This window comes from Camellia sinensis, chromosome 5 (assembly GCF_055761805.1).
Source record: "Camellia sinensis isolate YWXY chromosome 5, ASM5576180v1, whole genome shotgun sequence".
In the NCBI taxonomy this organism is placed as follows: Eukaryota; Viridiplantae; Streptophyta; class Magnoliopsida; order Ericales; family Theaceae; genus Camellia; species Camellia sinensis.
Window position 1 is genome coordinate 191047478 of NC_138965.1, and position 72089 is coordinate 191119566.

General features: G+C 35.9%; 3 protein-coding genes and 3 long non-coding RNA genes across 10 annotated transcripts; 1 reads left to right on the top strand and 5 right to left on the bottom strand.

Moving 5' to 3' along the window:
- Positions 1-10716: 10716 nt before the first annotated feature.
- LOC145791085 (uncharacterized) lies at positions 10717-14105 on the bottom strand. 2 transcript variants are annotated; one of them, XM_082870914.1, is made up of 5 exons: positions 14073-14105; positions 12455-13681; positions 12258-12350; positions 12108-12172; positions 10717-10871 (listed from the first exon to the last, which is right to left on the bottom strand). In XM_082870914.1, the coding sequence occupies exons 2-5, from the start codon at positions 12503-12505 to the stop codon at positions 10748-10750; spliced, it is 333 nt and encodes a 110-aa protein (XP_082727040.1). In that variant the 5' UTR covers positions 12506-13681; positions 14073-14105; the 3' UTR covers positions 10717-10747. The 2 variants fall into 2 exon arrangements, with proteins under 2 accessions (XP_082727040.1, XP_082727038.1); XM_082870912.1 differs by lacking the exon at positions 14073-14105 and having other exon boundaries at positions 12455-13717.
- On the bottom strand, positions 14101-16967 carry LOC145791084 (pentatricopeptide repeat-containing protein At1g06270-like). 4 transcript variants are annotated; one of them, XM_082870911.1, is made up of 5 exons: positions 16727-16967; positions 16551-16625; positions 15210-15309; positions 14812-14962; positions 14101-14607 (listed from the first exon to the last, which is right to left on the bottom strand). In XM_082870911.1, exons 4-5 carry the CDS (start codon positions 14824-14826, stop codon positions 14161-14163), a joined length of 462 nt encoding a protein of 153 aa, XP_082727037.1. In that variant the 5' UTR covers positions 14827-14962; positions 15210-15309; positions 16551-16625; positions 16727-16967; the 3' UTR covers positions 14101-14160. The 4 variants fall into 4 exon arrangements, 3 of the variants coding, with proteins under 3 accessions (XP_082727037.1, XP_082727035.1, XP_082727036.1); XM_082870909.1 differs by having other exon boundaries at positions 16551-16629; XM_082870910.1 differs by lacking the exons at positions 16551-16625; positions 16727-16967 and adding an exon at positions 15447-15481.
- Positions 16968-34149: 17182 nt separating this feature from the next.
- LOC114257664 (zinc finger protein JAGGED) lies at positions 34150-37945 on the bottom strand. The gene is made up of 5 exons (XM_028197445.2): positions 37653-37945; positions 37425-37519; positions 36927-37058; positions 35714-35798; positions 34150-35274 (listed from the first exon to the last, which is right to left on the bottom strand). Coding segments are annotated over exons 1-5 (771 nt in total). The 5' UTR covers positions 37655-37945; the 3' UTR covers positions 34150-34817.
- An 11953-nt stretch (positions 37946-49898) lies between these two features.
- Positions 49899-50982, bottom strand: LOC114257663 (uncharacterized). Its single transcript, XR_003627696.2, has 3 exons — positions 50702-50982; positions 50511-50622; positions 49899-50087 (listed from the first exon to the last, which is right to left on the bottom strand). It is a non-coding gene; the product is annotated as an uncharacterized LOC114257663 (long non-coding RNA).
- A 3541-nt stretch (positions 50983-54523) lies between these two features.
- On the bottom strand, positions 54524-57508 carry LOC145791086 (uncharacterized). Its single transcript, XR_014330737.1, has 2 exons — positions 57185-57508; positions 54524-56714 (listed from the first exon to the last, which is right to left on the bottom strand). It is a non-coding gene; the product is annotated as an uncharacterized LOC145791086 (long non-coding RNA).
- A 3035-nt stretch (positions 57509-60543) lies between these two features.
- LOC145791089 (uncharacterized) lies at positions 60544-67059 on the top strand. The gene is made up of 4 exons (XR_014330739.1): positions 60544-60794; positions 61633-61692; positions 63272-63363; positions 66849-67059. It is a non-coding gene; the product is annotated as an uncharacterized LOC145791089 (long non-coding RNA).
- Positions 67060-72089: the final 5030 nt, after the last annotated feature.

Below are 72089 nucleotides of genomic sequence, written 5' to 3' on the forward strand. Positions count from 1 at the left end.
GTTCAGAATGAACCTTGGCCAACTGTTCTCTGCTGCAATCCACCTCATTTTGTAGAACTGGCTTTGGATTATGGTCTGACTTTCGATTCTTCTTTTCTCCAGTCTGGATCAACGAAGAACTCTCTCCACTTTCTTTCAGGTCTTTCTGGTATTGGGTGTACCTACGCTGAATTTTCCTCCTTTGTGATCCGGAAATAACGGGGACCATATCTGGTTCCCTCGTTCTTGGGTGTTTTAGCAATACCCAGTTGTTGGGGGCCACCAAAGGAGGCTTAACCATCCTACTTTGATTTCCAACATTCCTTTGGGTAGGCATTTCCCTAGGTTTGTTTTGCATCACAAACCAATTTGGGACTCCAGGTACCCACGAACTTACTGACCCAGACGTTGAACTGCCTTTTTCTTCCTTCGAGGTTGGCTGTGAAGACAATTGTTTGGCCCTGTCTCCCAGCTTTGAGCCTAATTCAGGCTCTCGATGATGGTGATCATTTTCTGTCCTTCGTGAAACTGTCCCAGGGGACCAATTCCTGGCTTTGATCCTGAAACCTGAACTCTTCTCCAATCTTCTTTCAGAATGACTACTCTCCATTCTGTAATAGTTAGGTGACCCGGTCTCATATAAGGGCCTCTTGCCTTTAACATGCATTCTATCAACTGCAGGCTCAACCACTAATGGCTGCCGTCTAACATTAGCCGGATACGGCCTTTTGTTATAAGCATTGGTTGGTTTGGGACGCCTCTGCACATCCCTGTAATATTGCTTCCCATCAACTAAAAGGCCTTTCAACCACTTATAACTCAGTCTGCACCTGGGATACATCCTTTGCATTACAGCTGCCTCTAAGGAGTCATCATCCAGTGCTTCTTCATCAGAGTCTTCCCTCTGATGTGAGAAATCTCGTCCAATAGTTGGTGGATTTCTAATGTCTTTTTTTATTACTGTCTGGTTGGCCACATGCATCTGTACATTGACTTCTTCCAATTCTTTCAAAGACAGGTTCTGAAAGTCTGACATAATGACATTGGCTGCCACCTCTCCAATTTCTGGAAATGGATTGCTATTGATCCCCATGGCTTTTTCAGCTTTGGCTGGGAACTTCAAACTCCCTTTTCGAATTTGTTCTTGGATCCTGTCTAAAAAAACAACACAGTTTTTAGTCGAGTAAGACCAAGAATTATGCCATTTACAATATACTTTTCCTTTAAGTTCATCAAGAGATAGAATTTTAACCTCTTTTGGTAACTTAAGGAAGTTAACCGTAAGCAAATGATCAAAAATGTCATCTGCCTTAGTTAAATCGAAAGAATATTTCCTGTGGAGATCTTTCTTTTTAAACTGCTGGTCAATTGTCGTATCTTTATGAATTAATGCTTCACAGATCATAGGCTCTTTTCCCACAATCTCTGATGCATCAATCTCATAATTAGGATCTTTGTAGTATGTCCTATATGATGCATTATTTCGATCTTGTTCCTCTTCTAGTAATGCTTCATATCTAGATACTTTGTAAGTCAGTTCCACTAAATCTCTAAACTTTATTGAATCAAACTTCTTTCGAAGCCTGAACTCTAAACCATTTTGGGCCAATCTTACAAATTCCGTTTCTGGCAAGATTACTCTACATTTATTTCGAGCCCTCTTAAATCTGGAAATAAACTGAGTAGCCTTCTTTTCAGGCTTTTGACTCAATCTTGCCAAGTCTGCCATGGAAACCTCTGGCTCTGATTGGAAGAATTGGGCATGAAATGCCTCTTCCATTTGCTGCAAAGTTTGGATGGAGCCAGGTGGAAGGTTAATGTACCATACAAATGCTCTCCCGGTTAGAGAATTTGGGAATAGTCTCAACTTCATATAGTCATGATTGGTAAATTCACCACATTGAGCGGCAAACCTAGCAATATGCTCTACTGTTGACTGGTTTTCCATTCCCATGAAAGAGGACAAAATCTGGTATCCTGAAACCTCTTGGATATTCATGTATCGTATTGACCCATTCTGGGTATGGTTTTCTATACACAGGAGTTTGGACCCCCTGAGCCATTGGTCCACACAACTCCCTAACTATCTCAGTAATTTGGTCCCTAGGGACCACATTTTGTGCCTGCTGAACCACTGCTGGGGGAACAAACACAGGATTTGGTGGACAAACTTGTGCTTGTGGTCCTCTTGGTCCATAAGGTGGTACATTTGGGATTGGCTGTCCCTGTGGTATAGGTTGCTGTTGGGGGTGTGGGTAACCTCTTTGAGCCTGTCCTGCGAAAGGACCCACGAAAGGTGCTGGAACAGGTATTGTATCCCTTCCATTTGTAGGGAAACCTTCCAACCCCCCGTGTATAAATTCGAATAAGGGATTATTGCAGCCCCTAGTGCCAGGTATGGCTTCGAATGTGAGATTTAGAACCATTCTTATGCCATTTTCTTGTACTGGACCAGATCCACCAATTTGCATGGCTTCACTGTTGAACATTGAGGCATTCTGGCCTGCTACAGGCCTCAAAATAGGTTCGTACCAAGACTGAGGTGGTAATCTTTCATGAATCTGATTACTGGTTTGACCATTAGAATGTCCATTAGCTTGCATAGGCTGTTTATCTCTAGCCAATCTTTGCTGAGGGATATTTACTTCCTCCATGTGTCTTATGTTTGTTGGTTGGTGGTTATTTATTCGATCCAAAAAGGATACTGCCCACCTTTCCATTGTGTTTATTAATTGCTGTCCCATAGCATCTACTAAGCCGCCCCACGGATTGACTGGCTGAGTAGATAGGACACTGGATGGTCCAATTCCTTGGTCTCGTCCACTATTACGAGCAAATGGTATTTGCTCTGAAGTATTGGTCTGTTCGACCATGGGTTCCGATAAGATAGGAGTCTCCACAGGATGTGTTATCACACTATCCTCTAGATTGGATATCTCTACCTCTCCTTCCACGTCTTCTTCCAATCGTTCATTTTCTCCTTGTCTCCTACGTCTAGCCATTTTTTTTTATTTTTTTATTTTTTAAAGTGTCCCACCGGGCGTGCCAAAAATATATGTTGGCCTTTTGGTTTTCGAAGGTTATTTTTGTAATTATGAGCGTGCCAGCAAGGATCAATCAGTCCTTACAGAATTGTAATTGCCAACCAATTATTCAAACGATTGTGTTATGGTTCTTTTAGCCTCAATAAAGAGGACTTTTACTGGTGAGTTACTAGTAGCTTGACTTCGGAGAATTTGAGCATAAGAACAGTTAAATAAATTGAAGCATTTCATTAGTATGAAAAACTTACAATGATCTCAGCTTCGTAGAGATTTACAGCGGCAATATACTCGAAAACTACTCCTACAAATGAAGTGCAGTGCAGGAACTTAAAATACAGAAATGCAAAGAACAGGAAATAAAACTGGAATATGTAAAGTAAGACTGGTTTTCTTTAGATTTTTCTCCGTCCCTTTTTCTGAAGTCCTTCCTGCTATTATACTCTCCGAAGATAACCATCGAACTGTATTTCAAACCGTCGAACTGCTCCTCCGTGATCGCTGATCATGCTACCTTATAAGTAGTTCCACTACGCCTTCACTTGCAGTTAGGCTTCCCTCCTATATTCGAATTTGAATGTGAGCAACCGTTGAAGCCACGTCACCGTACATCTCTTTGTTGATCCGCTGCTACTCAGATCTTATAACAATCAATATTAACTGCCACGTGTATGATCAGGATCGAAGACCTGACTGGTCTCCCCATATTACCCTTACTTTGCCACGCGTCGAATTGTCACTGGCTAGCACAAAATATGTAGCCAACAGACGCACAACTATCCTAATCGCAATTCTCTTTTCAAAAATGCTAGAGGTCCTAAAAATTCTACTAAAAATTTGACCAAATGTCTTACATGGGTGTGGGACCCACATGGGACTCACATTATGTGGGTCCCACACTCGTATAAGACATTTAATAAAATTTTTAATAAAATAATTGAAATCTATAGCATTACTCTTCTCTTTTTATACCCAAAACCAACGGAATGCCTTACTCTTAGAAGAAGTGCAAGAGACGGTGAAAAAGCTGCCCGAAGAGGCTCTCACATGTGCCTATGGCCTAATTTCAATTGAGGTCCTTCTTTTGTATTTAAACAATAAATTTTTTTTGATTTTATAAAAAAAAAAAAAAAATTGAGAAGTGGATTTTTAATTCATTTTAAATTACATCATTTTTTATATTTTTTAAAAAAAAATTAAAAAATTAATTTTTAACTATCTTTTCAAAACAATACATAATATATTATAACTTTTTAATGTGAAATTAATTTTTCTTTCGTTCTATTCTTGTACTAAAAATTTGTTTATTTATTTATTTACTTTAATTTTTATAAATCACAGCTTAAATTTTCTTTTGTTCTATTCTTGTGACTAAAAATTGGTTTGTTTATTTATTTAGTTATTATTATTTTTATAAATCACAGCATCTATTTATAGGATTTTGGACGGTGAGTATTTTTTTGTTTTTTGGTTTGAGACCCAGGGCCACAGGATAATTTCTAAATGCAAATCACTCGAAAATCATGTATACTGGGACTCGTTTGGGAACATGTTAATTTAGTAACTTTTTAACTATTTGGCTAAACTATAATCTAAAAAAAATTAGTATGTTTAGAATTACTTTTTAACTTTTTACGAAAAGATATATAAAAAATAAAGAAAAAAGAGAATTTTTGACTTTTTAACGTGAATTGTTGACTTTTTAATTTTTTTAATAACTTTTTAACTAAAAATATCACTTACTAAACGAGACCTACTTAACATCACGCACAACACTAGATGGAGTCTAACCAAAGATGTCTGGATTTGAGGTTCATCGTTAGAGAAGACTCTTTGCCACTGAGCTATTGCTGCCCATTAATTTATGCTTGGGTCTTTGGATAAGAAAATTTGGTTTTTTTGTTGGAACTTACAAAATTTGAGTACATCTTTACAAAATAAATAAATGAAAAATTGCTATTAGATTATGAAAGAAACACACAAAACACAGAAATAAGCAGCAGAAGCAGCTTTAAACATTCCTCTATATTTTGATTGCATGGATGGGCGGTTAAGCTGATGAGTCTATACTGTCTTTATGTATATAGCCGTCAACTTTTGCTGCGGGTTTTGTAATGTATTGCACTGCCTCTCTCAGATTTCAGTACTCACTGTTCTATACTGTACTTCTGTCCCCTCTCTCTCTCTGTCTCTCTCTCCAGGTGGGATCCCGAGACGTGTTTGAGAAAGGTGCTAGACTGCTCTGTAGGTTGACAAAGATCTCTAGGAAACTAATGAAAGATAGGGGGGAGAGAGAGAGAGAAATTCAATAATTGATGAAAATTGATTTGTAGGAAGAAATTTTGCTCAGATTGAATTGAACAGTATATGGTGGCTGAACGCACTACTCATTCTGAATCAAAAAAAAAAAAAAAAAAAAAAAGAACACACTACTCATTAATCTAAACTTGGATTTCGATTTTGGCTTTGATTTGCAATTTCGAAAATCACTGCTAGTGGTCATGGTTACTGCTTTCTTTCTCTTCTAGACTCAAGCAAAGTAAATGAGTCCAATGCATTTTATGGAATAGTGGGGTAATTTTATTTTCACATCACCATGTAATTTATTAATGTTATATGTATTAATTAATATATTAATTAATGATGTAATATAATTTAAGATATTTTTAGTATTTTATAATTTGTATATTGAGTTAGGTCAATAATAATATCATTATTAGTATTAATACACTAATTAATACACTAATTGATACATGTAATATCACTCCATCTAACCTCTCATACACTCCATCTAACCTCTCAGTACACACCATTATTTACTGCCGCCACCACCATTCCACCTCCACCACTTTCCTAGCTTTATCACCCCTTTCCCTAGCTCCTTTCCTTACCTTTTTCTTCTTACCAAATCTTGGGTTTCAAGTTGGGAAGGCAGCAAAAAGGGTGATGAAGGAATCAAAGAAAGGGTGGCGTTAGAAAGGGATGGCGAGAGAGTGGGGGGAGAGGAAGCTAGGTACAAAAATGAATGGAAAGGGAAGGGGTATTGGTGAAGGGATGAGCAAAGGGGTAGGGAAAGATAATCGAAGTAGCGGCGACTGCAGAAGGGGCAATAGGGTTGAACAAAGAGGTGGTGGAGGGGATGGGTGTTTGAGAGCGGGATGGCAGCGGCGATTAATGGTGATGGGGTGACCGTCGGACTAGGTAGGGTCTTTTTTTTTTTGGTTAAAGTTTTGAATTGGAAAAGATGAAATACTTTTGTATTATTTAAAAATTAATTATGTGAATTAATAAAAAAAGAAAATTTTAAATAAAGTGTGATGTGAACTAAGGCCTCGTTTGGAAACAGACCTTTTAAGTAATTTTTTAGCTAAAATATGATATAAAAAAATTGGTATGTTTGTGATATTTTTTGATTTTTTACGAAAAGATATGTAAAAAGTAGAGAAAAGAAAGAATCATTGACTTTTCTGTATGGGTTATTGACTTTTTGATTTTTTTGGGCTCCGTTTGGTAAGAAGGTTTGGGGCTATTTTAGTCACAAAAGGCAAAATAGGCTATTTTAGCCACAACAAACAAAACATCATATCCAACTCATAATCATTACATTATTCTCTCACAAAAAAAGTTAAAAAGTCAAAAAATTATTCCCAAGCTAAGCTTTTTAGTTCAAGAAATAGCTAAAAAAACTAAAAAGCAAAAAAGTCAACCCATTTTTCAAATGGAGGCTTAATGATTTTTTAACTTTTTAACTAAATCAGTCGCTTCCCAAACGAAGCCAAAGTAAATAATGTGTGGGAACATAAAATATGGTCCGCAAATAATATTATATGTGATAGAGCATTTTACACTTTACCCATTTCAAATGTCATTTACCGTCCCTTTGCTCCCGTTTTTTAATAAAGAAAATGACTGGTAACTCGAAAAAAGTGGTCCGATTTTTGCTCGAATCGCAAAACGACGTCGTTTTGTGATTTTTTTTTTTTTTTTTGCTTTTCTTTCTCTTCCTTTTCTTTCTTTCTTTTCTTCTTCTTCTTCTTCGTTGAGCACAGGAGAAGAGGAGGAGAGAGGGAGAAAGAGAGAGGAGAGGAGAGAAGGGCCCCTCCTGTGCCTCCGCCGATCGTCGCAGCATCTCCGATCGTTGCAACAGCTCCGATCGTCGCAGCTCCGCACAATCCCGACTCCTCTAGCCCGATTTTGATGGCCCCCTCCTCTCCAGTTCTCCTTCTTCCTCCTCCTTCCTTTTCCTACTTCTTCTCCGAATTCGAGCCACCGAATTCGAGCTACGAATCGAAGTCGTTTTAATAAATATATGCTAGTCTCACATTTTTCTTTCCTTTTTTTTTTCCTTTTTTTTATAAGTAAGACATATAAATGTAGTTTTTTTTTAAAAAAAAAAAGTTTTTAGAATTTGAATATAAAATTGGACATAATCATCTAATATGAGATAGGATTTACATATTTAATAAAGTTTATTCCATATGAGATGATTATATCTGATTCTATCATCGTATTATGTACCTTAAGAATTTATTTTCAAAGAATTTTTTTATAATAAAAATTATACGTACGCACAAATAAATTTTTTTTTTTTTTTTTGATAGAAAAATAATCCCCTCAATAAAGGAACACCAACCATAGCCAAGTACTAGGCAGTTAAAAGTCCAGCTTTACCTAGTGTTACGAGTAGTGTCTGTGAATGCTAGGGTTAGCTATAGGGTTTGGAATACTTTTGATCATATGTGTTCCTTTTCTGGCTCCTAGTTTTGACATGCCAATCAATCAGAGTGCAATTTGCTGTTCAAAAGAGATAGCACACTTTCGAATCTTAAATTACTGTTTCCATGCTTACAAAATATCGTGTTAGGACAATAATACAGAACTTTAAAAGTAGACTTCCAATTTGAATTTTATTGAGTTGACAAATAAAAAAAAAAAAAAATAGACACATTGTATCACAGGTGAAACTCATTGTATTAAATTTTTTCTAAAACTCTCTTTTTAAAATTCTAAATCATTTTTGATGGTGTTAAATGTGCCCAGGTTTAGCCCTATAGCTGTGTGTGTTGTCTCAATGAGTCAATGGGCAAGTGTTTCTTTAATTTCTCAAGGATATCAAATTGCATTTTAGTTTAATCAGTTGTCTCCAAATTTTCAAATTTGTAACTTGTGTCAGCTTCAAGAATGATATAACGCATTTATTGCAGATCAAATGTGGGGAAATAGTTTTTTTTTATTGACTTTTTAATTTTTTTTTTATTTTTTTACAAGGTGAAAAAGTTGATTTATTTCAAATTGAACTATTTTTTTTAGTTACTATTTTAGTATGAATTATTTTTCTAGTTATCTTTTCACTTTTTAATTTTTTTTTTTTAAAAAAATTTCCAGATGACCCCTAAAGTGGGAATCGGAGAACAAGTGTTTGTTGCAGTGTCAAGTAACCAATAATGCTATGCACTTGGGAAAAAGTTGTCCTAAAAAAATTGCATATTTTAAAATGAAATAAAGCTTAAGACCTCCACCCCCAGTGACTTCCCAGTGTCATGTGGCACCGCGTGATTGGAAGGAAAAAAAAAAGAAAAAAAATTGTTTTGGCCTACTGGGGGTGCTGGGGATCCCTAACACCGTTGTTTAAAATGTATGTATCAAATTTTGACTCATGTCACACTAATTTTAAATTTATATGATATAATCAAATTAAATCAAGTTTTAAGTCTCATCAAATAGGGTTGGCTACATGAATCATTTTGCTCCACGCGACCCTATCAAAGGCCATTTCATTAGTTAAATTAAATAGATCCATATCTCTATTTACAACGCTAGCCAACGTTAATCTAGGCCTACCCCAACCCCTAACACTTTCATCTACCATTACAACATTGCATCTCTTCACTACTGCCTCTGTTAGTCTCCGTTGAATATAACCGAACCATTTCAATCAATTTTCTCTCAACTTATTTTTTATCGGTGCTACTCTTACCCGTTCTCGAATACACTCATTCCTAATTCGGTCTTGTCTAGTCTTACTATACATTAACATTCTCATCTCAGTCATACTCTTCTTATTTACATGTTATTTCCTGGTTGCCCAAAATTTCGTCCCATACAACATTGCTGGTCTAATAGTCATTCTATAAAACTTACTTTTTAGTGTAGTGGGTATTCGTTTATCGCACAAAACCTCAGACACACTTTTTCACTTACACCATCCCGCCTTAATCCTATGGGCCACATCCGTACCAATCTCTCTCACTGTTGTGATAATCGACTCTAAATAACGAAAATGTTCACTCTTAGACAATTCTTGGTTCTCAATATTCACTTCTCCTTTACTTTTATTGTTACTGTTACTAAATTTATACTCCATGCACTCTGTCTTAGTTCTACTTATTCGAAATCCTTTACTAGATTTACATGATATATTAAAGAAAAATAATTTATCCTCCTAATTTAGCTCTCCAATTCCACCTCCAATGATGTGAAATTAGGAGTGCTAAAGATGAGGGAGAGAGGAGAGTGGAGATTGTTTCACGTGAATTTTTAGTCACATTATTGAGAGTAAAATTGGAAAGCCACAATTAGGGGATGTAACACAACTGTATATTAAATTATGTGAATTTTTCTAGCTATATAAAATTAAAAAAAAAAATTACAACATCAAAAAACTTGGTTATTTTCGGATTGGTTCTTAGCGATATGCTCTAATTTTTCATAATGGCTTTAGGTCTTTATTTTTATTTTTTTGGTCAGAGAAGCATAAAATTAAAAACAGTTCTGGAGTAGACCACCGGCATCAGAAAAAATCTGAGAATAGTTAAGATTCTAAGTCCAATATCTTTGTTGAATTCTTCATTGACATTATAATGAATTAAGATTTTAAAAATCAAAATTTATGAATAAAATATTCGAATTGTTAAAAATATAATTATTATATTTTTAGTATCGAAATTAAATATTTAGTGATTAATTACTATCCTTTTGGACCAAAATTTTAGTCTTACAAAAATATAAAAAATTTAACAAAAAATTATTTTGTTCCTAAGAATGCATTTTTTAGCAACATTTTCAAAATTTTCTCTAAAAGTCCCTTCTCCTCTTATTAATAAAATTATTTTCTTTGGTGATCAAAAAATAAAAAAAATATACACTGCAGGAAAAATGACTTTTAGCGGCGTTTTAAAAACGCCGCTATATGTCTCAAAAACGCCACTAATTCCTTTAGTGACGCTTACCACCAAACGCCGAGGACGCCGCCGTCGCTGTAAGTATATGACGCTTTAAAAACGTCGTAAATTTAGTATAGGCGGCGTTTTTATAAACGCCGCTAAATGTGGCAGCCAACGGTCACATGACGTCACACAGGCATTCGCGACGCTTCAAAAACGTTGTAATAGCTTTTTGTTATTTTAAAAATACAACCATGGTGGCGTTTTGAAAAACGCCGCAATAGATTTTTTTTTTCTTTTTTTTTTTTAATCTATTAATTTGTCATATTTAACTTTAAAAATATACCTGTAAAATAGCAACAATAACATAACATTGTTTAAAGATCGAAATTTGATTAAATACTTGAATACTTCAACATGCTCCTGCAACAATAACATAACATTGTTCACCATCCTTCCTAGAAACATACATTTCATGTCAAAAAAAAAAAAATAAGCTCTCCTTACAAGCCTAAGAAAATCAGCATGTTGAGAGTCAATTGCTCAAAAATAAATTAGCTTTCCTTACAAGCCTAAGAAAATCAGCATAAGAAACATATGCTCTTCAAAACCTCTCAAAAATGATCCAATCCCCAGGTGTTCTGAAGCATACGCCAAAACTAGGCCTCCCACAAACATTAAACCTAACCTGCATGCATAGATAACAAAGGAAAAAAAACACAATTATTGACTTGATCACAAACAAAAATAGCAAAACAGGGATTTTGGAATTGCACCTTAATTCAAGGGTCACTATGTAAATATTAACTACATATAGCATAACTGAGCCTCCGGAAAATAGAAACATAAGGCACTGCAGTTCTTGAGAGTAAATACAAACTTGTCTTCAATGAAACAAGATTAGATGCTGAAAGTTAAAAACTTAATTAGGTGCATTTAACAATCCACAATTAGTGTCTTTTTTTTTTTTTTTATAAATACAATTAGTGTACATAGAAGAAATAATTAATATGCAGATCACACACTGTCTATACATATAAACAGCCCAGATGCAGAAAATGACCATTGTTCATTTATTATAGAAATATGTGATATTCGGATGAATCACACATAGCCTTGAACTTCTTGTATCTTACACATATTGAGCTCTTCATGTATGACTATCCTTTATTATTCTGAAAACTATCTATTCTACTAAAGTTCATTTATGTTTCTGCTTACAAGAGGGAACTATGGAAAGATATGAGGAATTATTCGGATTTTCCAAATTTAGTTTAGTTTTTTTTTTTTTTGACAAGACACCTCCCCAAGGAGTAAATATTGGATGCAAGGGTGATAACATGTGGCAGCAGTATCACCATCCAATAAGCATTGTTGAAAATATGAAGTTTCATGATTAATCAACATGGGAACCATCCTGACAAGGCCTAAGCCAAAGACATAAATCTTTCTAAAAATTACTCTAATCAACATGGGAACCATCTTATACTTCAATCATCAACTCCAACCAACCAAATATAGAGTTCTTAATAAATATCAGCTTAGATGCCAACCCAAGAAAGGATTTCTATTAGTAAAACTCTTGAAATAAAACCTATATTAACAAAACAATCTTCAATGCATACTCTTGTAGCATTAGGATCAGATCAGTTGAATTGAGGTTTTAAATTTCTTTAGTCCTTGATATTGATGTATCAAAATTCTAAAATTATAATTCTTTTCTTTTATTAATTCCCTATATTGAGGCATAGTGTTAATAAAATCAATCAATTGAAAAATTCATGCTTTTGAATTTCTTCCCTATGTTCATAACTAAAAGAATTCATCTTTCTTTGCTCTTTTAACTGTTAATTCCACTTAAAAATTGCTCGTATTTATCCTAATGTTAATGATATTAAAAAAGGGAGAAATGGAGATGGCTTACACAATTGGGATAGGCTTGAGAACACCATATAAAGACTCGATCACTCCAGCTGATCCACCACGGACCTAAACAAATATATAAATATGAAGTTTCAGCTTAATCTATGTTTGTTTGGAAGCTGAGAAAATGAAACAACAAGAGAACTAGAACCTGTAAGGTGACTGATCCATTGACAGTGAGGCGAATCCCGTTGTGGGAGATTGAAGATGGAAGCTTTGTGATGATTTTGCCTTCAAGTGGTTCCTGAAATTAGTTACAGAATCAATAAATACACATATATGTATATATAGATATATATATATATATATATATATAGAGAGAGAGAGAGAGAGGAGGGGGGGAGTTACATTAGGGCGAAAGATACGGTTCGATTGGGAGAGTTTAAGCTCTGCAGACATGGCAACGAGAAGGCAGAGAGAGACGAGTAGAAGAAAGACATAAACACAACAGAGCAGACCAGACCGAACCCAACATCGACCAGCTACCCTGTCAAGGCTTGAACCACCTTATTGATGAAATTTAGCTTTCATGCACTTGAATGATGGAATTTGGCTTAAATTCCTTAGGATAATTATTTTTATGTCTTAAGTATGAATAAGTTGGGTCCACCAACAACGAACTAGATGTCTCTCTTGGCATCAACTACGAATGAACTAGATGTTGCTGACTCAAGTTATATGGGTTTGCAGTTGCTGATTACTCAATATTGGCAAGTAGTACTGGTATTCATGTACAATTGTTGCCAAACATTTCCATGAACACAAATGAAAATAGGTCTGCTAGTCAAGAGATATTCAGAATTCATACTAAAAAGACCATTTTTTATGCGAAGGGATATTTCCCAGAATTATAGAAGTGGTTTAAACAACAGATATCAGCCACTGGTGTCAACTGAAGATTGTCATAAAATAGCTTAAGAAGACTATAATCCAAGATGGCCAAACTTCTTCACTTTCTCTGAAAAATTATGCACCCACTCCATGAAGTTTTACCTAAGATTACAGTGCATTTAGTATGGCAATGAATGTGTGACTTCAATGGCTATAGAAATGCGGAGGAGAGATGGAGTGAATCAACTCACACGATATGCAGAATTCAAATGTATTTAATAGCACCAACCTACAATACACTAAATTCATTTTGGAAAATTGACAGACAAACTATTTTCGAGAAGAGGAGGAAAATAAATAAATTTTTGGGAAACAATTTTAAGTTATTTTTTGAATTTTCAAAAATTGTTTTTCATAAATACGAAAACTATGGATGTTTTCAAACTTTTTATTGTGTTGTTTCTGAAAACACGAAAAGTGAAAACAAAAAACAAAAATATCGAAAATGAGAACAGTACAAAACAGACCCTATGTTCCCAATCACCTACTGGTCGTAAATTTGTAATCAGATTGAACCAGATCAAAACTAAATTACAAGTACCAAGATGACAAAGTTTTACCTGTAGAAGAAAGGTGCATGCTGGAGTCCAATCTCTAACAACTACAGGCTAAACAGCTCCTTGTAGTCTCAGTCACCACTTCATAAGAAAATTGACCAACGCAACGTCATTCTACCACAGAAGGCTATTGAAAATTGGTGGAAGTGGGTGCACAAAAAAGATGGGTGAGATGTCATTAATCAATGTTGTCAAACGCAAACATAACCCATAGCTGCGAACATTTTGAAAGCATATAGAGGTCATGCAGTAATAGCTTTACTAGAAGCGAATAAACAATTTAGGGAAAATCAAAAAAGAGCCATCATTAAAGTCCACCAAAGCTTCAGCTTATATGTCCATACACTAATGAAATCTGACATGATAATGTCCCAGAAAATGGATTTACATTACAGAAACTGTTAGAAGATTTCAAAAAGTACAGAACTGTAAATCTCTTACTCAATTAAATAATGGAATATTGATCCCATCTCCTATTTGGTTGTGATGTTGAAAAATGATGAACATTGAACACTCACCAAATGACATACATTGCACAGCTTGGGAAGGACGCTAACATTAAATGCTTCTCACAATAATCACACCACCCAAATGATTTTCAAGAAGCTAAGATTTCAATTCTACAAACTTCTGCCTCACAGCAGAGGAAAGCTCCTGTTCACCAACACTAGCCAGCCCCTCAACTACCTTCTGCCGTGCCTTAATATATGGTATAAACCCTCTTCTTGTCATCGCCATTACAACCTTCCCTGCCAAAACAAACTCGCCACACTCTAAGCACCCTTCAACCACTAACTCGTAGCTTTCAAACCCCACAGGGAACCCTGCCTTCTCCAAAAAGTCAATCATCTCAACTGCTCTCCAAATATCTTTGTTTGCTCGCATTGTAGAGACTACTTTCACAATCGTTTCCTGCCGTGGCATCAATCCAATTTTTGCCACCATTTCTTTCATCTTTTCTGCCGCATCAGTGATCTTTCTGGATTGGGTCGGTACGGTTGTAGGATTGAATTCTTCACAAATGGTTTGGATCAATTGGAACACATACATGACCTGGAAAATAGTTGAGGAAATTAATAACAAGAAAGAAGCATTATGCTAAAAGATTGCTATCAATTCATCACATTATGCACTATAACTTCAAATTAAAAAAAGCAATGTTAAGGGATCTTAAAAATCCAGAATAAAATTACACGTATATAGCAAACCAAGCAATGAAGGAACACTTAATGCTTTGAACAATATTGATACTTGTACCTTATCTGAGAGCATACCGAAGGTGGGAAATCAACCTGCAGATTGCTGCTGCTGGGTTGAAGTATCAGCTGAAGTACTCTGCAAGACAATTTCTTCATCAAGTCTCCACATATTGCCAGGCATGACATTCCCACCTGATTGGGTATTAATGCTGCCAAAACCAATAGTTGACTTGTCATGCTCAGAATTTGCAGTTTGTCTTTTTCTTTTTTTTTTAAAAAAAAAGAACCATTTCTAAAAATAAAACAAGAATAAAACCATATAGTACTTTCAGCATGACTTTCAAATCAAACCAAAATATGTTTATCAGATTCGGAGATGTGTTGGAGTCATCATTCCACTAACATACATTGTGATGTTCAAAAGAAGCAAAAATTGAAAAGAAAATAGGAACAAACCTCAGGCCCCAAGAAATGGTTCATATAGCTGATATCACAAGAGTATGGTGCCCCAACATACTAGATGCAAAGAAAATCAAATGTGGGAAGACAAGTCAATCTGCATCAATTATCAACATATTAACCTTCTATCAAATCCTGGCAGAGGAATAAAATAACCAACACGACTGGAAATAAATTCATAGAAATAAAGACCATGTATTCTTCAAATCATTCAAAGTCATGTTAAAGTAGTACCTTCAAAGTCAAGTAAACCCTAACAATGTGGGAAGGCAAGTCAATCTGCATCAATTATCAACATATTAGTGTGACATTTAGAAACACCCTTCTTCATGGATGCTGCAACCTGAAATGGAGATTTTTACACATGCAATGAGGATACACATGTAGTTCCCATAATTAATACAAAACAACTACACAGAAAGTTTTCATGTATTTCAATCATATAGCCACTATTGTATTGGGTCCATTCAACACTGGAAATGCAACAAATTTTCAATTCATAAACCAATAACAATCTGTAGCAATTTTCCAGTATTGATCACAGGGTTCAGAATTTCACCAATATAAGAAAAATACTTTCACACTCAAAAACCACCTTTAGAATAGGGCATTAGTATAATTTTTATAGATGAGAAAGGGTCAATACATATAAGCAGCTGATAATGCAAAGACAAACAACGAAGTATTTTGCTTGCTTGCCCTGCTGCAATGTTGCTAAAGTGGCACACGCTCTAAAGACTGATGCAAAGGTGTACTGATCTGGTGTCAAACCACTCTGTCTCATCTTATAATAAAGACTCAATCCCATTTCTACAAGACCATTTTTCTACAAGATCATGTTCAACAGTTACTTCATTAAATCAGAAACAGTTAAACCCACACATTCATCTGCCCCTTTTTCTCCTACAACTCCAACTGATCCAAAATGAGTTATTTGTAGTTCATAAACAATAACGAAGTTCTCAAATTTCAACATTCCACCAACTATATATATATACAAGTCACAATAACAATCTACATCAACTTGGAAATCCAATCAATATGTTGTTCAAAGTGAGAAATTTATTTTGTCAGATTTTTCATCTTGTGTTTGATGAAAAGGAGATGACCCTTCGTCTGAGCCAGGGCAAAAAAAAGGATGATTATTCAATCAATACATATATAAATTCATATATATACTTGTATAGAGAGATTTTTAAGAGAAAAAAAAAATTATCCAAAAAAAAATACAGATAATGTGTACGCATATAACGAGATTGTGCGAGAGAGACAGAGATCGAGAGAGATTGAGAGATCGAGAGGGAGAAGAATCGATAAAACTGAGATTGGAAGACCAACCTTCAGACGGCGCTGATCTTGCACAACCTGTTTAGCACGGGCCCTAACCTCATATGGATCAATCTTGGATTGGGGCTAACTAGAGCATATACAACTCATCAATCACTGAAACGGAGAGAGAGACGGGAAGGAAGAGCTTCAGAGAGAGAGAGAGAAAGAGAGACGGTGGAGCTCACCTTAGGAGACGATGGTGTAGATGATGATGTAGACGATGGTGCAGATGGTGGAGACCGATCTGAATCTCTGCGATGAAATCACTGAGATGAAATCGCTCTGAATCTTTGTGATGAAATCACTGAGATGAATCTCTGAATGGCTCTGATAAGGGTTTAGAGAGAGTTGAGAGAGAGATTTAGAGAGAGAAAGAGAGACAGTGGTGGAGCTTCGAAATCGTTCTGAGATTTAGAGAGAGAGAGAGAGAGAGAGAGAGCTCGAAAAGTTGGGTCTTAGTCTGAGATTCAAAATTAGGCTTTGAAAAGAGGAGACCAAGCGCGTGAGGCACAATACATTCGGAGGCGTTTCAAACGCCTCCTATTATTAAACGATGTCGTTTTGTTGAACAAATATGCGACGTTTTAAAAAACGTCGTTAAATGTTAAAAAAAAGTGACGTTTAAAAATGCGCCGTTAAAAAAACGCCGCCTAAACCTCTTTTTCCTGTAGTGATATGACTCCTGTAACAATAAAAATTAATCTCCTAATGTTTTCTAACTCCCCTTTTGCCTTCTTCCCATTCATATTGAAGACCTAGGAAGCACGGATACGGATACGGGATACGGATACGATACGATACGGATACGGCGATACGACAAAATTTGAAAAATTAGGATACGGGTACGGCGGGGATACGTTTGTAAAAAATATTATTTTAACAATTTTTAGTAATGCAGTATGCATAAAAATAAAACCTAAAACAAAAGACAACTTGATAAAGAAGAAAGATTCCTATAAAACTAAGAGTCTTCAAGGTCAATAGGTTCAACTTGTTCCCCTTCATCATTGAATATCGCAAGACCTTAGCTAAAGCCAAAACCAAAAAACCATTCTTAAATAAAAATTTCAGCAAATATACTTTTTTAAGTCATCAATTATAGCCTAGGAAGCACGGATACGAATATGGTGATATGGGGATGTGGATATGGCGATATGTCAAAATTTGAAAAAGTACGATACGGGTACAGCGGGGATACATTCATAATTTTTTTTTATATAATTTTAATAATGTAATATGCATGAAAATAAAACTTAAAGTAAATTAATAAATAAGGAGAGGGATTCCTATTAACCTAAAAGTGCTCAAACATTCATAAAACATCCAAAACTAAAAGCAAAAGCAAAAGCAAATGCAAATGCAAATTAAACATCATCCTTACATGCCAACACCAAAAAAAGAATGAGAGCAGAGAGAAGAAACGTGAGAGAGTGAAAAAGCGAGAGAGAAGTGAGAGAGACAACAAGGATACATCAATTTGACAAATTCTATTACTTTAACTCTCACTATATTCCTCTTATCAAAGAACTAAACAAAATATTATAAGTAATATATAACTTCGAGTATCCGATACTTCAAAATTAAGTATCCGATACTTCAAAATTAATAAAAAATTAATTAAGAAGTATCTGATACTTTTAAGAAGTATCCGATACGTATCCGCGAGTATCCGAGGAGTATCGATATCCGATAAGTATCCGATACGGATACGTCACTCTTTTTGAAGTATCCGTGCTTCATAGTTGAAGACTATTCTTTTATTAATTACTAGCAATGAAATTTGTAGCAATGGGATTATACTCATTCTCACCGAAACATAGTTTAATGTAATAAATTTCCTATGCGACAACAAAAAATCTCCCCTTATTCCATAAAACTTTAGTACTCACTAATTTGATTGTGATTAAGCTAAAAATTATAAAAATAAATAAATTTATTTATTTATAGTCCGCTTGGTATGACTAAACTTTTTTTTTTTTTTTTTTTTTGTAAAAGTAGCTGTTGTATTTTGGTATGAAAAGACATTGTTTTGAAAGTTTTGTAACTTCTTGATAAAATTACCTTTTTTGTCATATTTGATACCACACTGCAGTTTTTTGGGTTGTTTTGAAAAAACTGTCTTGCCATTAACTTGAACTACTGTTGTTCGATTGGTGCTCAATAACCAATATTATAGAAAAACATATCTTTTAAGTTGAGTTCTTTTGGGGAGTAACTCCTTTCAAAATTCCAGCTTCTCCATAGCTCTAAAGATTCTATTTTATGAGTCCTGTGAGGGGTTTTATAATGATAATTTAAATCGTTCAATTCGTAAGTATAGAAAGAAAAAACATTTAAAAATCAATTTGATCAAAAATTGGTAGACATACTAATTAATTATGTTTTATTTTATGAAATTGACAATAAATATGATTTTAAACTAAAATAGTTTATTTTATAAAATAAAATATGATTAGTTGGTACCTTTATCAATGCCCAATTAAGTTAATTTTTTGTATTTATATTCTTATTCCTTTGAAGACTTACCAGATAAATGGTTTGGATCATGGCTCTACGGGCTCACAAAATGAAATTGTTACGTGACTGTTATTTTATTGTTTTTCAAAATAATATTTTAATTTAGGTTGTTATCCTTGCAGTAAGTAATCCTAGTTTTTAGTGATAATTGTTAGTAGTTGGTTTGACCTGGTTTCAAGGAAAGTAGTGGGTCTAACTTTTTTTCCTAATTTCATGGTTGTGAACGTTGAGGCTGCCAATATAAGAGTAGCTAGTCATGAATAAAAAGAGTGTGGTCATTTTTACTGTTAAACACTTGTGTTAATTGGAGGCGAGGGTTCCTCAGTCAACCCAAAATATTGTATTGCTTGTCTTTTTTTTAACTCTGTTACAATAGGTTCCAAGAAACAAAAACAGGGCACTCCTCAGTACGTACCATTGTGGTATCAGAGCAAGGGCATGGATCAAAGAGTGGAGAGTTTGGAGAACGAAGTAGGCTCTCTTACCGCTGGTCAACAACAAATTATGGAGCAGCTTGCTGAAATTATCAGCAAATTGAATTCACAAACCATCACACCACCAGCGAATATGGAGCGCCAGGACGGAGAAAATTCAGTGGCTCCACTTCAGACCCATGGTGGACGACCTGGCAACAATCTAGGGACCCGCCAGACGGGAACACCACATTCATATGCTCCAAAATTTGTCAAACTTGACTTTCCTCGCTTTAATGGCGAAGGAGATACAACAAGTTGGATATGTCGGGTGGAACAATTCTTTCAATTCCATCAAACACCGGAAGAAGATCGAGTGCCACTTGCATCTTTCCACTTGGAGGGTGATGCTCAGTTATGGTATCAATTGTTGAAACAAGAGGAGGATGTAATGGCCTGGAAAGAGTTTACCGATGGCTTGCATGCTCGGTATGGCCCAACCCACTTCCAAGACTTCTTTGGAGAGTTAACGAAGTTGCAACAAGTTGGTTCAGTACGTGACTATCAGACCCAATTTGAGAGGTTATTATCTAAAGTTGGACTACTTCCTCAAGACCGCCAAGTCAGTTGTTTCATTAGCGGATTAAAAGAATCGATCAAAGCCGATGTACTATCTGGCCGTCCTACAAACTTGTCATCTGCCATTGGACTTGCCCGATTGTATGAAGCTCGCAATATCTCACAACGGCGAGCTACTCCCATGACTGATTTGAAGAAGGTGACAAATAAGGAGACAACTAACACCAGCGCTACACTTCCAATTCGACGAATGTCACCGACAGAATTGCAAGAGCGTCGTGCGAAGGGATTGTGTTACAACTGCAACGAGAAGTTTGTTCCTGGACATCGATGCAAGAAGTTGTTCTTAATTGAAGCCTACTATGAAGAAGAAGATGGCGACGTTATTATGGACATGGAAGAATCTATTCAAGAGGACTACAAAGGGGTGCCTGAAATTTCCTTGCATGCGATTTCCGGTGCACACGCACCAGAAACAATGCGGGTAAAAGGAGGCGTTGGACACATATCAACCATTGTTTTGGTGGATTCAGGAAGCACTCATAATTTCATTAGTGAGATTCTTGCTAGGAAGGTGGCATTACAACCTGAGAAAGGAGGGAAGTTTGAGGTTGTGGTTGCTTCTGGTGAAAAGTTATCCAGTCCAGGTAAGTGTACAAATGTTAAATTAATTTTGCAAGGAATACCTGTTCTTGTGGATTTTTATTTGCTTCCATTAGAAGGATATGATATTGTGTTGGGAACCCAATGGTTGAGTACACTTGGTCCAATTTTGTGGGACTTTGCAAAGTTGCAGATGAAATTCAGGATAAAAGATAAAGAAGTGTCTCTCCAAGGTATATCTGTGCCAAGGGACCAGATAATTGGGGATCTACAATTCAGTCGAGAATTCAAAAAATCAAAAAAGGGTGTGTTGCTTCAATTGTTCACACTTGGGACTCCACTTCCAAAAGTTGAGGTTGAGTGTCAACCTCCACCATTGCAACAAATTTTGAAAGAATTCCAAGATGTGTTTGAAGAGCCCAAAGGTCTACCACCTCCACGAGCACATGATCACAAGATTCCCTTAATGGAAGGAAGTGAACCGGTGTGTATTAAGCCCTACCGCTACCCTCATTATCAGAAGGCGGAGATAGAGAAGTTAGTGGCGGAAATGTTATCTACTGGCGTGATCACAACCAGTAATAGCCCTTATTCATCACCAGTCGTCTTAGTTAAAAAGCATGACGGATCATGGCGTATGTGTGTCGACTATCGTGCTCTTAACAAGATCACAATCAAAGACCGGTTTCCGATTCCAGTCATTGATGAGTTATTGGATGAGTTGAATGGAGCAAGAATATTCTCAAAGCTTGATTTACGTAGCGGGTACCATCAAGTTCGTGTCATACCAGAAGACACCTCAAAGACTGCTTTCCGAACTCACCACGGCCACTATGAGTTCTTGGTAATGCCGTTCGGCCTCACTAATGCTCCATCTACCTTCCAATCCTTAATGAATGAGGTATTTAAAGATTATTTGCGAAAGTTCATCTTAGTCTTTTTTGATGATATTCTTGTATATAGCAAATCTTGGGATGAACATTTTCAGCATTTAAAAGTTGCATTGGCTGTACTTAGATCTCACGGGTTATTTGTTAAAAGGGAAAAATGTCAGTTTGGGCAAAATGAGGTGCAATACCTAGGCCATGTCATCTCTGATACAGGTGTCGCTGTGGATCGGGACAAAATTGCTGTGGTGATGAGTTGGCCTAAGCCCAGCACGCTTAAGGCACTAAGGGGATTCCTTGGATTGACTGGCTATTACCGAAAATTTATCCATAATTTCGGAAAAATAGCTGCACCCCTTACCAAAATGTTGAAGAAAGACTCCTTCGCTTGGACATCAGCGGCTGAATTAGCATTTCAGAATTTGAAAGAAGCCATGACTAAAGCCCCAGTGTTAGCTCTACCTGACTTCTCAAAAAAATTCATTGTGGAATGTGATGCTAGTGGATCGGGTGTGGGGGCTGTCTTAATGCAAGAGCGACCAATAGCATTTTACAGTCATGCACTACAGGGAAGAAACTTGTTGTTGTCAACTTACGAGAAGGAGATTCTAGCATTAGTATTGGCTGTCCAGAAATGGAGAGCCTATTTGTTGGGAAAACAGTTCATCGTAAGAACCGATCAAAGAAGCTTAAAGTATTTGTGGGAGCAGAAAATTACCACTACAGCTCAACAGAGATGGTTATATAAATTGATGGGCTTTGATTTTGTTATCGAATACAAAAAAGGAAAGGAGAATATTGTGGCTGATGCTCTTTCAAGAAGAGAAGATACAAAAAATGTTACGGAAAGAAACAGTGGAGAATTTGCAGCTATTACTCAACTTATTCCTGATTGGATGGAGGCCATAAAGGAAGAAGTCAAGTCCAATTCAAATTTGCAAATGCTGGTTCAACATATCATGGATGGTGAAGCGGTGGGACCATGGGAGTTTAAAGACGGAGTCATATTTTTTAAGGAAAGAATTTATCTTCTTGAAAATTCATCCTTAATTAATGAGATTCTAAATCAGTTCCACAACAGTACCCATGAGGGATACCACAAAACAGTGCAGCGGATTAGAGCAAATTTTTATTGGACTGGAATGAGGAGAAAAATTCGGGAGTTCATTTCAGCTTGTGACACATGCCAGCGACACAAGGCCGAACAACTTGCCCCTGCGGGATTACTCCAGCCGCTTCCTATTCCAACACAGGTATGGGAGGATATTTCTATGGATTTCGTTGATGGATTGCCAATGTCTAATGGGAAAACTACTGTTCTGGTAGTTGTTGATAGGTTGTCCAAATATGCTCATTTCCTTTCCTTGTCACATCCCTATACGGCTACTGGAGTTGCACGAATTTTTTTTGATAATATCTTCAAATTGCATGGAATGCCAAGAACCATTGTTTGTGATCGAGATCCGACATTCACAAGTTTATTCTGGTCAGAATTATTCAAGTTGAATGGCACTGACTTCAACTATAGTTCAGCGTATCATCCCAAACGGATGGTCAAAGTGAAGTTGTAAATCGCACAATGGAGATGTACTTGCGATGTTTTTCGAGTTCACGGCCGAAGGAGTGGAGTAAGTGGTTAGCATGGGCTGAGTATTGCTATAATACTAGTTGGCATTCAGCTATTAAAACAACCCCTTTTGAAGTTGTGTATGGTCGGCCACCACCAACTTTATTGTCCTACATTCCCGGCATGGCGAAGGTTGACGCCGTGGAGAAACAGTTAATGGATCGCGATCAGATTATTAAAGATTTGCGGGCAACACTGAAGGAAGCGCAGTCACGCATGAAGAAAGTGTATGACCGTCATCATAGAGAAAGGGAATTTGAAGAGGAAGAGTGGGTTTATCTTAAGCTCCAACCATATCGGCAAGCATCCATAGCAATGAGGAAAAATCTCAAACTCTCTCCTAAGTATTATGGGCCATTCCAGATTGCTAAGAAGATCGGGGCTGTGGCATATAAATTGGACCTGCCCAAGGATTCACGTATCCATCCCGTTTTTCATGTCTCACTGTTGAAGAAAAAGATTGGTGAAAACCTTCCTGTACAAAGCATGCTCCCAATTGTACGCAGTGAAGATGAAATTCTTGTTCCTAAGCCACAAGCAGTTCTGGATCGTCGAGTGCGTAAAAGGAAGGACGAGGTTCTCATTCATTGGCAAGGATTATCACCCACTGAAGCTACTTGGGAAGATCTAGTAACCATGAAGCAGCAATTTCCTGAATATTGCCTTGAGGACAAGGCTGCTTTTTAGGGGGAAGGAATTGTTACGTGACTGTTATTTTATTGTTTTTCAAAATAATATTTTAATTTAGGTTGTTATCCTTGCAGTAAGTAATCCTAGTTTTTAGTGATAATTGTTAGTAGTTGGTTTGACCTGGTTTCAAGGAAAGTAGTGGGTCTAACTTTTTTTCCTAATTTCATGGTTGTGAACGTTGAGGCTGCCAATATAAGAGTAGCTAGTCATGAATAAAAAGAGTGTGGTCATTTTTACTGTTAAACACTTGTGTTAATTGGAGGCGAGGGTTCCTCAGTCAACCCAAAATATTGTATTGCTTGTCTTTTTTTTAACTCTGTTACAATAGGTTCCAAGAAACAAAAACAGGGCACTCCTCAGTACGTACCAGAAATCTTGAGAGTTGCGGAGAAAATAGGGTAATGAGGGGAGCTGGTCTCTTTCTTTTCACCTTTTTTTTTAAAATTTTTTATTTAAGAAATTAAATGAAAATGTTAACCACTAACTTAGTTTGAATTACTTAACGGCAAAAATAAAAATAAAAAAATAAAGCATAATGTTTGAATTGCATCACATCACAAAATGAATTACACTTTATATTTGTGTAATTTTGGTTTTCAGTCCCCATCAGTGATTTTTCCACAAGTGTAAGTTGAAGGTAGGAGTGTTCGCGGTTCAGTTGCGGTCGGAAAATCTCTAATTCGCCATTCGTCCGTTGGATTGACGGATTGGAAAAAATTAATTCCTATCCATCTACCAGATTGACAGATGCGGATTGACCGATGAATGCGAATCGGTTTAGCGGTTTAAACTTTTACAAATTTTAAATATAATACAACAACTTGTCAATATTTTTTTTTGGATAACAATTCAACTCAACATAACTAAAAGATTATCAAGCAGATTATCAAATACTAATAATAAATGGTTAATTTTTCCTCAAGTTTGGTCTATTTTTTAGGTGGGCCCCGAGTGTCGATTTACTCGGGTCAAAGTGGTAACGCGTTCTATGCCGCGTTGTGATAATGATAACCCTACTTATATGACTGGAGATCCCAAGAACTAAGTTCAAAGGGACAACTAAGTTATGTATGGCTCGCCAGAAATCACCAAGGGATTAAAATTCCTACCCATTCCTATGGTGAGAGTGATATCTGCAACATATGTTGTATGCAGAGGTATAAGGATAAGCTTTGCTTTTAATGATTACTTATATCTTGATTAAGACATAAAATCAAGACGAGTATAAGGAGATACTCACAATAAGAATCACCTATATGAGTGTTGAACTGGGGCCGGTTCTATGAGAATGCAAAGGCTAAATTCTCTAGAAACACTTATGAAAACCAGGCGCGTTCAAGGCCAAAATGAACACAACAGTGAGAACCACGATGTGTTAGAAGATATTTTGTGTGAAATCTATTGTCTTGGCTTACACAAACGGCTGAACAATTCAAGGCATCGCGTCCATTGGTTAGCCAGTAAGTCCGATAGGTTATCACTAGGGAAGGTTCAAAGCCGAAAACTACCTATCCTGATGCAAGATATTTTTGACTTATACTCTTTCGTTAAGTCTGCATATTGTTGCATTTCCGTTGTCATCAAATTCCATTCATGTGGGGGATTGTTGGAAATGGTTAATTTTTCCTCAAGTTTGGTCTATTTTTTAGGTGGGCCCCGAGTGTCGATTTACTCGGGTCAAAGTGGTAACGCGTTCTATGCCGCGTTGTGATTCACGTGGTATATTTGGTTGCTCAAAACCATTACCGAGTGAATGGGAAATTGAAGCCAAAGTGTGCTCCATGGAAATGGAGTTTTGGTGGAAATTCCTTAAGGTTGTAAATTGGCTTGTCCCACATTGATTTGGTGGGAAGTTTTGAAAGGGTTTATAAGGCTTAGGGTGAGATACTTGGGGTGTGCCCCAAGGGGTACCCAAGTGTTTTAGAGGGAGAGGTTATGGGCAAAATGGGCTAGACCCATTGGACCCAAAAATCACCACACACGCGCGCCGCCGCCGCCGTCCGGTCGGGCGGGCTGGGCCGGGCCTGGGCTTGGGCGCGGGTGCGTGGGTTGGGCTTCTAATCTTTTTGGGCCAAAAACATTTGAATTTAATTTTATTAAAATAAAATCCAGAATTCAAATTAAATTAGTTTGGATTTTTTGTTCATCCAAACAGGGCCCTTCCCGGTTTCAAACAGAAATAAACTGTTTTGGAATTAATGCACACCCAAACAGGGCCCTTCCCGTTTTACTATCTGTTTGAATTAATTCAAATCTGTTTGAATTCAAAACCCAACAGGTATGATACCTGTTCAATTCAAAACCAAGAGCTACATACCTGTTTATTTCAAATCCAAGAGCCACCTTCACATCTATAAATAGGACCACCCTCATTTGATATTTTGCATTCAGAAATTTCGTATTTCACTTCTGTTTTCTATTCTTCATCTTGCTGCATTTTATTTCCGAAAGAAAGAGTGTAAACACTTAGTGTGTTCGTAAGGCAAACAGTTAGTAGTGCTGCTATTGTTTGTGGAAGATCATTTCATCCTGGGAGATAGACGTCCGAATTCTGAAAGCACCGTGGAGAGGACGAATCTGTCTTAAGGACACAGTGTTAAACACTGGACTTGATCAGAAAAATAATTCGAAGAAATTAAATCAAGTAAGTTATTTAATTACTTTCAGTGTTGTTTTTATTTGTTTATATATTCAGATTTTAATTTTGTTTTTGTAACAAAATAAAATCTGTTTTTTTATTTATATATTTTTATTTCGAGTTTGATTTTAGTAATCAAACAAATTCTCTCCTTTTCTTTATTTCTTTAAATTCTATTTGTTGTTGTGTACACAATAGAATTAAATCTTTTAAATACAGTGAAGATTGTCCAACAATCTTAAGACAGAATCCTTTTTGGGTATCTTCATTGTATTTAATTTTCTGTGTTTTCAAATTAATATTCTGGTTGGAAAACAAATAGTGATTTATGCTATTTGACAGATAGTAGTAATATACTGTCTCTTTTCTTTGACAACTACTAGTAGTACGATACTGGTGTCATTAACAATTCAGAATATTATTTGGTATTACAGAAAATTCTTGTGATATTTTATTTTTCAAGTTTTAGTAACAAGGAAAATAAAATTATTTTGTTGTTATAATTATTTTCTGGTTTTAGTAACTAGAAAATTAATTTGTGTTTTAATATTTTCTGATTTTTGTAATAAGAGATTATGGCTACTACAACTGAAACTGCATCTGGCAGTGGTACTCCTATTGTTACACCTACATCGGTCCCTATCCAGAACCATGTTCATGTACCAATCAATCATGGAGAAAAGCCGAAAAAATTTAATGGTACCGAGTTTAAGAGATGGCAGCAGAAGATGCTGTTCTATCTTACAACTCTTAATTTGGCCCGGTTTCTCCATGAAGAGGCTCCAGCACTTAAAGAGGGTGAAAGTGATCGGCAAGTTGTTGCCGCTGTAGATGCTTGGAAACATTCAGATTTCCTGTGCAGAAACTACATCCTAAATGGCCTTGACAATATGCTGTATAATGTATACAGTCCTCTGAAAACAGCAAAAGAATTGTGGGATTCTTTGGAGAAGAAATACAAGACAGAAGATGCCGGCACGAAGAAATTTGTCGTCGGTAAATTTCTGGACTTTGTTATGGTAGACTCCCAAACGGTAATATCTCAAGTTCAAAGTTTTCAAATAATTTTGCATGATATTCATTCAGAAGGTATGTCTCTTAGCGAGTCATTCCAAGTCGCTGCTTTAGTGGAAAAGTTACCACCGGCTTGGAAAGATTTCAAAAATTATTTAAAACATAAACGAAAAGAGATGACTATGGATGAATTGATTGTAAGATTAAGAATTGAAGAAGATAACCGAAAGGCTGAAAAGAGGAATGGGAAAAATCCCATTGAGTCCAAGGCAAATGTGGTTGAACAAGTTCATAAACCACATAACAAAAAGAGGAAGTTTACTGGAGATGGTCCTAAACAAGGCGATAGTAGCAAGAAGTTCAAAGGAAAATGCTATAACTGTGGCAAAACTGGACATCGAGCTTCTGACTGCCGCCGCCCTAAAAAGAATCATGGAAGTACAAGTAAGAAGACCACCAATCAGGCCAATGTAACAGAATTGGATTACATCTCTGACGGAGTGAATGACATCAACCTTTCTGCTGTGGTGTCTGAGGCTAACTTGGTTGGAAATCCCAAAGAGTGGTGGGTTGACACTGGAGCAACTCGTCACATATGTGCGGACAAGAAGATGTTCACTACCTACAATGAGGCTGCAAATGGTGAACAACTTTTCATGGGAAATTCTTCTACTTCTGCTGTGACTGGACAAGGGAAAGTAATCTTGAAGATGACATCAGGGAAAGAACTGACCCTCAACAACGTACTGCATGTACCTGACATCCGGAAGAATTTAGTTTCTGGGTCTTTGTTAAGTAAAAATGGTTTTAGGCTTGTATTTGAGTCTGATAAGTTTGTATTAACAAAGAGTGGTATGTATGTTGGTAAGGGATACATGAGTGATGGTCTCTTTAAGTTAAATGTAATGACAGTTGTACCGAAAGTTGCTATGAATAAGAATAACACATCTTTTGTTTATATTCTTGAGTCAAATTTATGGCATGGTAGATTAGGACATGTGAATTTTGATGCTTTGCGTAGATTAATTGGTTTAGATTATATACCAAAGTTTGAAATTAATCCTAATCATAAATGTGAAATTTGTGTAGAAGCGAAACTAACTAAGGCTCCATTTAAATCGGTTGAAAGAAAAACCGAACCTCTAGAATTAATTCACACTGATGTATGTGATTTAAAGTTTATTCAAACTAGAGGTGGCAAAAAGTATTTCATAACATTTATCGATGATTGCACAAGATATTGTTATGTTTATTTACTTAGAAGTAAAGATGAAGCCTTAGAAATGTTTAAACTCTACAAAACAGAAGTTGAAAATCAACTTGGTAAAACCATTAAAATGGTTAGAAGTGATAGGGGTGGTGAATATGATGCACCATTAAATGAATTTTGTGCACAACATGGCATTATTCACCAAACTACAGCCCCTTATTCTCCACAGCAAAATGGAATTGCTGAAAGGAAGAATAGAACCTTAAAAGAAATGATGAATGCCATGTTACTAAGTTCAGGCTTACCACAGAACTTGTGGGGGGAAGCAATATTGTCTGCTAATTATGTTCTTAATCGAATACCCCACAAGAAAACCAAAAGCATTCCTTATGAATTGTGGAAAGGTCGACCACCTTCCTACAAATACTTAAAAGTGTGGGGGTGTTTGGCAAAAGTTGAAGTACCTGTTCCTAAAAAGACTAAGATAGGACCAAAAACAGTAGATTGTGTGTTTATTGGTTATGCTCAGAATAGTAGTGCATATCGGTTTCTGACTTATAAATCAGATATACCTGATATAAATGTGAACACTATTATAGAGTCAAGGAATGCTGTGTTTTTTGAACATGTCTTTCCTTACAAGAAATGACAGGAATTAAGTTCACAGAAAAGAACTTATGATTGTACACAAAGTCAAGAGACTAATGACAATCAAACACAAGAGACTAGCAATAGTCTCGACCAACAGGATTTAACTAATGATGAACCAAGACGAAGTAAAAGAGCGAGAACATCAAAATCCTTTGGTCCAGATTTTCTGACATACTTGTTAGAAAATGAACCTCAAAGCTTTAAGGCAGCAATGACAGGTCCTGAAGCACCTTTGTGGAAAGAGGCTGTTAATAATGAAATTGAATCCATTATGCAAAATCATACTTGGGAATTGGTGGATCTTCCACCAGGTTCTAAACCTCTTGGATATAAATGGATATTCAAGAGAAAAATGAAAGCAGATGGTTCAATTGACAAGTATAAAGCAAGACTTGTTGTTAAAGGTTACAGACAAAAGGAAGGTCTGGATTATTTTGACACATATTCCCCTGTGACAAGAATCACATCCATTCGCATGCTTATTTCTATAGCAGCGTTGTTTAAATTAGAAATACATCAAATGGATGTTAAAACAGCTTTCTTAAATGGTGATCTAAATGAAGAGATCTATATGGAACAACCCGAAGGGTTTGTAGTATCAGGGCAAGAAAAGAAAGTTTGTCGACTTGTAAAATCCCTTTATGGATTAAAACAAGCACCTAAGCAATGGCATGAAAAATTTGATCATGCAATGCTTACTAATGGGTTTAAGATAAACGAATGTGACAAATGCGTCTATGTTAAAAACACTGACCAAGGATATGTCATAGTTTGTCTTTATGTGGATGACATGCTTATCATTGGAAGCAGTCAAAACATGATCAAATCAACTAAGCAGATGCTTAACAAAAGATTTGATATGAAAGATATGGGGGTCGCAGATGTTATATTAGGAATGAAAATTACTAAAACATCTGACGGATATGCATTATCTCAATCTCATTATATTGAGAAAATTCTTGATAAATTTATCAAGGATGATTTGAATTTAGCTAGAACACCTGTAGACATCAGCCTTTATTTATCGAAAAATAAAGGTGATGCAGTGTCTCAGTTAAAATACTCCCAAATCATTGGAAGCCTAATGTACCTAATGAATTGTACTCGTCCTGATATAGCTTATGCTATAAGTAAATTGAGTAGGTACACTAGTAACCCTGGAGAAGACCATTGGAAAGCGATCATTCGAGTTCTTAGATATCTAAGATTTACTCGTGATCAAGGTTTGAACTTTACTCGATATCCAGCAAGACTCGAAGGTTATTGTGATGCCAATTGGATATCGGATACTAAAGATTCAAAATCCACTAGTGGATATGTCTTTACTCTAGGAGGCGCTGCTGTTTCTTGGAAGTCCACGAAACAAATTTGCATCGCACGATCCACAATGGAATCCGAGTTTATTGCTTTAGACAAAGCAGGTGAAGAAGCAGAATGGCTTCGTCACTTCTTAGAAGACATTCCAATGTGGCCAAAACCTGTGCCGGCTATTTGCATTCATTGTGATAGTCAATCTGCAATAGGCAGGGCACAGAATCATATGTATAATGGTAAGTCACGACATATTCGTCGTCGACATAATACCGTAAGGCAATTGTTGTCAAACGGAGTAATCTCAATAGATTATATAAAATCTAAAGAGAATATTGCGGATCCGTTAACAAAAGGTTTGACAAAAGAGCTAGTGTATAGTTCATCGAAGGGGATGGGATTAAAGCCTATTACATAAGAGTCGTCATAATGATAACCATACTTATATGACTGGAGATCCCAAGAACTAAGTTCAAAGGGACAACTAAGTTATGTATGGCTCGCCAGAAATCACCAAGGGATTAAAATTCCTACCCATTCCTATGGTGAGAGTGATATCTGCAACATATGTTGTATGCAGAGGTATAAGGATAAGCTTTGCTTTTAATGATTACTTATATCTTGATTAAGACATAAAATCAAGACGAGTATAAGGAGATACTCACAATAAGAATCACCTATATGAGTGTTGAACTGGGGCCGGTTCTATGAGAATGCAAAGGCTAAATTCTCTAGAAACACTTATGAAAACCAGGCGCGTTCAAGGCCAAAATGAACACAACAGTGAGAACCACGATGTGTTAGAAGATATTTTGTGTGAAATCTATTGTCTTGGCTTACACAAACGGCTGAACAATTCAAGGCATCGCGTCCATTGGTTAGCCAGTAAGTCCGATAGGTTATCACTAGGGAAGGTTCAAAGCCGAAAACTACCTATCCTGATGCAAGATATTTTCGACTTATACTCTTTCGTTAAGTCTGCATATTGTTACATTTCCGTTGTCATCAAATTCCATTCATGTGGGGGATTGTTGGAAATGGTTAATTTTTCCTCAAGTTTGGTCTATTTTTTAGGTGGGCCCCGAGTGTCGATTTACTCGGGTCAAAGTGGTAACGCGTTCTATGCCGCGTTGTGATTCACGTGGTATATTTGGTTGCTCAAAACCATTACCGAGTGAATGGGAAATTGAAGCCAAAGTGTGCTCCATGGAAATGGAGTTTTGGTGGAAATTCCTTAAGGTTGTAAATTGGCTTGTCCCACATTGATTTGGTGGGAAGTTTTGAAAGGGTTTATAAGGCTTAGGGTGAGATACTTGGGGTGTGCCCCAAGGGGTACCCAAGTGTTTTAGAGGGAGAGGTTATGGGCAAAATGGGCTAGACCCATTGGACCCAAAAATCACCACACACGCGCGCCGCCGCCGCCGTCCGGTCGGGCGGGCTGGGCCGGGCCTGGGCTTGGGCGCGGGTGCGTGGGTTGGGCTTCTAATCTTTTTGGGCCAAAAACATTTGAATTTAATTTTATTAAAATAAAATCCAGAATTCAAATTAAATTAGTTTGGATTTTTTGTTCATCCAAACAGGGCCCTTCCCGGTTTCAAACAGAAATAAACTGTTTTGGAATTAATGCACACCCAAACAGGGCCCTTCCCGTTTTACTATCTGTTTGAATTAATTCAAATCTGTTTGAATTCAAAACCCAACAGGTATGATACCTGTTCAATTCAAAACCAAGAGCTACATACCTGTTTATTTCAAATCCAAGAGCCACCTTCACATCTATAAATAGGACCACCCTCATTTGATATTTTGCATTCAGAAATTTCGTATTTCACTTCTGTTTTCTATTCTTCATCTTGCTGCATTTTATTTTCGAAAGAAAGAGTGTAAACACTTAGTGTGTTCGTAAGGCAAACAGTTAGTAGTGCTGCTATTGTTTGTGGAAGATCATTTCATCCTGGGAGATAGACGTCCGAATTCTGAAAGCACCGTGGAGAGGACGAATCTGTCTTAAGGACACAGTGTTAAACACTGGACTTGATCAGAAAAATAATTCGAAGAAATTAAATCAAGTAAGTTATTTAATTACTTTCAGTGTTGTTTTTATTTGTTTATTTATTCAGATTTTAATTTTGTTTTTGTAACAAAATAAAATCTGTTTTTTTATTTATATATTTTTATTTCGAGTTTGATTTTAGTAATCAAACAAATTCTCTCCTTTTCTTTATTTCTTTAAATTCTATTTGTTGTTGTGTACACAATAGAATTAAATCTTTTAAATACAGTGAAGATTGTCCAACAAAATACATATAAGAAAATCATGCACTATCAAAACTATTTCATTACTTTTTTTATTCAAAAACTATTTAATTTGATTTTTTTTATTCAAAAACTATTTAAAATAACAAAATTAAGCCTTATATTTTTCACGATAAAATACAAAATATCACCACTTGCAATTTAATAAAATGATTTTTAAATTAAAAATAAATTAAAAATACAACAGAATATCTAAACTTTTTTTCAATTGAAAACACAAACAGAATATTTAAACAAATTGAAAATACAAAGTCTTACAAATTACTTGTGGTGGTCGCGGTTTCGCAGTTTAGTTGCGGCCAAATGAACTTCAAATCCGCCGTCTTTCCAAAATTAGGCGAATTGAAAAAAATAAATTGACAACTATCCGCTTGTTATCACGCATCCGTCCAAAATGCGACGAATCAGTCCGATCAGTTTGGGTGGATTGGAATATTCGCTACTCACCCCTAGTTGAAGGTTATTTTTTTTAAATTCTCCTCACATTTACAAATAATCAAAATGTTATCTTTAAACTAGGGACCTGGAGCCCTTCCAGTCTTTAATGCAAACTGGAGGGTACTATTCAGATCTGTATGGTCTATTATTAATCTCGTTTTGATAATTCTAATAATTTACTTTGTTGGACACTTTATGTATATCAATCAAGAAAAAAAAAAATTAGGTCGATTCAATAATTGTAACCTATTCAATTTATTACGTTTGTCACTGAAAAAATAGACGACAATTGTATTTTTAAAAATAGACCATTCATTTTTTTTATGACAAATACGATAAATTAAATAAATTACAATTATCGAATCAACTTAATTTTTATTTGTAATTGATATACACGTATAGCCCAATAAAATAAACGATTTGAATTATCGTAATAAAAACTGTGATAGATTCCACAAATCTAAACAGCACCTACCAATCCGGATTAAAGACGGGAGGAGATCCACCTCCTTAAACTAAAATTTTAAAATACACAGTTAACATTGTTAAAAATAAAAAAAATAAAAAATAAAAAATAAAAAATAAAAATAAAATAAATAAAATAAAATTCCTCACCACATTGTCTTCCTATCTTTAGTATGTTACATCAATGGCTACCTATGCAACTCATCATACTATAAGATTCAATCACCCTAATAGCTTCACACGTAACTAAACAGTACCCCCAATTTTTTTATTTTTATTTTTTTATCCTCTGTAAAAAAATGAAATAGATCTAAAAATGTAAAGAGGAAATGGTGAATCGACACATATATACAATACATATATGTATCAAATTTTTTTCAAAAAAAGCAAAATTAAAATAAATTAATGTTAGTTAATGATTTGAAAACAAAAATCCAACCATTGACAAGTGACAAGTGTTTGAAGAAACTAGATAATGCCCATTTTGGTTGGAGAGAAAAAGAGAGAGAGAGAGAGAGAGTGCACAAGAGACAAAAGGAGGAACCAAAATGAAAATAAAGGCAAAAGGTTCCCATGCAAAACTAGAACCAAATGCAAAAAACTTTCAGTTCATATCTAACTTCTTGTCCCACCTGCACCAGCAAACCCTCATTTCTAGTTTCCTTTTCACACAAATCCAATCCAATCCCAATCCCAATCCCAATCCCAATCCCCACCTCCAAGCCAAACTATGCTTCTTGTTGTACCTCAGGCTCTCAGCTAAAAAGCTGTCCCTAAAGTGACCTGTAGAAAAACCAAAACCTGTCTAATTTCTTGCATGACCCCATTTTGTCAGCTTCTTGGGTTATGACTCTCTCTCAGTGTGAGAGTGGCTTGTCAAAGCTGATCCAAACTTACACTCCCACTCAAAAATACCACTAAAACCCATCTTGAAACCGGTTGATCGACGATGGATCCAAATTTTGCTGTGTCAGCCCCGTGTAGCTCCTACTCCAATTTAATCCCTCGTCCTGATTGTGCAGTGACATGTCTATACTTCCACCACCACCAACACTATGTCCCACTGGAGCACCAATGCAAGTGTAATTGGTATCTGGTGGTGGTGGTGCAGCGGCGGCGTAGTTTGGGTTGGGGTGACCATATTGCGTGTTGCTGCCGCCGGAGAGGACATGGCCTACGAAGCAATCGTTCACCGGATAAGAGGAGACGGGGCGTGAAGGAGATGTGTATATGTATGACTGATGCGGTGGCGGTGGTGATGGTTGTAAGAAGGTAGATGAAGAACCAGGAAACAGTCTTGTTGAGTAAAAAGGTAGAGATGGATCACCCATATTGCCTGTTTGATGATAGCCTCCGTGTGGGACTGATTGGCCTCTGCTAAGATTCTCATACAATCAATTTAGTGAAGAGGACAAGCAACAACAATAAAAAATAAAGAATCAAAGAAAGAGGACTCTGTGCTATGGTATTGAATAATGAAGTATAAATGGGTATCTTCTTTAGTTCAAAATAGTTCGTGAGTGATTAATTATCTCAATTGTTGTTGCTATAAAGATTTTAAAACACAATATTTGAGGAACAAGAATATGAACTTTTGATTCTTGAAAAGTAATGGCAAAATGGATTGATCAGGGTTTTAAATATTGGGATTTTTAGATTTTGAATACCAATATATCGGCTAATACTCTCTACTGGTATTGCCTTGATTTGAAAACACTATTTGGGCGATCATATGAATTTTCTTTTTTGGTGTTCAATGATCTTGAAAAGAAAAAGAAAATAAAGAAAGAAAGAAAGAGAAACTAAAACAAACCCTAGGTGATGAGCAGCTTGGGCAGCCAGACTATCGTTACTGAAGACCAGCTGACGAGCCCGGTTCAGTGTTTCTGTCTCCCTCTCTGACCGAACCACAAAACACACACAAATCAAATCAAACACTAACAATAACAATAACACACCCCCACCAAGAATTCAGCGACAAGAAGTGGAATGGAAGGACAATGGTTGACATGACAAGATTGACATGACCACCCTTCCATGGGCAAATCATTGACTAACAATTAGATGCCCTATCTGTAATCAAATCGTGAACTTTTCATCTTGCTATTAATTGATATATCAATCAATATTATTTAATTTGAACTGATACATAATTATATTAATGATATTAATTTCTTATTTTTTTATTTATTTTAGTTTTTTTATCAACTAATAGAATAGAAGAAATTATATTGAAACTAAGGCCTCGTTTGGCAACCGAACTTTTTAACCAAAAAGTTAAAAAGTTATTAAATTAGTTAAAAGCCAATAACTCATACAAAAAAGTCAAAGATTCTCTTTTCTCTCTACTTTTTGCACATCTTTTCGTAAAAAGTCAAAAAATCATACTAAATATACTAGTTTTTTTTAGTTCGTATTTTAGCCAAATAACTAAAAAATTACTAAATTAGTCTATTCTCAAACGGAGTCTAAAAGAGGAACCAAATACAAGAAAAAGGCATGAGGAAAATTGTATCCCAACTAGGTGACCAATCATATGCAATTTCACACACAATGAGAAACATGGTTGATACTTTTTGAAAAGTGAATTAAAAGTCATTTCTTAAGTTTTAACTTATTTCCTCTCTCACATAAAAAAGTTTAAAAGCAAAAATCAAAATAAAAAATCAAAAAGTCAGTTTTTAAACATCTTTCCAAAACACCCCTAATATATATCATTATTTAAAATCATGTATAGCATAGGATCTTTTATCACAAAATTTTCTATGTCATGTGTTAAACTATTTAGAAATATTTATACTTTGGAGATTTTTATATTTTGAAATAACTACTACGTGTTTCAAGACATAGGAATTAAAAAAAAAAAAAAAAAAAATCAAGTACTAAAGAAACTTTGTCCAACAGATGTTATGGGTTGTTAACACATTCATATATATGTAATTTATATTTTAAACCAAAAAATAAAATTAAAATTAAAAAAAAATTATGTTTATATATTTTTAAGTTAGAGGAAGAAAAGGGCATGCCTTGGCGGTGGCGATTCATGTGTCCTCCAAGGGCTTGAGACTTACAAAACTTGAGAGAGCAAAACCTACACTCATAGACCTTCCCATTCTCATCTTTCTCATCCTTCCCGCCGCTTTTCTTTTTCCTATGCCCTGCAACCAAAAAAAAAAAAAAAATGCTATATAAAGCAACTTTGATGTGTCTAATCTCATAAACAAAAGCAAACCCTAATTGCCCTAACATTGAAGCTCACAATCTGCTTACTTTTTTATGGTTTTGAATTTAAAGCTTCAAATAAACTGTAGTAAGCAAACAAAATTGCACTCTTTCATACCTAGAAAAGAAAAAAATTGCACTCTCCCATACCTAGAAAAGAAAAAAAAAAAAAAAAAAATCCATTTCAGCAGCTTTGACAAGCCTTTTTTCTTTTCTTTTCTTTTCTTGGTACTGAGAAACTAGAAGGAAAAAGTGATTAAACTGTTTTAGCCAGTTAATAGTAGTCAAAGAAAGTAATATACCATCAGATGAAGAGCTGTCTTCAATAACATGTTTGCCATCTCTACTGTAATCATCAGGCAAGTAGTTGAGGTCTAAAGGGTTTCCCTCAGGTCTCCTGAAAACAAAGTCATAGAGAGAGAGAGAGAGAGAGAGAGAGAGAGAGAGAGAGAGGGTTAGATAACAAGAGATAGGGAAGAAGAAGAACAAGAAGAAGAAGATAATGAAGGTATTGTGGGGGTGAGACCTACATGGCACCGACAGAGAGAGACAGAAGATATGAGGTGAGAAATCTGTAGAGATGGGAGATAACTAAAGCTTGGAAATTTATAAGACTTCAGTTTGAGACTGCAATTTAGAGGCTAGTTGAGTGATGGTGGAGAAAGGAGCTTGAAAGTTCTCTATCAGTTCCTCTGTCATCCCCTCTGAAGACAAAAATGCATTTCTCTCTCTCTCTATATATATATGTCCTTGCTATTGAAAGAACACGGGACAGTGGGTCTCGTGACTTTAAAAAGGAGAATGGGGAGGGGGTAGAAGCTGGGAGGTGGATGGTAGTGGCATTTGGTTAGGTTGATAGAGCAAGAGATTGAGAGGGACGTTGCTTAAGATGTTTTGGCTTACTTTAGGACTAGCTCTATTGCCCTACAACTAGCAGAGATCATATGCCCAATGATAAAATAAAGTATGTATTTGATGAAGAAGAGTAACCATAGCAAAAAATGAAGTCTCATCGTCCACTCCAACTAATTTCGCAGCAAAAATAAAATAATTTGATAATGTAAAAAATATATATATTACAACAAGAATAATTAAAATAAAAGAGATAAATTATATAAGATGTTTTGTAATTTGTCATTTATCAGAAGTACTATATAAATAATATTACATAACATTTCATGATTTGTTAATAATTTTTCATTTGATAAATCAAGATCTTTCATGATTATTTTATTATTTTATGAAATGAGGGGCTCTTGTTGTGCCTTTTGGTAGAGTTCACTTCAGGCCCATTTTTATAAGAGTATTGAAATCTAAAAGTTATATTTAATTTTTAAATCTAATAATGTAATAATCAATTAAAATATTTAAGACAATTTTTTTTCTCATATCTTTTCTAATCATTTCTCTCACACATCATTGGACTAGAAAATGGGTTTATATGTTAAATAAATTATTCATATAAAGAATTAAATTAATCACATATTCAGAATCATATAATCAAATTACATATCTTTTTTTAAAAAAAGAAAAGAAAAGATGATTCATTATCAAAATCACATTTATCATCTATTTTTGTAAGACATTGATGATTTGATCATTTGGGTCCAATTGTGCCTTGGGGCACATCCTGCTCTCTCCTTTCTCTGTCTCCTTCAATGTCATTTTCTATTCTATTGGATTTTATTGGTTTATAGAGTTGTTCATATGAGCAAAAATATTCCTTGAACTAATAAGATTCAAAGGGACATAGAATGTATATCCAGATTCATAAAAATGCATGAAAAATAATGTATGGTCTAGTTAGGTGTGAAAAAATTATATATATTTTTTTTATGAGCAAAAAAACTTTATTGAAGCAACAAAATATAAAAATATGGATTAGATCAATAAAGTAAGGACAAAGAGCAAATAACATGATAGTGCTACCCTTCATCCCAACAAGATTAGCACCAAGAACAGCACCCCTATCATTTGCTAACTCTAGCTAAGGGTTATTGAGAAACCAACACCCCAGAAAAGAACACAAACAACTACAGTGGGTAAAAACAAAACAATACAACAGAACACCCACACCCCTAGCAGCCTCCCATAAGATCTACATATCGTTCAAAGTAACCCTTCTCCTCATTGCCTATACTGATGCAATGTTCAACAACCAATAGCTCTCATTTGTTGTAAGTTATTAATAATATCCTGTACTAAGGGCTGGTTTGACCTAGCCTAGAAAAGACAAAAAATTAAAAAGTTAAAAAGTTATCACTATTCACAAAAAAAATATAAAAAAAAATTATACAAACAAAAGTACAACCCAAAAAGTCATTGACGTGATGGTACAGTCTGAGCTAGATGGTACAAATTACCTAATCAGCTGCACAAAAAATTTACAAAAAATGGTGTTGTTCGGCCCATGGGGGCCATTACGGGTCTCATTTTGATAATCGAAACTGTTCAATGTGTAGAACTCGTCGAGTGCTATATTCCTGTAAAAAATCACGTTGATCGGATATGGATAGCTATGTGATCAAATCAGATTTTTTTCAGTCGTTTATTTTTCATCGTCCATTAATTTCATACAAAACTATTTTGATCACATAGATGTCGATATCTGATTAAAGTGATTTTTCATAGCATATAGTACTCAACGAGTTCTACATATTGAATGATTCAGATCATTGAAATGGGATCCGTTGTGGGCTCCCACGGCCCAACAGTACCTGTGAAGTCTCATGCATCATTTCAACCAAGCCGTACTATCCTCCTACCGCCTGTCACTGATGAGTCTACAATTTAGGGCTAAAAACGTAATTTTTTTCATTTTATACAATATTTTAATACACATTTTTTTGTAAAAAGATAAAAAGTTATCCCAAGCAGCTATCTTTTTTTCCTTAACTTTTTAGTCAAAAAAGTCAAAAAGTACACTTATTTAGGACACCTTAAACAATCCCTAAATACGAAGGCTCCTATGACTGAGCTTTAACCTAAAAAGCAATTCTTACCTTGATCAATTCACAGAGTTCATTCAATTAGAAATGTTTCCCATTAAAGACCACATCATTTCTGATTTTCCATAATGACCACATGATAGCCATCGGGATTGCCTTCCAAATTTTATTTTCAAATTTTCTCCATTTATATCCACTCCACCATTGTAGTAGCCCATTAACATTATCAAGTGTCACCCAATGTACCCCCACCAATTCATCAGGCATGACCACACCTGTCAAACATCAGAACACACAGTTGCTAAACAACAGAAGTACACGATTGACTATTTCTATTGTATGCTTACAGAACACACAATTGACAAAGGCATTTTGGTTCAGCACACCAATTTTTTTGTAGAAACCCCATAGTCTTCAATCTCTCATTCCAAGCCAACCAGCTAAGATATTGGACTTTTGGTGGAACAATATTATTCCACAGTAGCTTAGTGACCACCACAAAATTGCTAGGCACATACAGGTTATAGGCCCTGTTTGGTAGAGCTTATTTAAGTTTTTAGCTTAATTTAAGCTATTTTGATGTGTTTGGTTCGGTTTAATAATACAGCTTATAACTTTTTGTAAGTCAAAAATCAACTTATTCTTTGAGTGAGGGAGGGGAAGCTTAATTTATAAGTCAAAAATCAGCTTATGTTCACAGTAATAAGTTATAAGCTGTTAGGCTATAAGTTATAATCACTTTTCCACAGCTCTACTAAACGGGGCCATAGAGGGAAGACATACTAAACTGACCTGATAGACATGCCAACCACTTCAAATAATTCTTCCTAATTGAAGTCATCAATTCCACTTGATTCAGAACAGTGCATAATCTTACCAACTCCTCAGACTCCCAAGCAAATAAGGATCTTCTAAAATTGAAATTCCATCCACCTGAGTTCCTTTTCCTTTCAATCATCATGCTCAAAGATAAATCCTTCTCAATTGATAAACTATAAAGCCTAGGAAAGTCACTCTTGATACAATGATTCCCCAGCCAATGATTATCCCAAAAATGAATTCTAGACCCATTGCCTACAACTGTCTGTGAATTTTCCAAAAAAAGGTTCAATAAGAGAAGGTTTGATTGATCTACATTCATTTCTAGATTTGATTAGAGATGTGAAATTGTAGTGCATTGGCCCTATCTCATTTTTTATTTTTATTTTTTTGATCGGAAAAGTAAAAATTTTATTAAAAATATGAAATTAAAGATTCAAGGAAAACAGAATGCATTGAGAGAGATTCGAAGGGTGCAAACTCCCCTATTACTGCTACTCACATCTACACAACCAACTGCTTAGCCTCACGAGTTTTTAAAATTTTAATAGAACAGAAAAAATTTAAAATGAAGACGGATTAATTTTGTAAATTTAAGAATGACAGTAGTAATAAAAATGAGAGATGATATGATATATTATAAATGAAGAGAGTTAAATAATACAAGATGAGAAACAGAGAAACAATAATCTCATATTATCATAAATAGGTTCTTTTTGTAGGGAAAAAAATCTCAATAATTAAGTTTTTAATTTTTTCTTCCGAGAACAAATGTTTGGCAAAGCTTTTGAACCCACCTTAACAGCACAAACTCGAGATATATTCGACCATCTGCTAGATTCATATATTGAGTCAAATAAATTATCAAAACTCAAATCTAAAACCTTCTAAATAAAATGAAAAATCTTGTGACAACAAAAAACACTTCATGAAATTTCACACAGAAAAATGATATCCAAGCCTATTTTTTAGACTTATTGGTTGAGGATTAAAGAAAATATAAGAGAGAATGTTGTCTTTAAAATCTAATTGATTGTCATATCATTGAATTGTGAGCTTCTATTTCCATACACTATTTTCTCTCTTTTCACACATTTAATGATTTTTTTTATTACATTTTTGTCCTAAAATTAACTTACCAAAATATCCCTTTCCCAAAACCCTAACTCTAACTCTCCCAAACCATCAATTTCCATCATCACCATCCATGGCCGTCGCCTCTTTCCCACCATTGCGACCCTCCTTTGTTTGAGAAAAAGATCGACGCACCACTGCGATCTCCCTCCGCTTTCATTGCCTACCACCGCGATCTTCCTTCGCCTTCGTCTCTCACTGCCACCAAGTGAATCGCTGCCGCCTCCATTTTCTACCCCCTTCGCGATTGTGAGAGAGAAAGAGAGAGAGAGAGGGATCGATCTCAATGGGAGAGGGTTGAGGTCGCGATGGTGGCACCAGTAACAACCCTACTTCGCAATTAAGAGAGAGAGAGAGAGAGAGAGAGAGAGAGAGGAAATCATAGATCGATTTCGGCGATGAAGGTTGCGGAAGTGGTGCCGGCGGGTGGAGGGAGGGGTGGGGGTAAAAACTGGAAGTGAAAGGGAGGGGAAGAGGTGTCACCAGCGGCGGCAACAGCAGTGGTGGCTTGTTAGGTTGAGGGTTTGGAGGATAAAGATGGTAAGGGTATTTTTGGTATGGTAGAATGTGTATTGAGTGAAAGTTGATAATTTAAATTTATTTAGTGTGTGTATTGAGAAAAGATATGAAAAGAGAGGAAGTAGTGTGTGGAAATAGAATTTCTCTATTAAATTTAAAAATTAAATCTAATTTTTTATTTTAAATAACAATGCTCTTTGACATATGTGCCCATGGGAGCTAATGTTTTCGTAACCTTGTGTATTTTTGCAGCCATCACTCCGACATAGGTGGACCTCACACTTAAAAGAAAAAAATGGCCATGGAAATGACAATTTCGTATATTGACATGCATATTATACAAGTATGAGATGATCATATATCACTACAAGAATTAATACTTTTGGCAACAAAAAAATTAGTCGCTAAAAGTCTATTTTTGGTCGGTAAAAGTTATTCGCGTCCAATTTTTTTGGTCGCTACTTTGGTCGCCAATTGAGGGTCGGCAAAAGTAATTCGCGACCAAAATTTTGGTTGGTGGGCAAAAGTTGGATTTGCCGACTAAATTTTTGATCGCTAAATATTTAATTACCGCGACTAATTCATTTTGTCGCTAAAACACTTTGGTCGCAAAAAGTGATATTTTCCCGACCAAAAAGTTTGGTCACCAATTATCACATTCAACTACCAAAAAGTTTGGTCGCCAATTGTGGCATTCCACGACCAAAAATGGTGGTCGCCATTTGTTACTTTTCGCGACCAAAACTTTTGGTCGGCAAAAGTGAGTTTCCACGACCAAGAGCTATTTTGGTCGGCAATAGATGTATTTTTTGCGACCAAAACTCTTGGTCGGCAATTGTCATTTTTTGAGAAAAAAAATTATTTTGGATGTCACGACTAATAAATTGATCGCCAAAGCAAGAAAACAATACACCTGTAATTCCTAATAATTCATTCAATCCATAATAAACCTATAATTTTAAAGCATCATTCAAATTAACTGAATCATTAACATTCGACACAATACATAATTCATTAACATTCGACACAATACAACTATTCTAAGTTTTCATTCACAAGTCACATCCATCTAGCATAACAATTTGAAACATAACTTGTGACATGCTCAGCCATTTACTTCATTCTAACTATTCTAAGTTTGCTAATTTTAAGACTTGCTTCAGATGCTTTAGCTTTTGGGAGAGTATATACCCAGACCATCCAACAAAAGAGTTATCTGACCATGATGAGGTAAATAACTGAGCAAAGCTGGGGTGAAGAGTCCACGCATTTAGGAACCTGAAGGGTTTTGGCCCCCAATCTCTGGTATCCTCCATCATTAATAAAGGGCAATGGTCTGAGATTAGCCTGGGTAAACCCCACAATTTCATTGAGAAATTAATCATCCATTCAGGACTTAGTAAAATCCTATCAATTCTGCTCAATTTCTCTGATTCTTGGGCATTGCACCATGTGTACCTCCTCCCATGAAGTGGTAAATCATGAAGCTCACTATTGCCAATGAAGTCATTAAGATGCTTCATGCCCCTGTCTCTCCTAGAGCAACCAATTCTTTCACTAATATGGCTAATTTCATTAAAATCACCACCCATGCACCAAGGAAGAGGGAAAAGGGATTTAAGCTTTAGGACATTAGCCCAAAAAGAAGATCTGGCCCCAACATCATTGGGGGCATGAATATTAAGTAGGACACAGTCAAAAGTGTTGTATAAGGAACCTGAGAGTAAGATGTACCTCCTATTACAGCAGCAGCCAGAGAGTGTGAAAACTGCAGGATCCCAAATACATAGCAGGCCTCCGGCTGTTCCTTCAGGATCAACAGACATGAACTCCATATTTTTGCTTCCCCATAGCCTTCTAGCATCACCATCTGATATGATTGCCCTTTTGGTTTCTTGAAAAAAAACAATATCAACATTTTTGTCTTTTAGGAGTCTCTTGATTCTACCCTGTTTCTCCACCTTCCCCATACCCCTGATATTCCAAGATATTAACTTCATGATAAAACCATTGATTCACTCACAAGGCCCTAATCTTTCCCTTTACTGCTGGGCCTTCCCATCCTTGGCAATTTTCTCCTTGTCTTTAAGTTCTAGTTCAGCAATTTTGTTGAGCACAATGCCTTCCTTCCCATGGTAGTCTATTCCAAGAGACTTCCCTAATTGAATTGTAGCTACAGCTTCAGAAAGGATCTAATTTCTCAGAGAAGAGTTACTTGCAAATGAATTAGACTGGGCTAGAGCTTTAGCAGCAGGTCTGTAGATAACAGATTTAGTAAAATGCTTCTTGGCTGCATTGTTTGAGTACGCATGAATCCTAGCAAAGCTAGTGAACCCCTCCATTTTTGACTTCATCTTCCCTTTATTCCTGAGGTTTCGTTGGTGATCTTTGCTGGAGACTGAAATTGAGTCTTGGACTAACTGTGTATGAGCAGAATTATTTCTCATACACGGGTTTAAGTTGGACAAAGGGCCAGAGAGAAACCCATTTACTGATGCAGGTACATTGGGCCTACTAGAAGAGCCATTGGAGTGAATGGGCCTGCAATTAAGGGGCTGCTTTTCAAAGTGGGCCAAGTCCACTTTATTGATGTCCTCTTTATTGATGTCCTGTATACTTTTTGCATACCTTCATCAATAAAGATTTTCTTTGCCGATCAAAAAAAAAAAGCCATTTACTTCATTCCACCGTAATGTGACATGCTCTCCTCCAGATAGTCCAAACCCTGAGAAATCAAGGGTGAAAATAGTAATGTTTGAAGGCAACAATATTATAGCCGCTTCACTGGCATCTGCCCTGCATCCACTGGTAAAATCAATACAGACAGCTTGTTAGTAAAACAGATTTACAGAATGAATTTGTTAAAGCTAATTCAATTATCTACCAGCTTAATACTCATCCATACTATGACAGAAAGCAAGTGAAGGACCTATATTTTTAGAAAAATTATTAGACAGACCTTTGATATTCCATATACTATCCTTACTTTTTCTATAAGAACAATCTCTACTCATCCACATTTATTTTTTAACCTGTATTAATACACAAGGCAAAGCCTTTCCTTCTGGACGAACAATAGGCATGTAATGACTATCCTCGACTGTTTGTAACTTGCAGAATGATAAAAGGCCAAAAGCTAGTGAGGAATTTAAAGAATTTGAAGATGAGGAAATAAATTTAACATGATCAAGGATGCGTAGAAATATAATAGACTAATAGTCGTCAATAAAAGAAAAAGAATAATGACAGGAATTTCTCTATAACTTGGTTTAAAAAAATTATGATTAAAAAGTTTATGATCAAACTTGATCATTTGCTAGAAATTAAACTTCTCATAATGCAGTAGCACATCAAGAATTGGGTGGTGGCCCCTTGGTGCCTTTTTATATAATAGTTTTTACTTGTAAAAAAATGCAATAGCACATCAAGAATGGATCATCTTGTGTATGAACATAAAAGAGAGATTACTTATCAAAAAAAGAATATAAAGCGGTATACACAATATTCATAGTTTCACAAGCCTGTGAGCCAAGCATGTGCGAAAAGTCCGTTGAAAATTGTTAACAGCAACAGAAAAAATAGAGAACAAAATTTTAAATAGATCCAAGCTACGCTTTCTTATGTCATCAAATTTGTTACACAGTGCAGTGAATTGCACAGTGGAATCAGATTATGACAAGTTACATATATCAGTTACAGTATTGGGATTTCATAGGGGGGAAAACTCGAGCTTCTGACTAAGGTTTGATAGATCAAATTGACTTCCCAATTTTGGATTGCTTCCCAATGTTACTATCTGGACTACTACTGAAGCTTCTTCAGACTCTTGAAATACTACATTCCATTAGTCTTGCAAAAAAAAAAGAGTCAATAAATTTCATTTTGACAGGAACAGATGATTTACATTGGTAGAATTGCAAGGTTGCAACTAGTTTGCTAATTTACAAATTCCTACAATTCTTTTTGTTATGGACAGAAAAACTAACAGTAATTAGCTTTTGAATTCTTAGCAAGTTCAATAGTATCCTACCATAAACCAAAAAATGCTAAAATATAGGTATCACTTGAAAAATTACCCAAATATTAGATAATGTGCATGAATTGAAAGAACGAACTCAAAGGCTTGAGGCCAGTAGTGAAACGGCCAAGCAGAAAGCAGTTGCTCACTAGTTAATCATCATCAGTAAGCAGATTCACCCAAAAACCACCGAATGACTCAACATTCAAGAAACCATGTTTAAAATAATAGTAATGCTAGGTATCATGAAAAGTCTTTCATGAAACTGATCATGAAAGATTTGTGACCTTTGGATTACACTTAAAATAAAGCACCACACACTAATCAAGGTAATCTAAGAGTCACAGATTTTTCATGATTATTTTCATGAAAAAATTTTCATGATCCCTAACATTTCTCTTAAAATAAACATTTGAAAATTGTTACTTAAAATTGTTTTCAAGAAAATTTTCTTAAAACAACCCACCTTTGTTTTCCGAAAACAAAAATAAAAAATGGAACATTTTTTTTTAATTTCAAAAAAACGAAAACCAAAAAACAAAAACTTAATCAAACAGAGTGATTACTATCACTCTATATTAGGTAATGGACCCAGTCTATCTGTATTATGTCATAATTTCAGTATATACAAATTCTGGAAAATACAATGAGTCGGATTATATTAGGTAATGGACTTTCCATTGATCATTAGAGAGTTGAAGAGCAATATATGAATCATTGTAGAAATATTGAGAATAATTCAACACCTTTGAACGAGAAAGATGGCGCACACGGAGATTCATCTCACGCTGCTGCTGCTCAGCCCAAGCTGCAACAGCCATATCACCCCGCTGGTCAAAAGCTTTGCGCTTTTTCATAAGCCACTCCATCCATGCTTGAGATGCCTGACAAACATAGCCATAAACACAACAAAATGAGAAACTACTAAGAGATGAAGGAACATTTAATTTAAGAAAGTTTTCTACAAGAAGAAATTCATCCCTCCAAAGAATCTACACTTCAAATGTATGGGAGTTAGACATATGTGTTTTGTTAAACTTAAAATTATGATCTGAAATCAACAAACTTTTGACTAAATAGAGGCAACAAAGAAAAACTAAATGTACAGGTTCAGTGTAAAAATAAATAACTCAAATCACTTTAGTCAAGATCTCAACTTATCATATGACCTTCAAGCAGTACCGGATCTATGTGAAGTGAGGTGCCCAGAGGAGAAAGAAATAAGATAACAAACTATGACAGGGCCTTGCATCACGACTCCCAGCTCCATAATAATCTCACAGCTTAAAGTGAATCAAATAAAATATTGAAAGCAGCAACTGTTTCAATTGAAAACATGCCACCATAATATTCAGAGAACACAACCATCAAGAACTTGAAATTAAAAAGAACATGAAGAAAGAATTTGTACAGATGACACCAAATGGAAGATGTTGCATCTTGCATTTAATTATATCAAAGCACAAACACCTATTTATGGAAAGCTTTCCAACACAAAAGGAACAAATTAGGAATTTTACAAGCACACTATGGACTTTGTCTTTGAGTAATTAAGGTTTTGGCATAAATTTGATCTTTATACACATTTTGAATTAGTATGAGTTGCCAGAGAAAATCTCATATTTCACATCATAATGTACTCTGTCGAAAGATGATAAATCTATTTGAGAAAATCATTGACATTTCTTGTTGTTCCATTTATTTGTTGGTCATTCTTTGTTCGTTTTGTTTTTGTTTATTTGTTTATTTTTTTGTCCATGTTAATATAGAGGTAGTTGATATCCTTTCTTACCAAAGAAAAAATATTATCATAGAGTGGATGGTATATAAAGATTTTCAAAGTGAGAATTGATTTTGCAGCACCCTTTGTGTCATGCTTCATTTTGTTTTATTCCTTTTTCAATTTCATTTTTTATTTTGGCATACAATTTTCACAAATAGACACAAACGGCTAGTGTCAAAAAATCCCTACATTTTCCCCAACAAAATTCAAAATTGAAACTTTGCAACTCATAATAAAATATGATATTAACTGTTAAAATAATCAAAATTTCACCTTCATGGGGTTGACTCGATTATCAATATCATATTGCCTTCGCTTCTCCACATCCATGAGCAGTTCATAAGCTGCTTGAATCTTGATGAATCGAGCTTCGGCTGTTTCCCCTTCCTCAAGGGTCCCCTTACCATCATATACTTAGGACAGAAGAAAGGATCAGTTTCATGTCTGTGACCAGATGCTAACTTTTCAACATGGATAGATAACAGAAATTCCCAAAGTGTTAGGATAAATAAACTATTGTGGTAGATTATACAAAATAAGATTTCCAGAAAAACTAGATACTACTAATTCATGGTTCAAAGTTACAACAGTATCCAATACTGAGTTGAGCTGGTGTCCATGTCGCACAACCGTTCTCTTCTATTCTTATATGGTACATATTAACTATTGTGGCTTAGTCACTGTCCTACGAACCAGAAACACAACATACAAGGTGTTTTATAAGGATAAGTGATGAAAGCCAAACCGTCGACAGTTATTGATGAATTGAATTTGGAGTTATGAAGGTATATTTGGATGGCCAATGTGATCTAGATTCATAGCTCAGGTGGTGAAATCTAAATACGGGTTGAGCAATATTCATAGCAAAGTTCAACTGCTCAACCCCAACCACCACTAGTAGTTGTGCAAACAGAGGGCCCAAACTTATTTATATTAAGATCATATCTTTTCAATTTATTCAGGGCCTCGGGAAAGGATATCTATATCCACGTATATCAGTCATAAAATACAAGACAGTAACATTTAGCCATTACATGAGTAATAACAATAAGCATGTATTCATATAATTTATACAATGGGATAAGAAACTCAAAAGTCACGATTATGTTTATACAGGAATGTATATCAGAAAGAAAAAATAATAATAATCAGCACAAGAGGCAGCAAAATTATATGGATTCAAACTGTGAAAAGAACTTACATAAAATCCAAGGCCAGTAGGTAAAGAGGTGCCACAATGTAAAATGGATAATAGTACCTCGTCATTGCAAGAATCAAACCAAAGAGAAGTTTAACTTTAGTTAGGGATCAAGTTCATTAGCAAATGTTGTTCAATAAAAAGTTCATTAGAAAGTAAAATCATAATTTTTCCAAGCATAGCGCACTACAGAAACTAAACAGAATTGGTTAATGGTAACTTTTGGAAACAAAAACAGAGTAAAAGTAAGAGAATATTGTTTGGTTAAAGATTTATAAACTCATCAAGCCTCTAGAGTTCCAGTATCAATTTGCATCACAAAGCTAGAAAGTTTGTAGGCAATAAACTTACTTGTGAACTCATGTGCTTCTTCTTCTTCTTTTCCCTTTGATGCCATTCATATATTGGGGTGAAATCGCAATCTTCCAACTTCTGAATTACATGGTTTTTCTCAAGTATTTTTCTCCAGTCATTCATAAAATTCTCTTTGAATGTAGGTTTGTTCATATAATCAGTATCTAACATCACTGCATACATTGTTGCAACCTGCAAAAAAATTCATAAATAAACAGACAATGTGGATGACTATGAGGAAGAGAACTTCCAAAATGAATGCAATAATAGTGAAAACTGAATTAATGAATAGAAACAAATAAGCTATACATTACGATTAAGAGTCAGAAAAGATTAAGAAAGAGAGAAACCTATCGCTGCAATACAAAACATATATATATATATATATATATATACATAAACCCTAAAACCATCGTAAAACCCCAAATCATTTAGTTGTTATGAAAAGAAGAAATCAAAACACAGTTAACCAAATTACCCAATATCTCCTCTCAAAACCTATTTTTTGTTTGGATGCTGAGCCGTACAACCAAGAACACGAACCTTAGAATATAATTCAAAGACAAACCAAAAAACATTTCAGTACACAATCACATAAAAACTCGAGTATCGGACCTTTACAATCAGGAATATCAACTACATTATGAGTACCCTCTTGATAGAGCCCAATGAGAGGGTCGGTGGATGAGCCCCGAACTGCGAGTTTTGCGCGGCACCTCCATCCCCACTGTAAAGGGCAAAAATGTTATCAAAACCCTAATTATGAAAAAACCCAATTGAGAAAGTAAACAAGGAGGAGGACATACGAGTCTACAAGTATCGAAGGTGAAGTCAGATGCGCCGTGTTTGTTGAAGAAGTCGGTGGCCTCGTCGAGGATGATCGGACGATAGAGATTGTACTCTTGAGTGCAACCAGAACATCTGCAAAAACAAAGCGATAGTCGTTGTTGTAATGAGATGCCGAGAGAGTCGACAAGTGTAGAGAAATAGAGACGTGAAGTGGTGGTGCGTACGATTGGAAGTGAGGGCACTGGAGGGCGCAGGTTAAGGAGGGTAAGGCGGTTGGGTTAGGGTTTAGTGGCGGCGGAGCTGGAGGGGCGGCGAGGCAGCTGATGAGAGAGGCCGATGGCCGACCTGAGACTCAGAGGAACGAAAGAGCCATTCTCGTATGGCAATGGCGGGAATGGATAATCTCATTTCTTACGAATTGGTATTTATTTCCTCCCTCCATGTTTCAAATTTCCCTCCCAAATTTTTCGCGACCAAAAAGGTACCTTCGCCGACAAATTTTTTAGTCGCCAAATCTCAATCAACGGCGACTAAAATATTAGTCGCTAAAAGTACTAATTTGGCGACTAATTTGTTTTGGTTGCTGAAAATAAGTTTTTGCCGACCAAATTTTTGGTTGTCAAAAAATATGTGACCTTTCGCGATCAAATTTGTAGTTGGCCGGCAAAAATATACCACTTTCTACGACCAACTCATTTCTTGGTCGCCAAAATATAACCTTCTGCGACCAATAATATTTGGTCGCCAAATGTCATTTTTTTGTGACTAAAATTTTTTTGGTCGGCAAAAGTGGTCGCAAAATGTGTAAATTCTTGTAGTGTATGTACACATGTGAGTCTATAACTAAAGCTGTTCCTCAGCAGCTGTGTAAGATTATACATTACGGTGGTTTGTTCATGAGATTGAGGTGTGTGATTAAGACGTAAGATTTGGATACTATATTTAATAAATTTATTAATTCATCGTTTGGTTGAAAAAATAAAAATTAGATTAATAGTAAAATAAATATCATTTCTAGCCAAACAACATAAAAACTATTTATTTCAATTCTAACAATCCATTTCATTACAATTCCTCTTTAAGTGAGTCAAAACAAACACTCCTAAGGACAATCAAGACAATAAGTAGACCTATACACATAATTGTGTCATATAATAATAATATTATCAATAATGATTCAGAACACTAATTTTGATACGCTAATGAAGCACTAATAACATGACAAAAAAAAAAAACAAACAAACTAAGATTTAAACATCACATCACAATGGATGAAACTTATTGCCAACTCATTAAAGCCGATAGAACTTAACAATTAGAACTTCAAAGCATTTTTCTAATATTATATTATTACTATGGGCATGGTAGAGATTATGATGATCCATAGCTTTTAACGCCTCAGCTGGTGGGGCTGGTGGGTATCATAAGTCTCTGACCTTTTGCCGTATAACGTATCATTGAATTGTTTTTATCGATATTTGAATCTATTAATATTAATGCTGTGGAAGTTTGAGAATGATTGGTGTACTAGCTTTTATTTCAATAGATAGAAATAGAATAGAGATAGCCAATGAAATGAAATAATTGAGCCTTAATTTCAGCCATATAACTCGTTTTGTCGATTCCATTGATCTTTTTTGCAATTCCTTCAAAACAGGACTCCTCTAGTATCAGACTCAGAAGTAACCCTTCGGAAATTGGAAGTGTTTGAGATGGTTCTTTCAAGTGTTGATGGAGAGTCACCTCAATAAATTAAGGTTTTAAAAATAAAAATTTAAAGATAAAATTATTTTTAAGAATGAAATATTTATATTTTTAAAAGCATCTTTGTTATATTTTTAGCATGAAATTGGATATTTAGTAATTAATTACTATCTTTTTGGGATCAAAATTTGTCTAAAAAAATAAATCTTTTTAGGACTAAATTACTTTAGTTTAAAAGTGTATTTATTAGTGAAATTTTTAAAATTTTGTTACTAAAACTTTTCTTGATTTTTCAATACAACATTTTAACGATTATCTTCGCGATAACAGGAATTGATTCTCAAATATTTTTTTAAACAAATATTTCAATTTTGAAAACAAAAAGATTTAACCTCTAAAATTTTTATTGGTTGTAGTGAGTGCAGAATATGATAGTTAGGATGACGTCGGATTTTGAGGTTTTTTCTTATCTTTGTTTAACATTCATTTAATTGGTTTTTGTTTTGTTTAGATAAGATTTTTTTTTTTTTGTTTTGGGCTTGATCTTTGGATAAGATATGTTTTATATAGCCCTTTATTGTTTGGACCCGTCAATAATTAAGGTTTTTATTTGAGGGATCAAAGTTGTTATACACAGTGCCGGAGGGAGTGAAGGCCCAAGGGGACAGGTGGCTCTTGGATTTTGGAATTATTATTTTCTTTTTTTAAATTTTACAGATATAAAGAAAATATTTTAAATAAAAAAATTGTAAAAATATTATTAGAGTGAAATGTTAATGACATTTTAAAAATTATGAGAATAATAATGATTATTTTAATTGAAAAAGAAGAGACTACTATAAACTATATTATCTATGAAATTTTTTGAATGTAATGGTGATGTCATTATTATTGACATGTAAGTATAAATAATCTCACTATAAAGATATGAAATTTATTGAATTGTTAGTAACATTTAATATGTGAGGTTCACTCTCTATGTGTTTATGTACTATTAGTTGGTGATATCACATATCAATGATGACGTGTTATTACCATTATATTGAATTTTTAATCAAATTTTGTATGAAATTTTTTTTATCATTACATAATTTATTTTAAGACTTGTATCCATATATTTTTTTGTATTGTCCATGATACATTTGTTACAAATAACATTATTTTTTTGGTATTTCTCAAAATCACGTAAAAATTTACGTGAAATATTTTTGTAAAAATTTTTGATATTGTAATTAATAAGTGTCTCCTTTAATTTAATTTTCTGATTTCGTCACTAAGGGGTTGTTTGGGGTGTCCTAAATAAGTGCACTTTTTGTCTTTTTGGACTAAAAAATTGAGAAAGAAAATATAGATGTTTGGGTTAACTTTTTGACTTTTTATGAAAAAATATATAATAAAAATTTATAAAAATTGGTTTGTATGAGAAAATTAGGATTGGGAGTTGTGCAGCCGTAATTGTTGACTTTTGGTGAATAGTATTAACTTTTTAACTTTTTGAGTAACTTTTTGACTTTTTAACTTTTCCTGGACATGCCAAACTTAGCCTAATTATACATCACCAACAACGTGAAATAAATGGTGAAACAAATTTGGTAATAAATATTAAAGATTATGCTAATGCAAAGAGCAGTAGCGGCCCAAGATTTCTAAAAATTTTAAGCTAAAAATCAAAATAAGACTTATTTTATTAGGTTTTTAAAAAATTAAAATATTTAATAATAATTTTTTATTTAAAAAAATTGTAAGCCTTAAAAAAATCACGATCCAGACCGACTGTCAACTTTTGATTCAAATGCTTCAGGTTCCGGAAGCCGCATTTGACTGGAGTGTAGTGCAATGCCTACTATTAATGATATTATATTTTTAAGTCAATATTTCTCTTTTCTTAGCTTAATTACGATAAAAAGGATTGTATTTCGACCCGCTCATAAGTTGACTACAAATGTAAACACTGCTAATGTACATCGCTTTAACATCTAATGCTATGGTTTTCTAATTCTCAAAAACAAAACAAAAAAAAAAACAGTAGCAACGACAACCAAACCAACTATGAGTCTCCTCATTCCAAAAAGTAAAGACTGCATGGAACTAAGTGCTGCTACCAGTAGACTGGAATATCTTCGCTACCCTCCATATTCAACTATTCAACCAAAATTTTAGAATTAAAAGAAACAATATAATATGGCTACATTGATGTGAGGCTCTGCCAGCTATGACAATGGGTGCAGACATTGCTAGCTTTCTAGCTCTGGGAGTTGTTAGAAATCAGCTCCAAAACCCGCACCAATAGTCAGAACTTTTTTTTTTTTTTTGGTGATTCATTCAGGTAGTAAAGTTAACATAACAAAGTTTAACAAATTAAGTCTTGGGCAATTAAGCCCTTCTAGAGCCAACATTCATCATGTCAGCAATTGACAAAACAGAGATGGAGCTGGGTGGATCTTCTAGGACTATGAGATGTTCTTGTTGGTTAACTCCCAAGTTAGCCATAGCATCTGCACTGTTGTTGGTTTCCCTGGGTATGGCTTCAATTGAACACTGGCATCTACGTAAGCGGAAGTTTGCATCTTCAATAAGTACTCTGTAAGGTGAGTTTGCTGCTGCTCCATCTCAAATGAGCTCCATAACTTGTTTGGAATCTGTCTCAATTTGAATGCTTGCCAAGCCTTTCTGAATTATAATGGTTAGACCTCTGTAGATGCTCCAAAGCTCAGCCTCCAAACTGGTGCAGCTGCCCAAATATCCATAAAATCCCCAAACCCAAGTGCCTGCTTCATCTCTGAGTAGTCCACCATAGCCTGCTTGTCCAGGGTCTCCTTTGGAGCTTCCGTCAGTGTTCAATTTAAGCTTACCTGCAATGGGACAAGACCAAAACATTAGTTGAGGATCCTTATAGTGTGGGTTCAAGATAGCCTTGAAGGCGTCTTGAGTCTCCCTAGCTTGAGTAAGTATGAGTTTGGCACTAATGTGGGGAAGTTTGGTGTGGTTCTCAAATACTTCCTTGTTCATCTCCTTCCAGATAAGCCATAGAGTTATCAAGAACACAGTTGGCCACTGAATGTTATGCAGGTGGGCCTTACATCTCAGATTTTTTGTGATCCAATCTGTTAGTAAGATAGTGTTGCTTTGCTGCCACCAGGTAATGCCCTTGAGGTTTAACCATGCAGCCTTGGCTTTGGGGCAATCTCTAAGGAGGTGATGCATATCTTCTCTGGTTGTTTGGCATCTAGGACAGATCTTAGAATCAGTCACATTTCTGATGAACCGCATGTGATTGGTAAACAGTCTGCCATGCATAACAAGCCAAATGAAGCTTTTAAGTCTATAAGAGGCCTTGATCTTCCAAACCCACTGCCAGTCATTTCCCTCACTATCTTGATTTAAGATGGCTTGATAGGCTGCTATTGTGGAGTAGTTTCCGCTGGGAGATCCTTTCCATTGAGGTGTGGCACTGTAAGTCTACACGGTGAATGGCTTCTATCCCTGGCTCGAACAATAACCCGATTGCATTGCCCTCCATTTTGTGAATGGAGGCCGTTGGAAGGACCATTCTTGTATTCTCCATGTCTGCTATTTGGGTCTGGTGGCTTTCGGGCTCGTGATTTTCCTTCTCGAAAAGAGATGGACTGGTTTAGAGGGGTTAGGTTAGGTGTGGAATGGTGAGTAATATCTGCTAGTACCTCTGTCATTGGGATTTCTAGAGATTTGCTGGTTGAAACCTGTAGACTAGGATTGCCATAGGACAGCATAGATGTGAGCTCTACTTGTGAGGTAATTAAAGCTTTTGGGAGTTTTGGACTCAGAGGGGCGTTAACGGGTGGTTGGGATTGAGCCAGAGAAGCTATGTTATTTGGGGTGTTGGTTGAACCAAGTGCAGTATGGTGTGGTTTCTGGGCCTTATCTGATATGGGTTGTGAAGTGGTGCTAGTAGCTACTGGCCCAATATGGATGAGAGGTCCAGAGGAGGAAGGGGCCTCCTTATCTCGGCCCAGGCTATTAGTTTGGGGGTTTCGGTTAGCTTCTTCCACTTGGTGGGTAGAAATGCCCAACTCAGCAAATTTGTTCGAATTAGAATTGGGCCCATGAGTTTGGGCTTTCCTGTTAGGTAATGGTCGTCTGGTCTTTTTAGTGACCAATATCCATGGCCCAAAGTTATCTGCTCTCTGCTCTAAGGTTTGCAGGTTACCGTTGGGTTGAATTGGTGTCATTTGGAGGGTTTCTGACACAGCTAGACCATCGCCGGCCGACGCCATGGTTGCTCTTTGAGATATTTGCAGGAAGGGATTGACTGCCTTGTATCTACATATCTCCTTGCGGTGATCCACCCTGCCACAATAGAAACAGAAAGAATGAATGGATTCATATTTAATATTGTAACTTTTGTTACCTACAATAAACTTGGGGCATAGCGGTTTGTTGAGATCCAATTCAATGCAGACCCTTGCGAATCTGCCTCTTGTAGCCATGGCCATGGTGAGGTCGATCTTGAGTGGTTTCCCCAATTATTTAGCTATGGTGTACAAGACTTTCTCTTGAAAATACTCGATCGGAAGCTCCAGAAACCTTACCCAAACAGCGGTTGAGGTTTCAAAAGTGTCCGACGCCTTAAAATCAGGTTCCCATTTACAAATTATAAGGTAGGGATCCATGATAACCCATGGACCTCCCATATAAACATGGTCACAATCTCTCTAGAGGAAAATTTGAACAGGAAATAATTTTTCCCCAAATCTATAGCAGTGAATTCCTCTTGGAGGGTCCATAGGTTCTTAACTTTAGCACAGAGTAATCTATACCTTATGCTTTTACCCAGGAGTCGTACAATAAGTGTGTTGGTCCATGGTTATCTGATCTGCTGTAGAAGCTTCTTTGGTAGTGCGATTCTAGGGATGCCGTTAGGGTCATTAGGAGCAACTCCCTCCTGAATGGTAGAATCCCCATCATCATCATCATCATCATCGGAAAGTAGAGTGTTGGCTGCCTTATCAAAATAGAAATCCTGATTTTTGGGGATTGCTAAAGCATCTCGGAATGATTTTACCTTTCGGGTTACCAATGGTGTTTCCTTTGTTGAAGAGACGACATCAACCATGGCTTCTAAAGAAGTGGGGGGTGAGATCGAAGAGGGATCTGTACTGACATCCATGTCTTTTTTAGGAATGGCAACGGGGTGGGGACTACACTCCCCGTCCCCGATCCCCGAAGGCTGAAAAATCCCCATCCCCGCCCCCGATCCCCGGCGGTGGAATCCATCACCCCCCGTCCCCGTCCCCTAACGGAGATCGGGTTTCCCCAACCCCGAAAACTCCCCGAGCTTCAACACAAAAACAACAAATCATATCTAAATTTAAATTTACAGATTTAAATTTAAAAAAAAAAATTACAGATCTGAATTTACAGATCTAAATTTACATATTTAAATTTAAAAATAATAATAATAATAATCACAGATCAGATCATGCTGCGTAGGTTCGGCGGTGGTGGCACACACAGATTAGATCAGATCAGATATGTGATTCACGCACACATCAATCATCATATCACACACACACACACACACACACACACACACACACACACACACACACAGATCTAACAGTGGCTGGCTGTGGCGGTAAGTTCGGTGGTGGTGGCACGAGATCGAGAGTGGCTGGCTATGGCGGTAGGTTCGGTGGTGGAGACAGACCTTGTGCGGTAATGGTGGTGATGTCGCCGTCGGTGAGAGAGGGGGGGAGGTCGGGGCCAGAGGTGGTGGTGATGTCGCCGTCGGTGAGAGAGAGGGGGGTCGGGGCCAGAGAGAAGAACGAGAGAGTGAGAGAGAGTTGAGAGGAGAATGAGAGGGAGAGATGTATCAGATCAGAGTTAGAGAGTGAGTGTGAGAGTAACACAGACTCAGATTTGGTTTATTATAAATATAATATACGGTTTGGTTTATTTTATATATATATAAGGGGTATAAAAGTAATTTTACTTCGGAAAAATTCGAGGATGGGGCCGGGGACGGGGCTGGGGATCGGGCCGGGTCGAGGCTTAAACACTGATCACCGTCCCCGGCCCGAAACAAATCGGGGATTGATTTTCAGATACCATTTTCTCCCCATCGGAGGTATTTTTCAGGAAAAAACCACTCAAATCGGGGTCGGGGATCCCTGTCGGGTCGATTTCAAATTGCTATCCCTAGTCTTTCTCCCCCATAAGATCCATATTCTTGAACTTTCTGATGAACCGCGTGTGATTGGTAAGCAGTCTGCCATGCATAACAAGCCAAAGGAAGCTTTTAAGTCTATGAGAAGCCTTGATCTTCCAAACCCACTGCCAGTCATTTCCCTCACTTGTTAAATTATAAGTTATAACACTTGATTACATTAATCGCCTTTGGAGTTTAAAATAAAAATTAATAAATTTGATAAAATTACATTAAACTCTTTTAAAACTGTAATTCGTATAGGCACCGTTTTATTAGTAATTCATTAATTGTAAATAATATTGTCATCAATTTTATAATAAAATATATATTTTTTATCTTTACTAATCCGTGTGCCTTCTTCCAATTAGTTCCAGTTATTTTAATATGAAGGGAGTAATTTATTCAAAAGACGAATAGTAAATTATAAATATATTTTATGATATTTACTTAAAATATAGATTGTTCTTTATGATTTAAAAAATTATAAATATTCACTTGTCAATTATTTTTTATTTAATAAAATTAACTGAAAAAATAAAATTTCAAACTACTCTTTTATAATAAAATTATTTAAATTATTAATTACAATAAATTTTTGACATGATTAAAAACTATTAATTAATTTAATAATTTACTAATAAAATGAGTTATTTATTATAAAAATTAAAAACTTATAAGAATGGGAAAAAATTTTAGGAAAAATTATTTATAAGTCCTATTAGGGAGACTTATGCAACATAAGGTCCTACTAAAAAACTTATGTTCCCATAAATCCTGTGGGAAGTTTGTTGACACATTTACTTTCAATATTAGTTGTTAATATCATAAATAATAGTAAAACCATATATAGGAAATTGAATGTTACCATAGATCATATCTATATAAACGTAACGTAATGTGACACCTACATAAACGTAATGTGACACCTATGATCTATGGTAATATGCAATTTCTTGTAAGAAATTGCATGTTACCATAGATCATATCTACATAAACGTAACGTAACGTGACACCTACATAAATGTAACGTGACACCTATGATCTATGGTAACATTAAATTTCTTACTACATAAACGTAACGTGACACTTATGATCTATGTCAACATTCAATTTCCTATATAGGAAATTAAATGTTATCATAGATCATATCTACATAAACGTAACGTAACGTAACACCTACATAAACGCAACGTGACACCAACACAAACCAGCAATATTTTCACATTCAATTTTAAAAAATAAAAACTCATTAAGTTTGCGAAACGTAACGTGACACGTTACGTTACGTTTATGTAGGTATCACGTTAAGTTACATTTATGTAAGTGTCACGTCACGTTACGTTTATATAGGATCTTATGGAACACATTCCTATCTAAATAGGACTTGAGATTCTATAAGAAATTACACATGACTAAGGTTGTAATTTTAGCCTGCGGGCGGCCAGAAGCCCGCCCGCGGCCCGAGGTGGGCCCGGCCAGTAAAGGCCCGAGCCCAAGCCTAGCCCGATGTCTTGGGTAGGGCCTGGGCCATCGTTCTGAAGCCCGGCCCGCTTGGCCCGGCCCATTGACCCACTCAAGGCCCAGCCAAAAGCCCGGCCAGAGACCTGGCTCACCCGATACCCATTTTTTTTAATGGAAAATAATAAAATTTTGGTAAGAAAAATTTTAAAAAATTGTTTAGGCCCACCCAAAGCTCGAATATCCCTGAGCCTAGGCTAGGACCCGGGCCTAGTTTTCTAGCTCGTGGGCCGGGCCGGCTCGCCCCGATTTTTTGGCGGGAGCCCACAAGGCCCAATCTGGGCCCGGCTGGATCAAAATTACACCCTTACATCAGATTTAGCATACCATAAATATCTGAAAAAGAATTTATAAATAAGTCTCCTAAATTTTTAATATAGAGCAATTGATATTTTAAATAAATTCCAATAATGTATTAAAAAGAAAAAAACCCATAGTTGGAGAGTGGGAGTGAGCGAACGGTCACACAACCCAACACCATCATGTCTCCTCTTCTCCTCCTCGCTTCCCTCAACCACCCCTACCATAAATAGAAAAATCCCATTTCACAGTTGTGTTATTATTGTTTTGTTCATCACCGATCGTACTACTTTTAATACAGGGCAATTTGTGAAATCTCGAGTCAAACCCATCTTCACAACCGCCATCTGTCTCTGCTCAACCAAGCTTCACAATCCCCAAATTCCGAGGAATTGATTCAGGTAATTGATATCTGTGTTGCATTAAGCTTTGTTTGGATGTTGAATTTGAGTAGCAATTTGGAAGGAATATGTTAAGGCAAATGTGTTCCCTTCCCAAATTCCTACCCAAGTCCATATCATATATATATATATATATATATATATATATATGTTTTATATGATTCTGTTGTTTTAAGGGTTTATAGCGGTGGATTATGATGGGTTGTGTTTGTAAATTCAACATTTAATGGACTCAGGTTCTCTGTTTTTAATTTCACTGCTTATTTAATGTGCTGGTGGTTTATGTACCTTCAGAAAATGATATGTCCACCACTTGTTTGAAAAATATGTTTCACTACATTGAAATTTATGGAGCATGATACTTTTACAAGAAAGTCGTACGCTTGGAAATTATACACACTTTTTAAATGTATGACATACTTAGAAATTAATTTTCTTTAATTTTGAATAAGTATCCGCGAGGAAACACGAATGCTCTAGGGTCCTGTTTGTTTTGAGAGATAGAATGGAGGAAATTGATAATGAGGAGATTGCTAGTGAAGGGATTAATAGTGAGGAATTGTTAAATTATTTTTATATAAAATAATAAAATAAATAAAAAAATATAAAAATTAAATATTAATATTTAAAAAAAAATTCCCAATATATAAAAAATAAAAAAAAATTCTAATCCCCTCACTATTTTTCTAATACCATCTCTACATCCTCCTTATCAATCTCCATTCCTCCTCCTTACTAGTCCCAAGGGATTACTTGTCCCCTCCTCACTATCAAACCTAATCCCCTCCTTATAACCCCAAACAAACGGGGCCTAAAACTGTATTCATTCCATGTCCAGCACGTACTGAAGACCAACATGCCGGAAGGGATGTTAGAGGCACAGACACTTCATGGACAGGTAAGACTAGTGTTTTTTGCACATGACTCAGGACACCTTTGTGATTTTTTTTTTTTTTGTAAATAATTTTGGAAAGCTAGATTGGGACCAAAATAAAATATTTGAAAATAAAGAGGGGGAAAGTGGAAATAACAAAAATATACCTATCTATACATGATGCCTCTCATAGTAAGAAGCAAAGAAGGTAACACTGGTTGGGCACTTTCCAATACCTGTCCAAACATGTCCTATTATTTTTTAAAAAAAATTTATACTTGTTCATGCTTCATATACTTGGGTTAAACATTGGATAGAACCCATTACAAAAATAAATAAAATAACTTGAAATCTAATTATAAAATAACAATAATGTAAATTTTTACCTAATTTTCTCTTTTAAACTTTAAAAATTATTATCTTTAAATTAACTATTTGTGTATATAACATATAACAGTGGCAATGATATTGTTGGGGGGGTGTAACGGTGCTGGCAACTAGAATAGTAATTTTTTTTTCTTCACAGAATTTCAGAATTAAATTTAGTACAGTTTAAAAGGATTTTTATTGGTTGTTTTTAAGTTTTTAGCACAATGTCGTATATGTTGAAACTTGTACATTCATTTTAAGTCACTTATGGAGACTTTTCCTTTTGTTGAATATATTTTTTCTCTCTGTTTTATTGTTTGTACTTATGGATAACTTCACATTGTTATGCAAAAGTAAAAAATTAAGAAATAAAAAAATTAAGAAGCATTTTAATATTAATATTGCTAGGATCATAAACAAAAATTCATATAGTGAAATATGCCAACATATTAATGTAAAAGTCCATAACATGATTTTCAAGTTTTGTTCAACAATCTAGCCTAAAACCAAAATTCATAGTGAAATATGCCAACATATTAATGTAGAAGTCCATAACATGATTTTCAAGTTTTGTTCAATAATCTTAACCTAAAACCAAATAGATCTAAGTTAATAATCTAGGAGTCAAGTGAAAAAAGTAATAAAAATTTCTAAGTAAATAGTCAAGAAAACTAATCTTATATAACCCTAATAGCAAATCAAATAAAAAAAATGGCCTTAAATGTATAATTTGCTCAAAACAAAGGTGTAACGACAATAACGACCTCTACAATCGTTACATAATGGTGGCAGCTATTACAATTATGATATATGTTGTGATCTGTTTCAATACTTTATGTAAGCTTTTTTAGTTGTAGGATATTATTAGAGAAAAAAAAAATTGTATTTGGAAAGATAGTTGAGTTTTTTTGTGGTTGAATGTGATATTTGTGAAAGAAAAAGTGAAATGATTATGGGGTTGGATGTGATATTTTGTTTGGATGCATTTTTTTTTTTTTTGGCAAAAAATTTGTCTTTTTGTGAAAAAAATAAAAAAAAAATCCAAGTCCCAAACTTCCCAAACACCATGTAAACCATTTGTTACAACTCATAACACGCAGTGGTTTTCTCTCTCTTCCAGCACTAGTGCATATAATATGTGCATGTGTTTATATATATCGTCTCTTTTTGTTCAAGGCATGCACACCAGTGTGCCAAAATTGTCCCATTGATATTAAAACTGTAGAAGTCGCAGGATTTCAAGAAGGCAAAGAGGTGTCGTTGGAGTCATTGAAGAAAAAGGGTCTGATAAATCCATCAGGAAGAGAAAGGGCACCCCCTTTAAAGGTAATAAATAAGGAATAATTGGATTTTTATTTTTTTTTATAACAGAGTGTCCGGGTCAACTTATACGCACCTCGACTAATCCCGGAGAACCAATCCTAGCTCCCACTTGCGGGGGGCCATTTAAAGCTAGAGCAAATGCCTTGTATGGATTAACTTGAAAGAGCTTATTGTAACTAGTGAGTATTGACCCTGAGACCTGGAGGAAGCACACCTCCAAGCCCAAGTTGTGCCCAATGGGCCAACCCCTCGAGTTTAATGACTGGATTTATTTTATTGACATATGTAGGAGCACGGATAAACTTTTTACATTCAAGTTCAAATTTCGGTTGATGCCCATGATATGGTTACTTTTTGCCTTCTCTGTCACTTGGTTACATACACACATCAGTGTCAACACCAAAGAGTGTTTCAATACATTAATCTCAAAAAACAATTTATATAATAGCATCCCAAAATGCTAGTTAGTGACAAGTTCCATGTAGGTTGAGAAAATGAATTATTGTGCTCATATTCACTTTAGTAAGCAATTATAGCATAGTGTGCTACAGAGGACAAAGATCACCTATGTGATGTAGAGTATGGAAAGATGGCATGTCCCTTTACGCAGTGCCATATGCTTGCGCAGTTGAAATTTGTTCATTTTTTTTATGCATTTTTACCCCAATGAACTTGAGATTTAAAAGGGGCAAATTTTGAATTTCATATAGAGCACCCCTTGGCTTTTACAAAACCTTGTTTAGGGTTAATGAGAGTGTTTCAGGTTTTTGTAAGTTGGTGGGCTGCTTGCATGATTTTATTTATTTCTTATTAGATTTTAGTAGTTACAGGTTAATCCATATGGAAGTGGATATTATGACGAATTGATGTTGTCTTTTGTGCGAGATTTTCTTGACTCTTGCAAGAGTAGGCTCTTGGTTTCTTTCTTCCTCTTCTTTTCCTTCTTCACTTTCTTCTTCTTTGTGCAAATAACCCAAGTAATATTCTCGGGTTACTATTCACATCCTCAAAAAATGCCCTTTTAGCCCTTAATTAAACTCTAGCTGGCCTAGTTCAAATCATCCCTAACCTTACCCCTACCCGTTTGACCACTACATCTAGCCTATAGCACCATAAATAAAAATACTTGGGAGCACTAAAAGGGAATCACTAAAAGGAGCACTAATGATGTGGCAGTGGGCCCCGTCCACTTTCTATGCCTTGTTTTTATTTTTTTATTATTTTTTTTGTCATTTCCAATGTATTAGTGCTATTAGTGATGTATTTTTTAGTGGTCTAAATCATTGTTGCACCATAAAATAGTTGTTTGGAAATTGAGTGAGAGCTCTAATTAGAGCTACCACTAATGATGTGGCAGTTGGTCCCATCCACAGCCACAGTATGTTTTTTTTTTTTTTTTTTTTTGCTTTTCCACCTCATTAATGGTGGGTTTAGAGCCACCAATTTAGTGGTCTCTAGCATGATTGATAGTTGTTGTCCAGAAAATTCTGCAACTAACACTGCAAATCTATGGGGTTACAATCTCTGTTATCAGAATCTTACGATTCGCAATTTGATTCATGATTTAATTCACAATTTTTGCAAAATCGATACGAATTTATAGGTGAATCTATTTTAGAAGTGAATCTCTAGTGAATCACAGGATTCACAATCGATTCACGATTCGATTCACTTTTTACGATTCATGTAATTTTTGAAAGTATTGTGTCCGACATATTTTCAACTCTTTTCTTCTCCAATTTTTTAGTGAAAATGACATAATATAACTTCTAATGGCGTTTAGTACCAAAATAACCAACATATACACATGATTTATTACTATTTTAGTGATCATAGAGTTTTTAATATAATTCAATCAGATTCAGTCGGGCCCAACATATTTTTAACATTTTTTCTCATTTTTTTTCTCTTTAAAAAATCATAACATATCTTCTAAAGATGTTTAAGATTAAATATACTATGAATTATTTATTGCTATTTTATTAAATTGAATATTACATACGTGAGGTCACTTATACCTTTTAAAATGTTTTGGCTTTAAAATAAAAAATTCTAAATAATTCTTTTTTATGATTTGTTCATTGTTACTTAGAAAATTATGTATACTTATTGTCCAAATATCAATATGGTTGTTAATTATTTTTACTTTGGAAATTGATAATTTGTCTATTTGTTATTATATTTATTAAGAATTTTTGGTAAGAAACATCTAAAAAAGAAAAAGGTGAGATGATGATCTTATATAGGAACTTTTGTTAACTTCTTACCTATTAAATTACGTGATTATTATTGAAAATAATATTTTCATTGATTTAAGTCTAAATATTTCATATTCACAAGATATATTTAACATCTAATTATGTAGATATATGTTCTGAAATAATTTAGAAAAAGTGATTAAATCTTTACGATTCACGATTCGATTCAATTTGCAATTCAGTACAAGGTTATTTCGATTCACTATACGAATTTCGATTTGACAACTATGGTTACAATAGAGTAAGGATTTGGAAATGAAATGTTTACTAATTTAGGGATTGCTTGTTGGTTGATCTGGGCACTGTGAACAGTACCCATGAATAGTATTTAGGGTTGTAACGGGTTCTTTTAGGCTTTAGGGTTGAGTAATTGTGGTGGGCAAGGATTAGGGGTTGTTAAATAGGATTTCTAGAATTGGAAGAAGGTTGGAAATAAATCTGGTTCTAGACTTTTATACGCCAGAAGTGAAGAAAAATGGAGAAGATGAGGAGAAAATTCTAGGCGTCTCACCTTGTTTCTATAGGCATGCATCACATAATTTTGAAGAAACTTTAAGAGCTTCAAAAATTTTCAAAAACATATTATTAAATTACAAACATTATATATCCTAGTAGGATTTTGACTTCTACTAGAAACCAAGACCTTTCGGCTTCTAAAACAAAATAAAATTTTAATTAATAAAAACCTAAGTTACATAGTTTAATCATAGGACAACCCATGGACCACTTGGTTCAGCTCATTTACAATTATAATGTGTATATATATCTTCAACTGTCAGCTTCAAGTTATGAAAACATAAAGGGCACAATTTTGACAGAATTACAAAAGTCTTAGAGGCCCATATTCGCAATCCCAAAGGAGCTAAGCATGAGCCTGTTCGTGATTTGCTGGTTAATAAAACAAGATTTAAAATCAAGCTTGGGCTCAACTCATACAACAAACAAACAAATCCCAAATGAGCCAATGCCAGGCTGAACCATGAGCAATTCCATGAACACCTCATTTCATTTGCACTGCTACTAACCTACAACTCAGCTAGGTTCATTTGAATGAATTGTGTTAAGTGAATCAAGCTAAAGACGAATCTCTTCCTCACCTCCATATTTTTCTTTTTCAATTCATTTGTTAGTATTTGTTTGAATTTATTTATTTATTATTGTTAAAATAAACACAGATTTATGAACGGATCTTGTTTTGGCCAATTTGACGTCACACAACTATACTCGCAGGTATTTTGAGATATCAGGTGCTCATTCGAGAACTATGAATTTGTCACCTATTATTTGACAAGAGTACTTCCTTCGTTTTAGAACTATGGCACTCATAAACAGGTCTTGCGTGGATCTCTGTAACTATGATTCTGCTTGAAAATTTGAAGAAACCTTTTCTGTTTGAAATATTTTACAGTTTAACTTATAAGAAGTGTAGCAAATTGACCAAGTGATGTAGAGCAGAGCGTTGACCATCCTCGCTCCTCAACTTATGGCTTGGAGAGGTGGCAACCAGTACTGAATAGGAGACCACCGCAAGTGCAACAGGGTAAGGAAGATGATGCAGGGTGCAATGAGATCTATACAGTGTTCGTGGATAATCTTCCGTGGTCTATGAATCCAAAGGACTTATATTCTTTATTTGGAAAGTTTGGGAGGGTACGAGATGTGTTTATCCCGAGCAAGGTTAGGAAAGCTACAAAGTCAAGGTTTGGTTTTGTTAGGTACGACTGTCCTGTTGCAGCTTCTGTGGCAATCCAAAAAGCTAATGGGTTGTGGTGTGATGATAAGGCTTTGAAGGTAAAGGAAGCAGAGTTTAGGAGAACCATGATAACAAGGGACAAAGGTACAACAAGTGTTAAAGGAGTCAAGGGTCGTCAAGATGGCAGAGATACACTTATGCCCAAAAGAAATATACCCATGGCCATAAGGAACTTGAAACCGAGCACCGCAGGCCATAAATCTTACGCTGAAGTTGTGCAAATGGGGCAGCGCCGAGAGGCAGTGAGGCATGAGATTACAGTTCACGAAGTGGGGAATGGTTGGTTATACGATAGCCTAATTGTGAAACTGAAGAGTTATCTTGCCTTTTCGGAGTTTAAGCAGGCAATCCTTGCTAAAGGGTCAGGAGAAATTATCATAAGAGAATGAGGGGGGAGAACTGCCATAGTATCATTTACCTCACGAGCACAGCTAGAGGACAATCAAATCCTGCTCAATGAATGTTGGCAAGAATGGTGCGAGTCAGTATCTGAATGGAAGAAAGGTGATCATGTTGAACAGGAAAGGGAAGTATGGCTAGGCTGCTACGGAGTGCCGTTTAATCTTTGGAGTGCAGATACTTTTAATCGAATTGGTAGGATTTGGGGGGAGGTAATTAAGATTGATGATGAAACATTACATCAATCCTCGTTTTCAGGTGGCAAAGTAAAAATTGTCACAAAGTTCATGGATTCCATTAACACAAGCATTCAGATTCTATGTGGGAAGTGGAGGTACACTATAAGAGTTTGTGAGGAGCATGTCATCGTATCTAGAGTAGTAAAGGAGACATGTAAGTGCACCATGCATGACTGTTACAACTCGAATAATTTGGAGCAGTTTGGTGGTAAGAATGGCGTTAGTATGGAGGATGATGACGCTGAGGTGGATGCTGATGGGACTAATGACGTGGTAGGGGAGGATGAGGTGGCGGATGCTCAAAGGAATGAGATGATTAACTGTGGGGTCAATGTGGATGACAGAGTGGATGACGGTTCCTATCCTTCTATTGTGGTGGAAACTACGAACCCATGTATTGGAAATTCAATGGCGGCTGAGGTTGATACAATCCGTGTAGGGGAGGGCGGACCGTTGGCAATTCAAAAGTGCATTAATGTGATTGAAGATAAAGAGGTGGTGAGGGCTATCACACCTGGGTTTATGAAAAGTTTGAGTGAGGATAGAGTTGTTGGGCCTGGGATTAATCTTCAGGTTGTGTTGGACAAGGCCCATTTAATTAAGGATGTTAGTAGGCCCAATACTAACTCATTTGCACTGGTCCAGACACATCTTACTAGTGGGTTGGCTCAAGATCAAGCTGGGCTTCGTCCATCTACACCCAAAAATCAAACTATCGTGCTAATAAGAGATAAAGGTGAAATGTCAAGCAGGGGCCAAACTCAGACCATTAAAGGGTCTAGGGCTCATGGAGTCATCGAATCAAAAAGAAGGTTCAAGGGAGGGACATATGTTCGAAGAAGAAGAGCTGGTTCACAGGGTGAAGGGCCATCATCCATGGCCATCTAGCATAAAGGTCCGGTGTTCCGAGTGGTGGCGTCAGTTCTGTCACAATCAAGATCACTCGGCCAGGGCCTGACCAAAGAGAAAGAGATTATAAATGAGGCAAAGGAAACTATTAAGTTGGGTAAAGCTTTGGGAATTGATTTCCTGGGCAATGAAGAGGTGACGATTCGAAGAATTGTTGAGCTTGAAGGTGAGGATGTAAGGAATGCAACTCAGGGGCATGATGATGTCCGAATGTAGACATTCATCAGTGGAGATTTTGGTTGTTTAACTGCCATTTTAATGAAGCTTATGTCATGGAATATAAGGGGTCTTGGGACTTCGGTTAAACGTAAAAAGATTAGGAGCATTGTTCAGGAAAGGAAAGTTGATGTATTATTTTTGCAAGAGACGAAGAAAGCAGAAGTGTCCACGAAGCTAGTAAACTCTCTATGGCCTTGCGATGACATGGAGTATATGGTGGTAGACGTAGAAGGTCTATCCGGTGGAATTTTGTGTGTATAGAAGCCTAGTGTGTTTGCACTATCTCACTGCTGCAGCTCCAGAAATTTCATTATTCTAGCAGGTAAGCTTCTTCCTGATTTTAATTGTGTTTTCATTAATGTTTATGCCCCGAATGACGTGTCCTTGAGAGGAATTGTCTGGAATTCGTTGCGGAATTTAAAGTCACAGTTCAGTCATCCTTGGTGTTTGGGGGGGGACTTTAATGAGATTAGAAGTCTGGGAGAAAGAAAATGATGCACAAGAAGGGATAGAGGGATGAAGGATTTCAACGATTTTATTGAAGATATGGAACTATCTGACTTACCTATGCAAGGTAGGCAATATACATGGAGCAATTCAAGTGTGAGGGGCAGTTGGAGCAGAATTGATAGAGTTTTGCTCTCAACAGAGTGGTTAGAGAAGTATAATTTTAAGTTATGGGGTCTTCCAAGAGGGGTCTCTGATCACTGCCCTTTACTTCTGATGGAGGATGATAGAGATTGGGGTCCAAAACCGTTTCGGTTCATCAATGCTTGGACTCTGCACCCCCAATTTTTGTCAGTTATTAAGGCTGCCTGGCTTGGAACAGTAGTCACAGGCTGGGCTAGCTATGTCATTCTAGTGAAGCTTCGAACCCTTAGGTGGACTTTGAAGAAATGGAACATTGAGGAATTTGGGAATGTCTCACATTCTGTCAAGTTAGCTGAAAATGAACTACACAATCTTGACTTGATGGCTGAATCTAGGGAGTTGTCTGTAACTGAAGCTGGAAGGAGGTGTGAGCTTAGGAAACTAGTTTGGTCTCTGTACATAAAACAAGAATGGATTTGGCTTCAAAAGTCCAGATTGGACTGGAGTATGAAGGGTGATAAAAATACGAGGTTCTTCCACATTGTGGCATCCAGCAGGCAAAATAGGAATCTGTTGAACTTAATATCAGTGGGAGATGAGGTGGTTGAGGACCCTCAGGGGGTAAAACAGGAGGTCCTTGCACACTTTAAGGAAGTCTTCTCTGAGCAGTGGAGAATTAGACCAAAAATTCTTGGCCAGTTTCAATCTATTGGCAATGATAGCATAGCAGAGAGTCTTGAAGCTAGCTTTACCGAGGAGGAGGTATGGGCTGCTGTTAAGAGTTGCGACAGAAACAAAGCTCCTGGTCCAGATGGGTTCAACTTGATGTGTTTTCAGAAGTGCTGGAAGGTTTTTAAGGCTGATGTTCTTCAGTTTTTCAATGATTTTTATGAGAATGGGAAGTTAGTTCGCGGTGTGAATAGTTCTTTCATCACTCTAATTCCCAAGATTGATGGTCCAACTACTATTTCGGATTATAGACCAATAAGTCTCATTGGGTCACTTTATAAAATCCTAGCTAAAGTACTCACTAATAGACTGAGGAAAGTGATGCCTCGAGTTATCGGGGAGGCACAATCTGCTTTCCTAAGGGGGCGAAACATCTTGGATGAGGTTTTGATAGCCAATGAAGTGGTTGACTGGTGGAAGAAGAGTGGGCAGATGGGGTTGATATTAAAGTTAGACTTTGAAAAAGCGTACGATTCTGTTAACTGGGACTGTTTGTTGGATATGATGAGTAGGTTTGGGTTTGGAATTAAGTGGAGAAAATGGATACAGGAGTGTTTATGTTCGTCCAGAATCTCAGTCCTTGTTAATGGGTCTCCGACGTCTGAATTCACTCCCGGAAAAGGACTCAGACAGGGGGATCCCCTGTCACCTTTCCTATTTAACATCGTAGCTGAGGGATTGAATATGTTATTACAAAGGGCATGTTCAGCAGGGTTAATCTCAGGAGCAGTTTTAGGTCAAAATGGATCAAGCGTGACTGTATCACATCTACAGTTCGCAGATGATACGATAATTTTTTACAAGGCAGATATGGTGGAGGTTTTGGTAATTAAGAGAATTCTGAGATGCTTCCAGTTAGTCTCAGGGTTGAAAATAAACTTCCACAAAAGCCATGTGTGTGGAGTTGGGGTTCCTACGTAGGTGGTTATGGAGTGTGCTGGTAGGCTTAATTGTAAATCTCAAAGCCTTCCTTTCTTGTATCTTGGCTTGCCTCTTGGTGCTAGTCCAAGATTAAAGAAGACTTGGAAACCAGTTATTGACAAGGTGAGGGTTAAGTTAGCATCCTGGAAAAGGAACTGCTATCCTTTGGGGGTCGGCTGGCTCTCATAAAGTTCTGTTTTGTCTAGTCTCCCTGTGTATTACTTGTCCATTTTCAAGATGCCTCAATCTGTGATCATGACCATTGGCCATCTGCGGGCGGCCTTTCTTTGGGGTGGGTCTGAATTAAGGAAAAAGATCCATATGGTCAAATGGGAGGAGATCACTATCAGCAAAGAACAGGGAGGTTTGGGGATTAAGAAGCTAAAGGATGTAAATGATTGTCTACTCGCTAAATGGTGGTGGAGATTTGGCATTGAAGATAATTCCTTGTGGAAGAGAGTTCTGTGTAGTAGATATCAGTTTAGTGGAGGAAGATGGGCACCATTTTCATGCTCTACAGCTTCTATCTCTAGAATATGGGGAGGGATTTTAAGTGTTGGCCAAGCAAACCCTCTCTTGTTAAGTATTTTTCTTCACAACTCAAAACTGGTGGTGGTAAATGGGCACAGGACTCATTTTTGGATTGATCAATGGATTGGGTAGCAATGTCTTAGGTTGGAGTTTCCGAGGCTGTATAGTCTGTCAACAGAA

What these genes read in the sequence shown, in the direction of transcription:
- LOC114257664 (XM_028197445.2), bottom strand. An exon ending in AGACAGCTCTTCATCTGATG is followed by an intron (nt 37,059 to 37,424) that starts GTATATTACTTT and finishes TTTTGGTTGCAG; the next exon opens with GGCATAGGAAAAAGAAAAGC. An exon ending in CATGAATCGCCACCGCCAAG is followed by an intron (nt 35,799 to 36,926) that starts GCATGCCCTTTT and finishes TGGTTCGGTCAG; the next exon opens with AGAGGGAGACAGAAACACTG.
- LOC145791085 (XM_082870914.1), bottom strand. Translation starts at nt 12,505, where the DNA reads ATGTCTGCAGAGCTTAAACTCTCCCAATCGAACCGTATCTTTCGCCCT. An exon ending in ACCGTATCTTTCGCCCTAAT is followed by an intron (nt 12,351 to 12,454) that starts GTAACTCCCCCC and finishes AACTAATTTCAG; the next exon opens with GAACCACTTGAAGGCAAAAT. An exon ending in ATGGATCAGTCACCTTACAG is followed by an intron (nt 12,173 to 12,257) that starts GTTCTAGTTCTC and finishes ATATTTGTTTAG; the next exon opens with GTCCGTGGTGGATCAGCTGG.